General features: G+C 33.2%; 1 protein-coding gene across 1 annotated transcript; it reads left to right on the top strand.

Moving 5' to 3' along the window:
* Positions 1-19333: 19333 nt before the first annotated feature.
* Positions 19334-33205, top strand: LOC117120009 (zinc finger protein ZIC 4-like). Its single transcript, XM_033264996.1, has 2 exons — positions 19334-20569; positions 31025-33205. Exons 1-2 carry the CDS (start codon positions 19495-19497, stop codon positions 31477-31479), a joined length of 1530 nt encoding a protein of 509 aa, XP_033120887.1. The 5' UTR covers positions 19334-19494; the 3' UTR covers positions 31480-33205.
* Positions 33206-52903: the final 19698 nt, after the last annotated feature.

Raw genomic sequence — 52903 nt, 5'->3', positions numbered from 1 at the left:
AGAGCAATATAGTTTCTATATTGTATACAGTATATAATTATATATACATATAGGGCCTATATAATATAATGTATATATATGGGCCTAGGCCTATTATATAATTTAAATTCATAGATATGGAATCAACAATGATATAAATATGAATAAATACAAAAATAAATATGTAGGCTATAATAGGCCTATACGGTATGATTATATACTGTATACAATATTCAAACTTCATAGATTTATGACTAGGCATACCGGTATATGATCTAAATATAATGACCAATTAGTCAGTTTTATGTTATTGATCAGAGGTGAAAGGATGTCAAATGGAAAAGAAATCAAAAGTAGCTCTCTATATCTTAAAGAAAAACAAAATATACTGTAAAATGAGAAAGCAAACCCAACTAATTAGTGTATACCGCAAAAACTGTATAAAGCATTATAAATTATATTGTTATTTCAAAGCATAAAATATGACAAGCCTGACAGCACTGATATAGAATCAACAGGAAATAATAACCACATAGGTCCAACCATGGAGGTATAATTTGGATTTGAATAATTGATATAAAAATGATGTAAATATGATTAGGCTTAGAAATAAAATCAAAACATTTATCTATTTTAACAGTACCATATCCCATTCCTAAATAGGAGTCTTCGAAATAATCGTAGTACCGTATTGAAACAATTTCTTATGATAAAGAACACAACCCGTGGCAGACGAACAATGAGTTGAACAATCTTGGTAGGCTATACTTGGCAGGCTATACTCAAAAGTAAATGGATTGGCGCCATCATTTTGATAGAAAGTGAAGAATATTTACGCAAGATTAACTGTAAAATACTACTGTCTCGAGTGGTAAAACATGGATATTTTTTTAACGCGCGGTTTTGAGTATCGCTAACTCTTCGACGGTTGTTGAGATTTCTCCTTCTGCCAACTTTCATCTGTCCCGTCCTACATCTACGTTCTTACCGTACGTTACTACTTCATACATATATATAATATCTTTAATTCAGTATTAAATTACTTAATTATTATTAAAAAAACAGCAAAGACTGTGTAACCTAACCAGCAACGTTACTTAATTGACCAATTGGAAAAAAACAACCTGTATTCAGGAGACTGACTTTCATGTGTTAGAGCCGCAAAAGCATGATTGATGCAACCAGATTGAGAGAAGGGTTTGTAAAGGACGACCCTACCAGAAATGAGTTCATGAAGGTCGTGTTTGACAGTGGTCAATTTGACTATAGTTAACATCCAGGCATATATACATATGTCTTATTTTTTCAATTAATTTTGGAGTTTACGAAGAAAACCCTAAAAATAGTATTTCTATGACTTTGACTTTAAACGAGTACGGTTCTTCGCAACTCCTTATTCAAGAAATACGCGAAGGGGAGAGGGGTGGTTAGCATTGATATGAAGATCAGTTAGGTAGGCCTATTGACATGACTCCCAAGGTAGACCGCAGACAACTGCTGGGTAATTAAATTATTTTTTTAATTCATATTTTAGCAAATCAAAATTCGTTCCTATTTTTAAAGATTTTTTTATTTATCACTTTCATTTTAAGATTATTTCTCTGCATTCTATTTTCTTTCTTTTCTTTCAACATGTAAAGTTTCGTTAATTACTTTATTAACATTTCGTTTCTTTCCAGACTCTTCTCTCTCAGGGGTGGATTTAGGGGGGGGGGCGGCCCGGCCCGCCCCCTCCCCCCTCTTTTGGGAGGTAAAAAAAAGAAGAAAAAAAAGAAAGAAAAAGAAAAAAATGATAGCCCACAACGCCTCAAATGTTATTTTCGGGTGTCTAGAACACAAAAATTTCGTGGGGGCATGCCCTCGGAACCCCTAGGTCATTGTTGTCTCAATCGGCCCAAATTTCGGCCCCTTTCGGCCCCCCTTTTTGGACATCTCTGGATCCGCCCCTGTCTCTAAACTCTGTTACTTTCTATTCGCTCCAGTTCTTGCGTATTCATTCATCGCTCTTTCTTTCTAATCTTTCTTTTCTTGTTAATATTTTTTCTTTCAAATTTTCCATCTTGAGTTTGAAATCAACAACAATAAAAATAAAAAGAATTTAATTCTTTTCTTTGTTCTTCTTTATAGTACCAGTATATCATCACCCCTCCGTTTCTAGTGTCTAGTGTCTAGTGTCCCCGCCACTACGGTATCCTTCTTTTTCACTCATTACTGTATACAAATTTCCCTAAACCAATTGATTTACGGACTTTTGTCTTTAGATCCAGCTGATAACCATAATTCAAAATAAGCTGTTGATGTTAAGGTAACGCACTTAAGCAGAAAAAAGAGGTCTTAATATTTTGAATTACCGTATTTTTGTTATAAGTGAAATAACACATTACATCAGTTTAAAGTGAAACTCAGCTTATTTCTGTATTAACAAATAGGCCTGAGTACATAGGACTCGTGTAGACTTAAACATGTGTTGTAGGAAGGCATACATTAAGCTTAGCTTGAAAATTAGACCGATAAAGTATTTCTCTCATCGAATATTAACTTGAATTTAAAAATAATAATCTGAATTAGTCTACTTCAATAAGTTAGGCTTTATTTTTTTTTCTACAGAATCAGAACCAAGAACAAGTGATCGGACGTTAAATATTCTTATTCATAAAGTCGTAATTTATTACTATCCTTAAATTTCAGGCAGCATTTTGTGATTATTTTGTAGTGGAACATCTTCACAACAATCATATAGCTTAATTGAAAATTGATAACGTTATGTGACTCTATTAATTAATTTAATTATTTTCTTTACATTTAGAAGGCTTGTAATTGTTCTAAATGAAAAAGTGAATTTCTTGCTTTTTATATAGGCCTATTTCAATAATTTATTATTTCAACTGAAAATAGGAATGAGAAAAAGAATTCTTAGCCAATTAACAGACGTTCAAATATTACCAATAGGCCTACTGGATTTAGGCCAGCTAATTTAAGATTTTTTCTTGCGAATCTGCAAATTATTGAAAGCAATTGTACGATTTTCAAAATAAGCAATTAAGCTTTCAATAATTATTTTCTCCGTATGTTTTGGGTGACTGAATATCATCAATTGAGAAACAGTATTGAATAGGCCCCTATCTACTTTTCCAAATACATTCGCTTACACATTGGCAGTGGAGGTTTAATGTTTAAGAGTTTTTGGAAATTCAAACTCCATTCCCATTGTACCACACCTGGCAATTTGCCCGAGTTCTAAGTTTTCTCGGTAGCATTCTCTTCAAATTGCGGTCGTCTGCCAAAGTGAGCCAATCTTAGGCCTACTTTCACATAGACGATGACAACACAGAATGAATGGGAAGATGGGACAGAGTAATGTTGGTTTCGTACCGAGTGAAATACTATTAGGGGGTTAGTAATGCTGACTCATGCCGACTAAAACAATGCTAGATTTCTTTAGCATGGGTTGATGGGGGTGTGGGTGTAACTAGCCCGGGTTTTGTTGAAGATTCCGCTGCCGGGCAGCTAACAGTCCAGGCTACTAATAAAGACAAACATAAATCAGTCACAACCAATTCGTTAGCAGAATGTTTTTTTCTTTCTTATAAATGTGAATAATTAATATTAATAATTATTGTTTTTAGATCGGTTTCTAGGCCGCCACGAAAGCAGAAACCAACTTCAGACGGTAGGTCGACACATGGAGCATGGGGTTAGCACTAATACATTAAGATGGCGGCTACCCTGCGTGATATGATATTAAATCTGATTTGTATTATAATTTTAGTCGAAGCCTTTTTAACCTTAAGGCGTCTGTTGTCTTATGCAAAAATAGTTCGGGTTGTAGCATTGTGCATAGTGATCTAGGCCCTACATTCAGATACCGTATCTAAAATCCATTTGTTATATATTTTTATACAGTCAAACCTGAGGCCTATTTGGTTTTACTAAAATCAATTTAATCTGCGAGGCCTAAGACCTTCCGGCGTTTTCACTTGGTTAGGAATTGCCAGGAAAAAGATGGTTTTCAAGGAGGAAGGATGAACTCAAAGTATAAACATCATAATTAGTTTTGATAAATCTAACAAGGTAAATAATAATAACTTTCACATGGTTTTTAATTTCTCAGTCTCCGATTGTAAATGATGATATGCATTTTATTAAACATTATTGTTGGTCTGTTCATTAAAGAAGAAGATAGCTAGATTATAACATCGGTCTTCAAACATGTTATAAATTTGTGTTATGTCACTTGTGAAAAAATACTGAAATATTGGCCAAAAAATCAACAAAATGAATCCTTGCAATATTGTATGAGGTTTTTTTTTTCTTTTTAGTACCGCATTGAGAGGCTTAACATGAACTTTACCTACTTTTAGAATAAAGAAAACAGGTCATGATAAAAAGGAATATCAGTGATATTGTACAGTCTATATTTTTTTTCTTGTATTATTAACAGTAATTGATTATTGATTAATTAATTGATTAACTGACTAATTGGTTGATTTACTATTAATATAGATTGTTTGATTGATTGATTGATTGATTGATCGGACTTTAGTCCATACTCTTCTTTCCAAATTGCGTACACAAGGCCTATAACAAAATCTTTATTGTTACTTTTACATAAACATGTAAATGATGGTGACATATTTAATGTCGAAATATTTAATCCCGATATGATGGCGTGCATTTCGACTTGGAGTTAATATCTTATCTGAGATTAATCAGTGGACCTTTCGGTTTTTACATAATATGCATTGATAGATTGACTGTTTTAATATAGGCCTATATTTTAATTAATTTAACTTTTAAATTTATCGCTTTTTAATTTTTTCTTTTTCCAATTTATGTATTTAAAATGTCTTAATAATTTTTTAATGTATTTAAATTTGTCTCAATGTGAATTTCCAATTTCTATTTAAATGCATATGCATATATCGACTTTTATATAGACTTAAATAGAAAATAAATATATGTATTAATTAATATAGGCCTATTTAAGAGAAACATATAAGAGTGATTTTATTTTTATCAAATTTTAAATTTTCTTTCATGTTGATGTTCCTCAATTGGTTTAGAGTGCCACTGGACATTATTTCAGTATACGTTTGGCAATCCAGTCTGACCGATGTACGAAAGCTGGATTTTTGTGTGTATACGTTGTCGAGACAAAATAAATGAAATGTAAAGGCATGTAAAGCTACCCTGATATAAAGAATTCGATATTTTTGTTTAGCATGTGATCATAAACACGAAAGGCCTTCCATCTAGGGTTTTGAGGCATATTTTTAAAACAGTACATTTTTTCAGTACAGTTGATTTGTTTCATTACGTCCACATGAGCGAATAACTATAGTTTTAGATTGGCTTATTCACTGATTACGGGTTGTACCAGCTCTTGTTTTCTTTAGTATTGTCAGTATTGAAGTCAAATTTATTTTCAAGTTTTCGCTCGAGGGGTTTCCAATCGAAATCGGCTTCCGATATCCGAAGGGCATGAAGTCAAATAAGCATAACCTCTCATTTTGTTTGCTTTTGAAAGACTAGCCCGAAAGGACAGCCATTTTGAATGCTCTCCCTCGAAGCTGTACAACAACCCCCACCGCGGCCTAAGACTCGCTTGTATGGGGATTGTTAACGTCATAGAGAGACCCTTAAGGGTTGTTGTGTCATCAACACTAGGGAAGGTGATAGAAGTCAATTAAAAAAAACCAATTAAAAATAAGACATAAATAGTCCTACTCCTGTCTCTTATACACATCTAGATGTGTATAAGAGACAGATATATACCAGTCCATAGTATTATGTGATGTACCATGGCTGGGATAGATAACCTGTTTGATATCCCATAATAAAAAATATGTCTACTGTAAACATCATCATTACCTTTAGATTATTAAATTATTTCATGTAGGCCTAAGTCTAACATGAACTAATTTAATATTCATTGGCACACATACAAATTATAGTTCATTAGCTTGTGGAGAGGTAAGCCTAATTGTATACAAAAACATTAAAATGGCAAATTATTTTTACATTATAATTAGTATTAATAGAAGGTAATAAGAGAGAGAAACCGTTGTTCCCTTCCGGATTCAAACAATAGCCAGGATGATGGTCAATCTGATAAATAAACCTCCCCTTCAATCTAAGGATATTGTTTCTCAAGGCCTATTGCATAATACGATATTATTAAAATCTCATATCCCTTCCATACTTTACCAAGCCTAAAAACATGTTTAAAACATTTTTAACTAGAAGTTTAGATTAAAAACACAACGCCAAGGTACCGTCAAAAGTGCTTTCAACTTCTTGAGACAACACAAAAAGTATGTCGGCAGTCCTACACATAGCTTTGTTTGAGCTAGTGTGTACGAGTAGGGTACACCAACGGTACGGTATGGTACTTGGATATTACAATTATTTGTGCAATGAGTTGAATATATGCTGGCAGTAGGTCTGCTTATGACATTAAACTCTGATAGAGAAACGAGTTTCCTCCGTTGGGATTTTAAACACAAGTTTATTGTTGATATTAAGTTTTGTTTAACTCGTGCTTTCATCAAAACTTGGTCTATCGAAGAATCATCTCGAGTCATAGTCTTAGTTCTGTCATCAGACATAGTATCTTCCATAATAATAGGCCTATGTGCTATCCCGATGGGTCGAGTCCCAGGGCCACCATCCAAGCAAAAAGATATTTTTTGGCCGGGCCAGGTGCGAACTGTAATTATACGGTGCAAAATATAATGAGAGATAAAAAGGGAATCAATTTGATACTGCGACTTCATCAACTGTTAATAAGGTTATTCGTTATCGGTAACAGAATTTCTCTTACCACGTTAACAAATTAAACTGCATATTTTAGCAGTGTGTCTTTACAATAAAAGTATAAGATAACACAAATGGGACACCAATAGGGTATTAAGATTTCTCACCTTTGGGCGATTTGGGAGGGTGCAATCTGGGCGTAATTTTGGTTTCTACACCTCAATTATTTGGTGCCGATAAGACTCAGGTAGTTTACCTGTTCACTGAGGTATCTCTTACACCTGTGTGAGTAAGTTGATAGGTAAAGGGGTATTATATCGCCTGCTTGGTGTATTTTCAATGCGAATTTGTGGTAGAAAGACAAATAAAGAAATCCACTACGTTAATAACAAATCACAGATTTTCACACTCCCACTGTCAAAACACAGTCACTGATTATCAGTTTGTGCTGAAGATTCATTTTCATCGTGATCGGTGTAACTGCTCCGCCCCGCGCACCCCTAGATATGCCATTATCACCACCACCATCATCATCATCATTATTATTATCATCACCATCATTATCATCATCATCATCATCATCATCAACATTATCACCACTACCACCACCATAGGCCTATTATCGATATGATCACCGTCGTCGATGCTGTTATCGATAAAATCAAATAAATATGTAAAATATAAGAAAAAATAATACAAGTGCATGCTTAAAGATGATATTGAAAACTATGTTAATCATGTGTTTAAACAGAGGATTCACTGCAGACTGAGCTAATAAAAGTCCTCGGTTCTTTTGTAAGGTAACAAAAAACCTCCTATTGTTTACTAAACCTGTTGGAACGGGAAAAAAATAGCACGGAGAAACACCCTTGTCAATGAAAGAAATATAAAGAAAAACAATAGTTTTTGAGAAAAACTTATTGTAGGTCCACCAAAATTCCAAACCAAAACCCTCCAACTAGGCCAAGAGGCTATGGTACCGTTTGGTTTTCCTACCGAGCTGCAACCGGATAATCGGCCATTCCAGAGCATCCCGATATGCTCCTTGTTTCTGGTCTTTGTTTTTACGTGCATGTTAAAAGATTGACTGGCCATTCAGAATGAAAAATATTTTACAACCATTCACTAGTGTTATTTTTCATTTACTGTTGAACGGGCTCACATGTGTGAAGAAGACGTTTACTCCCTTAACTTTTCGCATTAAATGCCTATTGCATAAAAAGTCATTTGTGTATTTAGACCTAAGGGGAAAAAAAACAATTAAAAAAAAACCAATTAAAAATAAGACATAAATAGTCCTACTCAGATAAAGTTCACCAGCAGTTCGATGTTTACATTACAACAAGTGGTATTGCACAAGCTATCGAGAAGTATGCCTCTGTTTTCTTCATTGACAGGAGGAGCTTGTAAAAGCGTGATTTCCGTTGTCTTAAATGATCTGTGAATTATTCATGATCGTCCACGTGCGCCCGCCGTCGTTGGTTTAGAACTCATAAACTAGATGCGATAAATCTCTCTATATTAGGTTTAAAAATACTTACCGATTAATTCGGTGACGAGGTACTATTAGTACTCAGTGAACTGCTAAAGTGTAGCAAAAAAAAAACAATCAGAGTATGATGGCAATACCAGGGAAAACGTACGGCGCTTTATTGAATCTGCAGTCGTTGATTTGTTTTGCAATTTATTGCATTGAATGAATGTTACAAATGTTTTTGCTTTATATTCTGAATCTATACTGATAGCGGGAAATTCATTCTTTTAATTTGTACATTGTCTAATTTTAAAGCCTTTTAGGTTAATAGATGATTTACGAGACACTTCATCTATAATTATTAGTTTATTGATATTGTTATAATAACAGTTGAAATCATTTTTAGGCTTATTATTATTATTATTATTATCATTATTATCATTATTATCATTATTAATATTATTATATGCCTCTATTAGTATATTCTTATTACTATTATTATTTTATGATTACTATTACAGTATTGTTGTTATCGTTATTATTATTGATTGTTATTTTTTATTATTCCTATTATATCAATTAAAATATTATATCATCGTTTTTCCCGTTACAAAAGAATCAAAATGTGATTGACATGTCATCAATCCTTATTCATGAATTGATCCCAATAAAATACACTAAATGTGTATTGATCACATTAAATATGATCACAATTAAATACACTAAATGTGTATTGATTACTTTAAATATGATCACAATAAAATACACTAAATGTGTATTGATCACATTAAATATGATCACAATAAAATACACCACTAAAATACAGTGCACATAAAAATTACGGTACTTTTTGTGGTCAATACCGTAGTAGAAGGCTGTCATCTATATTGGCAGTGTATAAATTGTGTATCTGTAATTACAAACCATTGGATTGAAATATCTATACAAGAGCGATTCCGGAGTACATGTTGCGATTGCAATGTCTCTAGAGACAGCCAACTATATTAATTTGTCTTTATAAGTATTATTATTATTGAGCTGTTTTCGGCCTATTATAATCTATTATTTAAGCGTGGTTGTAATATAATACAATCTAATTTGTACTAATACACTTCTACAAAGATGACACTCGATGCGTTCATTAATAATAAATTATAGAGCTATAAAATGAATCATGTTAAAATAATACGATTAATAATGAATATAAGTTAACTTTCAAAGTCCATGTTATTTGCTTGTCGTAGATTTCTCTCTCATTTCGACAGCTAATGATTAATATTAGTAATTTCATCTATTTCAATTATCCCAAATTTATTTAATACAGGTCCCCCTCCCAATTAACGACCACTTTTGGACAGGGGTTTCTATGGTCTTTAGCAGCTAATTAGATGAAGATAATAGATATTTGTTGATTTGGGACCACAGAAAAGTGGTCTTTAATTGGAGGGGTCTTTAATATTAGAGGGAGACTTGTACTTTAGTGGAATGTAGGTAAAAATGGCCCCGGAAAAAAATGGCCCAGGAAAAAATGGCCCCAGTAAAAATGGCCCAAATGACAAGTAGGTAAAAATGGCCCCAATGAAAAAATTCAGTAATAGATATGATATTTTTTTTTAAATCTTCAAATATTTAAATACTGTAATAAGCAAGAATTGAATCAAGAACAAATACAGTTACACAACAAATGCAAATAATGTTCTGAGAGATTATCAGAAAACAATGGCATTGAACATTTTTTGATAGTAGAAATAAGTTTTAAAAACGTTAGTCCATTAACAAAGAGGAATGACATACATACCGTACTTTAACTACCAAAATATGCAACTCATAGATAACCACAAAATTCACTTTTTTTTTAATGAAAACTAAATTATTTCAGCTTAAAAAAATGCATAGGCCTATAATGATTTTTAAAAAATCAGTTTTAATACAGAATTTTATTATTGGGGCCATTTTTACCTACCTGTCATTTGGGGCCATCTTTACCGGGGCCATTTTTACCGGGGCCATTTTTTCCGGGGCCATTTTTTCCGGGGCCATTTTTTTCTGGGCCATTTTTTCCGGGGCCAATCTTACCGTACACCACTTTAGTGTTGTAGAGATAGGTTATACTGCTCTGATAAACTAGCAAAAAATAAAAATATATCAATCAATCAACTTTAGAAGAAGACTTTGATTAAAAAAAATAACATTAACCGTTCAAACAAATGTATGGTGAATTCTCCTTTTTGATAAAAATAAAAAAATAACATCAACTGTTCAAACAAATATATGATGAATTCTCCTTAATCTTACATCTTATGTAATAACTATACTAAACTTAAGTACGTTAATACAACAACACATTGCGGCAGCGGCAAGCTCATAAAACAATTAAACACATGGTAAACAATACTCCTTTGAGAGCTGCGGTAGTAAGTAAGATCAAGGCGGCACTGTGGCAAACGAAGTACCATAATAATTCCTTCACCTACACCGTGGACTTGGGGGATTAAAGCGACCTTATCGCGATTTTAAATTACATTAGTGTTTAAATAATATATATTAGTTAAGGATTACATTTTACAATTTAGTTGCTCTTTAATAATTATAGGCCTACAGTATTGCATTTTTTAAAAATCTTTGGATACTCCGTATTTTCTAATATGAGCCGTTGTGACAAGAGTGTAATTCGACAAATATTTTATTGTATTAAATCATGTCTACATTAGACACCTGATATAAGATGCTTTTAATAACAGCCAGAGTGAAAATATGAAGGAGGGCACACTCCTCATGACAACTCATCATGCCATGATAATGATAAATATATAAATAATAAAAAATATATAATAAAAATGAAAAATATCCCTTAAGATTATGGTACCATCTCTTATATTTAAGTTAAAGACTGCAATAAACCATTGTCAGTTTCTTTGTGTGTTTTTTAGTAAGTAAGTAAGTAACTTTATTGCTTCTCTTTTATAACAGAGGCACAACCGTAAAGATGTGCAACAATAACAAAATTTGTAAAATCTTAATTACTGTGATAAAATATAGTAAGAAAATACTACAGTAGAACGAAATTACTCACACATACATACATACATACACAAACACATACATTATACATATATACATAACAGAGTAAATATTGTAAATTTAATTCAATAACATTAAAACCAGGCATATTAGTCTTGCAATAGTTGTAGTTTAATTTATTGTAGTTAAGGATTTTTGTTTCTTGTTAACAGTTGTTTAATTAAGTTATTTTTTATTACCGTATGTTTCTTTTTATTGTTTTAATTTTTTTTATATTTGAAATGCACCATCATGTGTGTCACTGTATCAAAAGTGATTCCAAATAAAAACTAAACCACATGCTTAAATTCAATAACAGATTCAAGTCCGCAGCGATACGCCGTCTCCTTATCGCATGCGTGACATCGGATAGGCCGATCCGACCATCCGACTTGCTAATCCATAGCGAATACAGTTTAACAACAAAGGAGTAACGAGAAATTAAACAATTACTTTTTGGATTAAACACATGGGTTTTATTTTGTGAATGAAATACCACGTGACACTGGGATTGCGCGTGCAACCAGTCTGATTTCGGATCATAATTATATTTATTACTAGCATTATTTATGGCCCTATTGGGCTTAAGCATAAAGACATTTAAAAAAGTTCAAGAATCAAACTACAGATTTAATAAGTGATTGTTAATAAGACAATCGGGGATCGAGGTAAAACATAATAGGCAATCAGTTGTAATAGCAAAGCAATGTGGAATGATTTAAAATGCTGTCTATGTTAAGGAAACAAAAAAAAAAACACACTTGAAAACTAATATATTTAAGTAATTTATTTTCTTTCTAAATTAACGACGCATAGTGAAGTAATAGGCCTAATAATAATAATAATAATAATAATAATAATAATAATAATAATAATAATAATAATAATAATAATAATAGGCCTATAAAAAAAAACAAGGATGTAAGTTACCTTACACTTCCAACAACTTCCATATAGGCCTAATTAAAACAACTAAATAACTTCCATAACTTCCTTGCGATTAATAACAATATACACATTTATTGGAATGACGCCTTTTTTTTAAACAGTGTTACACAACCACTTGGGTGGTGCATCCTAAAGAAAACATAGGCGTAAGAAACAAAATGAAAAAAAAAATGAATTAACTATAAAAAGATTCCTGCGAAACACTTTGTAAACAACTCCGACAACAAAGACCCAATGTAACTGAAAACCTCAAGACTCCTCGAACAGCACACCTCAACCATCTTCAGTAAAAATGTTTCTCTTTACGTGGGCCCACATCACGCAATCCGAAATGCCCATAACCAGCCTCTCCCCAACACACCAATCTCCCTTCCGAGAACCATCCACATGGTGCGAATCGTTTCGGTGTGGGTCTCGTCTAGGAGTTGAAAAAAAATTGGCAAAAATTAAAGCCAAAATACTGAACAAAAACTATGATGGAGCAAACAATGTCTGTTTCTCCGAATACAACATTGGTAAGCAAAAGCTAAAATGCAAATGCAAGTTGCGGCCTCCATGGTTCCCGCCAGAAATAGAACCAGATCTTTCAGACAACACACTTTGGTCTCTATATGTTAAAATAATATTTAAATAAACGAATATGATAATATAAATAAACAATCGATATGAGTCACTCTCGGCAGACTATGCCTTGGAAAAGGGCCTCGGTTATTTGTTTGTAAACAGATATATGTATATTTGAATTAGCTGGGGTCCCCTTGAGGCTCCGGGCCTCTGAATTTAGCCAGTGAGACCTCATAGTCGTTACTCCACTGCGTATTAGGCCTATGTTTATTAAAAACTTGTACCCCTTTGCATTCATACAGGAATGCAAAACAAATAGAAAAGAATTGGCCTAGGATGATAGAAAAGCAAGTGTCATCAACGGCATTATTGTTAAAATTTGTAGCGATATGTTTGTCAAATTAAGACCTAATTGCTACCGCCCGTCTCCCCACTTAATTGCCCTTGTTCCATACCGGTACAATCACAACAATCAAGTGACGATGAGTGAATTATGAGACTGGCATCAGGCTACGTTGTGTTGGTGAATTTTAGTTTCCTTTTTCCTCTATGTAGGCCTACTTTATAGGTAGGCCTAGATCTAAAATTATACTCCATTATTTGATAGAAGAACGTTGAGGTGCAGGTGATTGTCGTTTGTGAGTATGATGAGCATGGGTCCTCTCAGTATTTAATAGTAATACAGTATAGGAATTTATAAGATTTTGAGCACGATTGTTGTGTAGGCTAGTCATATAGAGCTTGTAGTAAGTAACCTAATTTGAACAAGCATGAATAAACAAATATTTAGTACTGTGGACCTGTACCTATTTGCCTGAATGCCCCGAGCATTGAAATGTAGGGAAATAACGAAATGCCTATTTATTATTAGGCCTATGTTTATGTTTCTTCACGCACGCCAATCCTGCAATTAATGAAACAGAACCATTTGAAAGGTTTCTAACGTGGGGTGTACGGTAAGAATGGCCCCGGAAAAAATGGCCCAGGAAAAAATGGCCCCGGAAAAAATGGCCCCGGTAAAAATGGCCCCAGCAAAAATGGCCCCAAATGACAAGTAGGTCAAATTGGCCCTAATAATTAAATTCTGTATTAAAGCTAATTTTTTAAAAATCATTATATGCATTTTTTTAAGCTGAAATAATTTAGTTTTTAAAAGGAATCTAACATCAAATAAATTGCCATTTACATTTTACTTTTTGCAGAAATTACATATTCAATGATAAAATATTCAAAGATAAAAAAAAGCCACGAATAACACTTTTTATTTTTTTCCATTTAAATGTTAAAAAATAGCAATATCAATAAATCAACATAAATCATGCATTTATTAATACTAAAATAATTTATTTGTGGCCAATTCCAAGGAAGCGGAATCACAATTTTCCAGAAATTCAATCCGGGTATTGGTAAACCCCACAAGTTTTAGGCACTTAAATTTAGTTGGCGGGGCGTAGAAACCAAGTATGCAATTAAATAAGTTGCTTTAATAAATGTATTCTAATTATTCAGTTTATTTAAAAAACAATATTTGATTAACAAATACTTCTTTGAATTAGCTCTAAGCAGGACATTTATTGCTAAGAAAAGTAAGCCTCTCCCTTTTCCCATACATGAACTTGTGATTCAAACACACAATTGGTCCACATGTTTTAACTACTGTTTATTTGCACTGTTTATAACATGTAAAGTTATTTAATTTGATACTTAACAAAAGTGAATTTTGTGGTTATCTATGAGTTGCATATCTGGTAGTTGAAGTACTGTAAGAAAGTATAATACATACTCCAAGTATTGAAATACACGCCATCGTGTTGGGATTCAATATTTCGACATTAATTATGTCATCATCAGGAATGAAGTACTGTATGTATGCCATTCCTCTACTTTGTTGTGGAATAACGTTTATAAAACTTATTTCTACTATCAAAATGTTATTCAATGGCCATTGTTTTCTGATAATCTCTCAGTACATTATTTGCATCTGTTGTGTAACTGTATTTGTTATTGATTCAATTCTTGCTTAATACAGTTTTTAAATATTTGAAGATTTAAAAAAAAAATATAATTTCTAATACTGAATTTTTTTCATTGGGGCCATTTTTAACTACTTGTCATTTAGGGCCATTTTTACTGGGGCCATTTTTACCGGGGCCATTTTTTCCGGGGTCATTTTTTCCTGTGCCATTTTTTCCGGGTGCCATTTTTACCTGCATTCCTAACGTGGTACTGCTATTAACTAGGCCTACTGTATAAAAACACAAGTTGTTGGTTTATTGTTGTTAATTAGGCACCAAATTTAACATTCACATTTCATTTACATAAAATACCGTATACCGTATAGATTAAAGTCAACGAATAAAAATACATTAAATGATACCACGCAATCAATTTTGCACAATGTGAAAATTTATCGGGAATATTACTGGAAGAATAGTATAAACAAGAATGTATATAAACTCATATCAACCTATATACGGTAAACGTCAGTACTGTTGTATTAGCTCTCTTAATTATTTTTATTACTCTGCGAACAATTTAGTAATAGGCAGTAACGTACTATACTAGCCCTATCATCTCATTCCGTGGTCCATATAAATGAATGATATATATTCATGATTCTTGAAACCTTACTGCCTCAGTTTTCATTTATATATGTAGGCTGAAATGAGGAACAGCTGTATACTCGTAATCACCAACTTTTATCTAAAACAAGCATTTATTTAAAAGTAAAATTCAAAATAATACTTCAACTGCTCTTATTTTGTGAACTCAGTTCTACGGCATGAACGTATTGATGTAACATAATGGAGTAGTTTTGTTTATCTTTGTCTATAGATAAATGCAATACACAGACGTATAATGAGAAACATTGTTAATCCTCTAACAACATCAAAGCGGGATAGTTTGATTAAAAGTAAATTAAAGATGATAAGACAGAATTATCATTACGGCTAATGTGGGAAAGCGTCATTATAGCTATAGGTGGATTAGGCGTAATGATTTCTTAATCGTTAATTAATTAAACAGTTCTTAAAATACAAACTAGAGATAGGCCTATTTAGGCTGCTAAAGCGCAATAATGATAAGTGACTTCATGAATCCAAAAATGGGGATTTGTGCTACCGGTACCTACCGATTCTAAATATCTAGTGTTGTGAGTTTTTTTTTTTTTGCAATTTAACTTTTTTTATGAGAAGCCAGAAATGGTAGAATGTTTGAAAATCACGTTTTAAGCATTATTTAATAAATAAACTTTAGCTCAGTGCCCATCTTACACTTTTTGGTGAATTAATTTTTGTTACGTAATAACACATTGGACATGAAGTACTTTAAAGACTGGTTTTAATGACAATACACTAGCTTTTATGCACACAGTGCACTTCTTCAGGTGGATTTTTGTTGAACTGTGGTTATTATTTTAAAAGCCAAAATGTATGGGGTGAGTGATGGTAAATTACATGAACCCTAGACTTATAAGCTTAGGCCTATGTCTACAATAGGCATATGGAAAAAGAAAAAAATCCCGGCCTACCCTAATTCCCACTGTTCGTAGGCAATCATTTTTGTTTTAACTTAACAGATAGAATGAATAAAAATATAAGTGAGGAAATAAGTTTCTCTACCACCAGCTCTCTTTAAGGTTTTTGGGCCGCTATGGCTTTCTTTATTTATAACTTGTATAGGAAAATATTCAAGGGTACCGTATTATTAGTAGGGCTAGTAGTAGGATATACAAATTACTTGCGCATCACTGCTAGGAGCAAAGAGGTGTAGGCCTACATTATCAATCGTCAATACAACAGTACAGTATTTTTCAATTGCGTGTGCAGTTGTCCTTCAATTCCTTTTTAATTTGCCCTTTCTTTTGTTCTCTGAAAACATAAACATATTTTTCTAACGTTGACTGTTTTCAATCAATCGCGTGCAGTATTTTTATTCCGAGTGATCACTCCCAGTGAAAACGATCAACTATGCACCAATAAGTTAAATATATACAGTTGGTGTCTAGTACTAGCACTTTTACATGGGTACAATGTGAATGCTGCAACCTAGCGTATGCGCTTCGTCCGGCAATTGTTTGTCAAACGTCAGATGAAAAAGCTAAGCCGAGAGAAGTCTTTTATTTTTCCACCGTGTTTGTGTTGCATAATACCAGTCGTGTTATTTCAAATTCGCATCACTGGACTCCTATTTTTTAATTTATAACGTATACCGTTAGGTCTACTAAGAGTTTAAATAAAGGTGTTTTGAATTAGGAAATCAAAATAAGGCCTATGGTATACTGATAGGCCTATTTAATGTTAGCAACATATATGCCTAATTTACATAGGCCAGGGACAATTTGCTCACACAATGCCACAATTAGGGTATAAAATAAAAACATAAAATAATATCAGAGTTTTCACAGGCTTGACACGTTTCTTTTACGGCTGCCTTGTATGAAATACCCTAAAAAAGGCGAACAGTTTGGAAGAAGGGAAACCCTACATTATATTTAGAGACCTACTGCTTTAAATAGGATAAAATATTTTCTATTCATTTTTTTTGTAATTATTTAGAAAAAATTTCTTTTGTTTCTTCGATAATACACAATACAATCAGGCACCAGACACCTCGCAGTTGAAAAGATTTCTGAATGGTTTTCTGGATTTGCCTTTTGAAAGAGACTCAAGGGGAACAGAAAACATGTATTTACTTAAAAAAAATAGTCTCATGCTAATGTAGGCTTATATCATAGCAGTTAATATTCACTTATTAATTAAAAACAATGAAAATTATTATTAAACACTGAAGAGAGGTGGCGCCTGTCAATGTACGGAGGCCTCTAGATCATTACTTTGTGGTCAATTCCAGCAGCCTCGGTACGCAAATCACCGTGAGTGATCTGTACTGGAAGAAGATTAAACGCTTCCTCAATGGTGTTAATGAAGAAGGTGATAATAGGCCTATGGGCATATAGAATAAACATTTAATTTGTGTATTACTTCCTTGTCATTATTTAAAGTTAAGCCCAAGGTACTTTTAATACTACCATGACTTCCCATCAAACGCATGTGACTTGCTATCCTGTCTGAATTTTAATGTCCTGTCTATGGCAATCGAGATTCGAGCCCAAGCTACCCGCCCCGCCAACCTATTATAAGGCTAATACACATAAGCCTAATGTACACTATACCACTATACACAAATAGCATAACCATGGCTGCTCCCTGATTTGACTTATTTCACAAATGTAATATACCTTCATAAATGCCTGCTTCACTGGATTTTTTTGCTATGAGTCGTTATTTCAAGGATATACGCAATTACATGATAAATATGTGTTAATTGAAAAAAAATTACTTTAAGATTATTTTATAAAATATATTAATTTTTATATTAGAGATATAGACGTACTTGTATTAAATGTAAAATATACCAGAAAAGGTAATATCTGATAAAAAAGAAATGATAGTTTGTATAACTGCTAAGTGAGTAGGCAAGAAATAGAAAGGATGGTATTACTTTGATAAAATGAAAAGGTAGGTCTACATTTTGATTTCTTGTGCTGCCGTTTTTAATTTTCAATAAAAAAAATTACAAAACAAAATAAACATGTTTACACTCTGTTGTTTGTGTTTCCTGTTTGTTCTCTACCTGTTGTTTTGATACATGTATATATATACATATATATATACATATTATATTAATTTAATTCAATTCAATGCTATTACCGTATCTTCATGGAAATTAAGAAATTTGTCATTGGCACACACACTGGATAATTTTATACACGAAGCAACATTAAACATAAGAAAAATGAATAACTGAATAGGCACCAACTGGTAACCCAGACTGGAATGGGATATGGTTACCACCAAATCATCAAATCAAATCAAGGGTTGCTAAGCGGGAATAAGCCCATATAAACAACTCCCATATAGAGATTGAAACAATTTAAAGAAGATAAGCAGTAAAACTACACGAAACAATTAAACTATATAAAAACTTAAAGACTTAGATGTTGGATTAATTTAAAAATTAATTAATTTAAAATTAAAAAAAATATATATATATACATATATATATACATATATATATATATATATATATATATATATTATAAGGCCTATACAGTACATTGAATATGCAAATTAACAGCCCACAATGCTATGTTCACAATAATAAAATTTTTAACAATACCTGTATAGGCCTAATATTTTATGTAGTATATTTATCTATTAATTTTGTTTCGATTGATAATTCAACGACTAATATCTGACGAATTCGATTATCTCTGTTAAAATAAATCGGTTGCCTTTAAAGTTGTTGAAAAACGTCTTATTCCATTCGAATTGTTTTTAGCCAGATAACGTACTACAAAGATCATAACTAGACGCAAACAAATCACTAAGCTTTAAAATCGCGAATTTCACGCATGCGTAAGCTTCCAATTGATCTGTTTCATTGGACGTTCAATAAGTCAGCTTGTCACTCACAAAAGCCTCAGCCAATCACGCGGAAGCTTAATTACTCTTTAATTCAATCGTATACATACCTAACAAGTATGCTAGCCGCTTTCCAGCCAGCTTGAGTTATAGTTTAAGAGTGTCTTGGAGCGGTTCGCTCCAGTAGTACAGCCTCCTCTGGCCAGTTAAAAGGTTGAAATCGTTTACTACAAACAGAATTGCAATTGAGAGACAGAAAGAAAAAACAATACAACAGTCGTGGAAATGACCACCGAAGCAATGCAAACCACGTATATGGACCATTCGCTTGGAAAGTGCAACCTTAGATATACCCTGGACGTAGGCCAGAATTTTAACGTTTCTGGATTTGGTATCGCAACTCATGCACATCATCCGACGGGAGATGCGGGAGGGGATGGCATCACTTTGAACCCGTACATGGAAAGTCCACATATTGGAGCTTTGAAGCTAAGCCCGACACACATGGCAGAACAGACGAACGTCTCACAGTCGAATTATAGCAGTCAACAAGTCAACGGCTATGTATCCCACCCTCATCCGCACCCTCATCATGGTGTAAGTGGCTATGCTCCCCAGCCATACACCACGGGACGTGATTTCTTACTTCGTAGGGATCCCCTGTCGGGCCATATGCCGCGTGGTGGGATGTCGACACACGATCCAATGACAACAAATTCAGGGATGTTTCCGACGAATCCATCGTATCATGGACCCCATACAGACGCTGGATCGACAGCTCATGTTATATTTCCAGGCCTGCATGACCAGCCACCAGCTAGCCATCATATGAACGGACAAATGCGTTTAGGAATTCCCGGGGATATCCCCCGACACGAACAATATAACCCAATGCAGGCCACACGGAATGACTACCTTACCTCCTCAATGACCACACAGCTCCATAATACCCACATGAACCACATGAATGCAAACATGAACAATTATATGAACATGGGGCCGCACGGTCCTGGTGCGTTCTTTCGGTACATGCGCCAACCAATTAAACAAGAACTAAGTTGCTTGTGGATCGACCAAGACCAGCCCGAACCTAGGAAACCATGCAACAAATGTTTCACAACAATGCACGAAATTGTAACGCACATAACTGTTGAACATGTTGGCGGACCCGAGCAGGCGAATCATACATGTTTCTGGCAAAATTGTCCACGAGATCAGAAACCTTTTAAAGCAAAATACAAACTCGTCAACCACATTCGTGTACATACAGGTGAAAAGCCATTCCCTTGCCCCTTCCCTGGCTGCGGTAAAGTTTTTGCACGATCCGAAAATTTGAAGATCCACAAGAGGACTCATACAGGTACGTAACGAGTATTTTCTCAATTCTTTGTATTTTTATATATTTAATTAGAATTATAAATTAATGCATGTAATATTTAGCAACATATATAGTGGTTAATTTCTTTTACTGGTTCTTGATTAAGTTTTCAACAGTTTACGTGGTAATTTTGTTATAGTATAGTTTATTGTTTTGTTTGTTTTGTGGTCTCATGCTGGTAGCCAGAAGAGTACACATCTAAAAGTACAGTACAAGATTTTCTATAAACTTCATTACATACTTTATTTACACACAAGATACTGGCATATACCGGGTGGATGATAGTATATTTATATAAATTATCATTCTTTAAATATTTATATAATTTTATAATTTTACTACAATGGAACGTCATGCAAAGGTTGGCGATTCTTTTGTTGTATTAGAAAAAAATAGAGTAGTAGGCCTATTCTGACATGCTGCACTTAATTTTACACACATCCGACTTTCTATACAAATTCTATATTTTAGTCAAACAAACAGACAGACCTATTTCTCGTCCTCTCCATCACATATTTTAGGCTACAGATTCCTTAATTTTACAATCAAAAAGCTCAAATATCATGTTAAGTATGTGCATAATCATGAAACCTATATATAAGACTTGGAGATTTCGTGCTTTTGAGATGGTACTTTTGTGATAACAGAAGGCATCATCCTCCCTGCCTCCCTTCTATTTCAAAAACAATGAGGTTGAACGAGAAAGATTTTTGCTTGGTTTTAATCATCATTATTTAGACATATAATTAGGCGATGTGTACATAAAAATACAGTTAAATAGAACTGTTAACATGATAATGACCAAAATACCATATTGCTTCATTTTTACTACGAATAATGAACGTTAATTAAAAGTTGTGATTGAGAAAACTGGCAAAATTTTGAATTATCATTTTAGGTTTCTTTGGACGTTTTGTTCGACGAATTTAAACAGTTTATTTTTGTTTACTGGCTTAGTTACTAGGCCTTCAGGACAAAGGCGTTTAATTTCAAAAGCTGAGAGAGAATTGACAGACCTTTTCTTTTGATATAGACATCAGAGAAATCGTAGCTAGTGGCCCTTCCCGATACTCGTTCCATAATGAAGCAGTCCTCTGATATAACGTTTCAAATATGGCGGCTATGTTTCGATGCAGTTTATTACAACAAAACTATCAAACGCCAACATAAGAAATTCAGTTCTTATGTAATGTTTACACTTATATTTTCTAAGCAATCCGCAAGATATAGCATTATATTGATTTATGTTTCACCTTTCCGTTAATAATTTAACTCTGACAGACGTAACCGTTATTTATAAGACAAACTAAATACCATATGTAAGGCCATGTACTGTAAATTAATTGTCTATTGAACTAATTGATGTACCCGTTGACTGTTTAAGCATTTGTTAATGCTCCTCTGTTATTTAATAGTATTAGTTTCCATAGAAACTTCTTTTTTGCAGTACAGTGCAGAGACTCTGCACTTGTTACAACACATTGGATAGATGAAGCTAAATACTGTCTCTTATACACATCTAGATGTGTATAAGAGACAGATATATATATATGCATCGGGCCTACATAAACAAATAAATTAGACTTATTGATAAAAGCAGTGTTAATATACATAGGCCTATATTGACTATGTATAATTCGTTTTCGGTATTTACTGTAATTGCAAGGGTCGCGCGAATTGTCACGGTCATAATCTTCTACTTATAGGCCTATTCCTTTTTCTTCTACGTTGTCTTCCACTACGTATTCTTTTGTCTCTTATGCACTCAATTTTCGTTCTTGTTCTTCGTTTTCTATTTTCACCCTATTTCGGTTTTTTCCTAATCTTTAATTTCTTTTCCTCATCTTCTTTTATTTATTACTTTTTTTATCTCCTTCAATCTCTCCTTGTCTCTTACTATTCATATCATTATTGTTTGGTTTCTTCATCTTTTTAAATTTTAATTGAGTCTCTTTACTCAATTATTTCTTTCTCAGTAATTTGTATTCATTTTACCACAAATATTTTACACAACTTATTTATTTGAAACATATGAATGGGGCTACTGTATGTTTCTGATTGTGTTTAATTATTCTATTTTATTGGATTAATAATTTATTAGCTAACCATTAATTGGCCTATTGCGATATTGTTGTTGCTATGGGAATAATGGATAACACTTCATCAGATTATCAATTAAAGGATAGTGACATAGTGTAATATTATAAATGTAATATTTTTAGTGTATTTTTCAATGAATCGTACATCAATTAATCAATAAATCAATCATAAAGTTAATCCTATAACAAACAAATTGTTCCATTAATTATTGTTATCATCAATATTATGAGTTTTTAATACAGTATCAAAACAGTTAAACGCAAATATAATATTCTTAGCAACTATCTTATATTTGTAACAAATAATCATTACAGGGAATAGGCCCTATATAAAAATAAGTTATACAGCTGCCTATTGAAATGAATTATATTTTTCTATACTTCGTTTAAAACTCCCAAGCAATTTTGATGGATGAGAAATGTGTGTATGTTTTCTTTCTTAATTACACATTTCGCCTGCAAGTTTCAATCCGTAATCCCGGCATCCGAAGCGCGGATTAAGTAATCTAAACTTTAATCCATGTCGTTCAGCGAAGATTTGAAACATTTTAATAAAATTTACAAATATATAAACAGGACGAAGAGTAAACATAACATAACTCTACGAACCCGGCATTTCAAATTGACATTGCTAATTCGATGTCTATTTATTTATTATACATAATTATTATAGGCCTATCGTTTATGCTTGATCAAGGCCTTTGGTGAACATCAGGACCACGTTTAGTATGTAAATTACCATAGCCCTACTCATTTTGGATACAGTATTAAATTATGATCACTTTTCTTTATTGAAGTTTTTAATAAATCTATAAATAATTATTCTAAAAAGTGTTCAAATGGTTATAATATCGATACTTAAACTATACTAATGGACTGGTTCTTGTCAAAAGTAGTCTAGATCCAAATAATATGCTATATAACTATACTGACGGTATTATAGGTCTGGAACTTAATAATTAATGACATCCTGTTTATGACATACATAAAACTGCGTTAAGTTGAGTAGGTTTACTTGTTAAAATAACTTTATAGTAGGCCTGTATTTAATATTATATACTTTTTCTTAATATCGAGGCCTACTACTGTATAATATTTAAATAAACCGTTTTCTTTTTCCATATTGTGTTTTACTACATCCACTGGTGCAGGCCTCGCTGATTTAATGCACGTTGGTGAAGAGCAACACCGGTGTGGAGTGATAAACATCTTATAACATTTAGATTTCTTCCGTTGTGGGCCTATATAAGTTTCACTTGAAAATTAGAAGTAGAATGAAAAAAAAATTCCTCGATAATGATGGAACGTATAAATAATATATTTATTATACCTTTAAATTTGCTTGTTTCTTAATTTTAAAAGATCTTTAAATTATCAAAATAATGTTTTGCCTGTCTTAATGACATTTTTATTATTTTATATGAAAAACTAATTGTCGTCGGCTATAAACGATCACTTTCTTTTTGTGTTTTTGTCGCGTTTTTGGAATTTATAAAAATCGATTGTGTATTTTGTTTATTTCAATTGTATCAATTCTTCGTAAATAATTTCTATAAATAAATAATAAATATCTCTTTTATATTAGTCTAATAACACGCTCATGACACGTATACGTATATAATGTGTATACAGTATATACATAGAGTTGTAAATATCTGGGCCTGCATTTTTACTCAACGTTTCGCTTAAGAGGACACCTACAGTAAATCGTTCGTTGACTAACTATGATCCTTATTTCCATGGGGGGAAGTGGTGATTTACACCTAGTTAAAAAAAATATCACAGAACACAAGCAATGACAGACATGTCGTAGGCTAATTGTTATCGGTCCCCAAGTAGTAGTAGGGAGTTGGTAGTTTAGCAGGCGATATAGGTCGAACGTAAGCCCATGCGAGGGATCTGGAACATATAAATGCGGATGCAAATAATGTTATTATTGACGTAGCGGTGATACACTCTGTTCGTCTACAGTACGAATTAGGAGGCGATATAGATCACGAGTCTATTGAATGTTGATATTTAAATGTATTGTGCAATCTGAAGTGATTCCACAGATGGGCATACAATTAAGTCTTTTCACCCATTACTCGTTATTAGTAGAGTTAGGGGTTTAACGGCATGAGTGATGGGCAAGAGATTGTTCGTGTATTGCCTGTATAAGCCAATATTATATACTGTATATGCCTATATTATTTATCTAATTGTTTAATGGCATATAAAATAGAATATACAGTACTGTACAATAGGTTATCAGTATGATTATACAGTAGTAATATTATATGGAAGAACATGTTATAGGCCTACTATATAAAGGGTCAAAAGTCGTCAATATTAATTAGCCCAGTTCTTTGACAGAGTAAGATACTGTATAGCATGAAAATATGTAAAATAGAAAGAGTGTGGGGTATTTAACAAAGCAAATCATGAATGGTCAGTGATCAGGAAAGCTAAAACAATGAAAACAAACTAAAAGGTCCATAAAATAACAAACTGTAGTGGACAATAACTAGTTATCAGCCAAACGTTTAAAAACAAGCATATGTCGAGCTTTAGGTCTACGATACATAAAAAGGTGACCAACAATTTATATTTACATGTCCGCAACATTGTTTTAGTATCTAGGATAGGTTTTTTGTTGTTGTCATTGTTGTCTTAACCGCTTTATGTTAAAATAAGTTTTTTATTGCTCATTAAATTAAATTATAACACTATCCAAATAGTTTATGCAAATAAATTTATATTCTTATTTCTTTGTACAAAATCCATTGCTCAAAGAAATTATTTACAGAGTACTTCGTATTGGTTTTACTGAGACAAGTCATTTTATAGAACTTCCATTTGTCATTTAGACCTACACTTGGTTCATCACTTTAAATTGACAAGATAATCCGCCCAATCACCCAAAAAACAATGGCTGACGACAAAACAAAACACATCATGAAGTTCAACACTTCTTATTTAGGAGGCATTACTACAGATACTACTATTGTATGTATGTCATTACGTTTCCAACATTTGTATTCCGTTTAAAACCTCTTAATTTCTCAGGCCTTCTCCTGGTAAATGACGGCTGGCGGATAAAAGCACGAGCTAGTCGTGTGAATAACACCATTGAGCTAGGCCTGGAATCGGAAGCGTATGAATAGGCTTATTTGGAGAAAGAAAACATGAATGACAATAATTTACAAACTTGCAACTGCAAAAAATACACTCTATAGTAGTGCAATACCTTGTGCTGTTACAAAGTTGCAGTAGTATAGTGGATGTAAAGTTTAGGCCTAGATTAACTTATGATGTAAGCTTAAGGTATACAATTTAAGATTTCGATTGCTTTGTAGCTCAATTTAAAATTACAGCGAGAATATATTATCCTAACAAAAGTAAATGAAATATTAGCCAACCGTGTATATTTTTACAGTAAAAATTTTAATTGGCTGCAGTCAAAATCAAAATCAAAAATAGAATAATTTAATTCGGCCATTATCTCCTTGAATGTTAGCAATTATATTAATGATTAAAAAAACTAAGTTTTAATATATTTTGAAAGGTTCTTCTTACAGTAAGTGATGGTAAAGAACCACAATTTTAAATTTTCTCAGTACCGGTACATAAAATAACTCTATAAATTAAGGTAAAATACTGCAATTTAATTGCGATTCCTATAAGTTAATTTCTAAATAATTGTGATATATAAGTTGAACTTTCAAATCATGCAATGTCATATGTTTTTTATGCAATGCAAATCAATGGGTTACCATTCCCAAAATAGCCTTGCAAGGTTCAAACTTTAATTCGAAATCAGTGTAATTGTAAATGTAATAACTAAATTTACTAATAGTTATATTACATTATTATTACCATTATTATTATCATTATTAATACTATTATTATGATTATTAATGTTGTAATGTCCAGTTCACGTTCTTTTGCATGACGAAATTGTTTTAATTGAGACATCGATTGTGAGACAACCCGGATTAATTATCAGACGAGAGTAGGTAGAGGCCAAATTTGGATATGAGTTGCCACAGAAGTTGAGCGGTACCTTGATCATAACCCATCTCAAGTAGTTCACCGTCTCGCTCTTTGGTGCCTCTGGCATGGATTTCAAACCAGTAATTGAGATAATCTTTGCCTCCCACCGTCGTTTGGGCATCCCTGACATCATTTTCATCTTCGCATCAAAACTCGACAAGTCTACAATGAGTCAGCTAGCCGATCCCTGCTGGTTGCCGACTCGATTTCAGGCATTGGGTAACGCATTCGATCGTCTGCACCGAGTTGTAAGGCTTGCATGACAGTCTGCTCTCATGCAGGGCTTGTTTACCCGCCATGTTGCTAGATACAACTTTAAGTTTTGTGTAACTCAGTTGTTCGTCTAACAATTATTGCCGTTATTTGTGGTTGGGAATTCCCTCACAGTGAGCTATGAACATCGATATCTGACGCGTAATATTTTTATAGCTTGTTCAAGCTTTCTTGTTGAAACTTTCATTAAGGACTACCAGAAGGATGAAACTTTTTTGAACAACCAATCTTCGAAGCATCTAGGAAGGATTGTACGCATACTTTACAACTTGACACAATTTCTATAAACGATGTACATAATCTCCCATTGCGCGTCACTCTCAAAATAAAGCAGAACAAGTAGGCCTACATGTTAAACATATTCTGGATAAAATCATTTCGCATTGTCATGTTGAAATTAATTCTGAATTAAACGAAACGAGAAATCATGCGGTGATTGCAATTAGTCACTTAAAGATAGGGCTCCGATGTTTAGGTATAACAACGCATCAATACGGGATGGTCCCAGAACATTCTAAACATGTCAATCAACGCTCAATCGATCAATCAGTCATTTCACTTTTCTTGCAATTCATTTAGTTGATTCTCATTACCAATACTACGCACTAAACCCAAGCAGCATGCACACTATAAGTACGAGATTTTAACCCACTGCAACTTTTCCAAATCTTAAGATTAGGAGAAGTAGCGGTCAGCTTCCATGCCAATATTTAATGAAATAGTACTAGTAGCAAACAAAAATAAAATAAGAAGCTCCACCTCAATGTATATATACACTGCGATATTGTTATAGGGTTTTATTGGCATTTATTTTATGTCAATTCTACTGCCTAAAATTAGACCTATACTTTTTAGTTCATTATCAATAATACAAAAAATAGATAATTAATGTTTTCGGAAAAACAAACTACACTGAAAATGAATTAAAGAAAGCTGAGGATGTTTTGCAACTGGCTTAGAAACATCATAAGCTTCCATAAAGCTATACAATGAAAGCTGATATAGGATAAAAGTTAAAGTAGAAAAGCCAAAATTATCTATAGGTATAGGTCTACACAGAGCACAGTATCAAGAGATAGACTGTCAAAATTAACTAAATTACGTAAAAATGCTTCAATTGGGAGGAGTCAGAGGCACGATTGGGTAATTCCGGATTTTATTAATTGATATTTAACACTTGTCAATCACGTTGTTGCACTCATCAGTGCTTAAGCTTCATTACTTTTATTTTGTAAATTAATTGATTAATAATGTGGGCAGTATGTTGCGCGACAATCAATTAGCACGTTTTAAGCCAATCACGTTGCGAGGTCGACAATTGGTATTTCCTATAATGCTGTACTGCATGCGGAGTGATCTTAAAGAAGTAAATGGTCCGTGAAGATATTGTTGATTCATGTCTATCAGGAGAAATATTATTTGAAAAGTGCTGAAAGAGTTTGGGTTATTTTTGGTTGTTTTATTTTTGTTTTGGGTTACGTAACTTAGGCTCACTGAAATTTTAATTCATTTTTTATAATTGCAATCTAAAATTACAGCAAAAAATAGGCCTATAATTGAAACAAGCAATAAATCTAAATAATAATAATTCAAAGTTTAAAAATTAATGAATTTGTATTTGCACTATTAAAAGATATGGTCATGACACATAATATAAGCAACATGATAAAAATACTAATTAGGAATAGGTTAATGATCCTAGACATATTGACCAATAGATGTTGTTGGATTTACAGTGAAAATGACAAAAAAAACCCAAACTTATACTAGGAATAAATATAATATTACAGGTTCGTGCTTTTACCTTTCTTTTACAAACCACAATTTAATTCGTTAGAACAATTTACATGTGAATTCACATGTCATTTTACGGGTACTGTCATTGTCTGCTAATTGCGCGCAAAAGTCATGACAATTCAACCAAAGAATGTCTTACCATAATAGAACATTTGTCACGATCATGTACGATCTCGTGTTTAACCATTTTGAGAAGCAAATAATTGATCTAACTTTACATTAGTATCCTGCAATTAATTTATAGTAAAAACGCATCCACAATTCGATAAGTCGAACGTAATCACATTTTCTTTATTAAATATGCACAGTTCGTCATTTAGCCGCTGTTTATATATATAATTGATGTTTTACTAAATAAACAAGTAAAGTGCAAGGATAGAAATGTCATATGAATTGTTATTATATGTGTAATTGTGACGTAACCCATAACTTAATATTTCGGAAATTGATGATCCTTAACAGTTATTACCAATGTATGTAGGTAGTATATTTATTACCAGGTCTAGATCTATATGAAAGTGAATCCAATTAATACTATTAAATTAAGTAGGTAAAAAGAGCCCGGGAAATAGAAATGCGCTGTCATTGCAACGATTCTTCATGTGCAAAAACAGACTTTTTCATTTCCTGATAAATTAATTTATTTAAATCTAAAATTTAAAATGAGATAGTTTTGTTAATTTGCATGAGCGAACCTAAACAAAGCAAATATTAGATTTTCAATAAAAAAAAAAGAAAAGAAAATAGCTTTAACTTGTAATTTCCATCAATAATGTATAGTAAATTGGCGAAATTAGATGTTTCATGAAGTTGTAAGATGTACGATATGGTTTTGGTGTGAGGTCCCCGTTTATGTTCTAGAGACAGAGTCGGGTGAAGCATAACTGCCGGAGGGAAGGTGGCAGTGCAATTACATTTCCTGGCGTTGATCCCCTTTTCCCTTACTATTTTACAGAGCTTTGATTTGATTGGTTCTCGTGCATGCGTGAATAATCATTACAGGTTAAAGAAAAGTTACAACATGAAATCTTGTCTGATAGTCTGTCCTACATGCAAGGCCAATCACTCTCTTAAGCGTCACACTTTGGTTGGCGTAATATCTTTTTTTTTTTTTAATTTTATATAGTTCAAGGCCACTTTTATTTTACATTACCATCTTTTATTGTACATTTAGATAAAATAATTAAGAGCAAAAGTAATACGGTATGATACACACAATGCAAAGGGAAGAAAACACGTTATGTTTAATACAATATCCATGGCTAATGATCGATACCAATATTAAATATATGCATGCAAACAATCATAAATTGGAGTGTAATATGAAATTAGGTGTTTGTGGTGTCTCACGCGTTTGAATTGCAAAATGGATATAAGCCTAATAACTGGTAGCTGTCGTATCTAGAAGATAAATTATGTAAGATTGTCATAAACGATATTGTTAGTAAATAGATTTTAATTACTTATATAATAACCTTCAATTTAAACAATGCTGACGCATCAGCTGACGCGAATACAAACCACTTGTATACAACATGTTATTTTTTTTTTCATTTGTTGACAAAATATTTTAATTTACACATTCAGGCGTACACAACGACGTTAAGACTACTTTCATTGTAATTAATTTCTCTATTGTATTGGTTTACTAAGTTGGTATCAATCATGTTGTTCACTCAAAAGCGACCACCCCACTGATGTCACCTTATTCTTGTTGTTGATGGTATTTATACATTTAAACATTAGCATTATAGTATTATGTAGCATTAAACGGTATAAAATATAGAAAAAGCTTCAAAAACATTAAATAAATAATTATATAAACTGTATAATTCCAATGCTGTAACCACAGCTATTATAATAACTTATTTAAATGTATGTAAGTAAATGAAAACAACATCTTGTGAAGCGTTGTAGTATAAAGTACAAATTCTGAATGTCACATACACCATTACACATGAAGATGACTGCAGAAAAGTCGGGGCAGATGTAGTTAAAGACTGGATTCCATATTTGGTATTAGGAATCGGGATTTGAGAAGCTGAGAAAAATATTACACGTAATACGAAGATGAAAGAGAACGACGGTTTTCGGCAGTGTTTGTCAAAGCTTATGGTGAACTGTTTATGCCAGTTCATGAACATAACAAAACTTCATTGGGCTCGTATAACAATTATATTTTTACAGTCTGTGATGTAATGATTATAACGATGCTTTTCTCCATTTTTTGCAGGCGAAAAACCGTTCAAGTGTGAATTTGAAGGTTGTGACCGAAGGTTTGCAAACTCAAGTGACCGCAAGAAGCACAGTCATGTACACACCTCGGATAAACCATACAATTGTAAAGTACGTGGTTGCGACAAGAGTTACACCCATCCAAGCTCGTTACGTAAGCATATGAAAGTGCACAGTAAGTCCCCGCCACCACCAGGAGTTTTCGAAGACTCCTCACCCAAAGCGTCACCAAATGCATCGCCGGCTGGAGACATCTCTATAACACCAGTAATTTCTACCATAACGTCAAACCCACCGAACCTCAACGAATGGTATGTTTGCCAGACAACTGGGGGTATGCCAACACCCCCAAGTAATGAACATTCACCGGTAAATTCGAACTCAACTTCTCTCACTGGACTTAATAATAATAATAATAACAACAACTCGACGTCGGTAACCAACCTTATTTAGATTAAGAGGAGACCTTCATATGGAATTATCAAATCATGTAGATGACAGTCAGCGAAAAAATCTATCAAGACGATTTCAACATTGTTTGTATGCAAAATATATTTTGTCAATAATAAATTAACGCAACTTCTACGTTACATAAATTTACACTCATAAAAATACATCAACATTTATAAAGTGATATAAGCTATGGTTTATGGTGATTCTAAGACAAATGTTAAAGTGTTTAAAATTCTGGATTATAACGCAAATAGAGGGCTAAAAATGATATGTATTATTTTTCTTATATATGTGTATATTCAATGTAATGAAATTATTTTTGAGGTGAATACGAAAGGCGAAAATTGTCTTAGCATTCTTATAGACAACTGTATATTGAAAAAAGATATATTGATGTCTGGAAAGCCGTAGGTTAGAACCTTTACCGTATGTTAGATCTATAATTACATAAATTTGTTTAAAATTGGTTAAACGATAAAATACTATTTTATTTAAACTTTTTTTCCCTCAAATTTTAAATTCAATTGATGAAAATAGCTGTGGTTACAATGAGTGTACTGCTCCTTTAATTCAAAGTACAGTATTCCGAATCAAAAATTCTATCGGAACATATTTTTAGATTTGTTCTTATATATTTTCATATGGGTTATATAGTATGTCAACTGTTAAATGAAGCACGATATTTTAAAACAAAGACACTCGATTATAAGTAAACAAACCACGATAATTTTTTTTTTCTTTGTCCATTATTTATGGATTATGACACAGATATTCCGAATAAGATTCCAGCTACAAATGATAATAAATCCTGTTTTGCGGGCTCCGATAGATTCTTGCGTTAATTTTCCAACCATATCAATTTCATTAACGATACTCTATAAACAACGGTGAAACCGAACCGGGCGTAGAAAACTGCGTAGTAACACTACGTCATATGTTTCCTAGCAACACCTCGATGACCACAAATAAAGTTACGTCGTTTGTTACAAAAATATCTCTGATGGTTGGCAGGCAGGTTTGTGAAGGGCGATTCCAACAATGACAATGTACATGACTAATAATATACATAGGCCTAGGTGTGTGATAATATAGAGTGATGCTGTGTATAAAGTTGCTTAAGCCGACATCAGTGATAGTTTTATAACAGCATGCACACATAACGATTTACATAAAAAAAATTCAAAATTTATTTGGGTCTAACTTACAATGATTATGATGATGTATTATAATATGATTAATGGAAATCTGTTATGAAATATTCTAAACTGACATTTGGCCTATATAATTTTGGGTTGATAGCCTCAAACTGAAATAATAAGGGTATAAAAGTGTAATTTTTTGCCATTGTTGAAGATAACTTGATGCAGACGACAAACGACTCTCAAATTCATTCCAGTGTTAATAACATAACTATACCGGAAGTATTAGGTACAATACATTGCTTTATATATTAAATAATTATAATTTTTGTTAAAACCTTCTAAACAACAATCGTAATATTAAATGTTATAAAGTGACAGAGTGATTAAATAAAATTTCTTAATGTTGATGTAAACAATACGATACTGTAAAGGGACACGCGACTAATCAAAGTTGGTCTTGGAATGTGGTAAAATATAGAATCAAATATGACAAGGCTTACCTTCGTGCTGGACCGCTTAATGTCCCTGTGTGTATTATTGCACTTCTTGGTATTATTTTGAGAAGATGATATGGAGGTTGTATAAATATCCTCTTATACACATCTGGGGGGAAATAAGTCTACCGGGATATAAAGGGCATATATTTAAATTCAAGATTTTTTTAAACAAAAAATGTATGAACAATCATTTTATTCGTTATTTGTAATGTCTATGTTAAAGAAACAAGTTACGATTCTGTCACTAAAGCACTTATGTCAACGCATATCATTATGTGCATATTGAAGTTTTAAAAACAACAATATTTTATGTATGAAGTCAATGGTGCTTTGATATATGAAAAGTACCAGTAAACGTCGTATACTACATTCCGTGTATATTTGTCAATCTTTATTGTATAATTGTCAAACAAAGTACCGTACCATGTATATAGTGCCGTTGTACATTAGAAAAAAAATACCATTTCATTTTAGTTTAAACTTTTTAAATTAAAGCTCCTATTTATTATTTCGTATCAAAGAGTGTTAGCTTTATTAGTAAACGTGCCCCCTGCAAAAGTGTACGGTCTGCAAATTGTCTATGACTACGGTAGTAGTTTACATTACATTGCCGGGTAATTTTTTAAAATGTCTTGACCATTATTATTATTATTATTTTTATTATTATTATTATTATTATTATTATTATTATTATTATTATTATTATTATTATTATTATTATTATTATTATTATTATTATTATTATTATTGTTATTATTATTGTTATAATATAATAATAATAATAATAATAATAATAATAATATTATTATTAACGAGTGCTGCACAAATGATGGTCCCGGATGTAAATACTCCAGTTTGGTATTTTCGCAGATTGCTAAAAAAATATTGATTTATGTAAAGATGCGAATAAAGTAGAATATTTTGTTTGATGCATTGAAAATGTTGTGTTTTTTTTTTAAATTTAATTGACATACGTATGTTCATCCTAGTAGGTATATCATTAGAGATGTTTAAAAACGGTTTAAGCTCTGTAGCATATAGAATATTGATGTTACCAAGCCATGCATTATAAGCCTATCACGATAAATGATTACAGAAAAGAATAATAACTTTACATAAATAAGGCACATAAAAAGAGCTTCTGCTGATTTACTGATTTTTTTTCACAAATAACAGTGTATCGTATATTAATTACCAGTTAATCTAATAAATGTTTTCTCGTTCTAAAATACACCTAACCTAATTATATAGGAAAGTATAATACATACTCCAAGTATTGAAATACACGCCATCGTGTTGGGATTCAATATTTCGACATTAATTATGTCATCATCAGGAATGAAAAAATTATCCATATTAGCAAGCTTATAATGCACTAGTACCAAAAGTGTTTAACCAATCAAAACATTACCTCTAGTAGGTGACATAGCAGTGATTTAAACAAAAGATCAAAGCATTCTTACTCTAATGATCAAAGATACCTACAAAAACAAAGAAAGCTCATGTGAAGCTCTGAGCCCATTGTTGAGCAAAGGGTGTAGTCTACGTATAGCGAACGCTTCTTTAAACAATTGGATAGACCAGTTTCGGGAGCTGTCAATAATTTTAGTACTAGAAAATATTAAACCTAATTTATTACTTACATTACAGACGACATTATCATTTATCTAATTATATAGTCCTACAGTAAGAAATTCAAATACTGTACTTGTATTTGATTTTTAGCTTAACACAGGAAGAATATATTTTATTAATAACAACACTAATAATGATATTATATACAGATCATACTATTGATGATGATGACAATGATGATGATGATGATGATGATGATGATGATGACAAAAATGATGATTGTAATAACAATAATTGTGAAAATAGAAATAATACAATAATGATGCGAATAATAATAGGCTAATAATAATAATAAACATAATACAGTAATAATTAATAGTTATAACTTTTAGTCTGTTTTAATTATAGAATAATTCGGTTTAAGTACAATGTAAGCATTGTACTGTACATTAAACAATATGATAGGCCACTTGATAAATTGCCCAAATCACTTGGCAGAAGTAGGCCCTATAGGAAACTCGGAGAATGAACTGACGTTGACAATACTTCACATGTGAAAATATATTTATATTTTTTAATTAACTGTCATTAACAACAAAATAGAGATACCGTACTGTTACGCATTAGGATCGTATATTGCTATCATCTTTATATGTTTCTCAGAAATTGACAACGAATATAAGATGTTGGGACATTTAATCATTGACACATGTTATCGTAGCATTTTGATGATTTGACCAACAGTATTTATTCGTTCTTCTTAGTTTCGATCATACCAATTTGACATGGAAAAAATCATATATGTTATCATAACCTTTATAAGAAATGTCGTCGGGGAGAAAGAAACCACGACAACACGTTTACAATTTCAGTTCAATGACCCCTTCAAATAGTACTTGGAGCATTTTCTAGGGATTTCTTCCAATTCCCGTTTTACATTCTATCAGTACAGTAATTGTGACGTGTTTTTCCGTTGTATACGGTAGGTTTACCTTTCGCGGGCGGGAGAACTTCATCGAAAATGAAAGCATGCCTCATCGAAACATGGTCCATGATCGAAACCAATACGGTACAAAACCTCTAAATGACGTCATGCCAAAGTTCTAATTAGAGCGATGATCTTAAATCGGTATTTATTTTATCAGTCTTTTTGTATGTTGTACAAATAAACTTTCTAAGACGCTGAGGGAGTTTCAGAAAACTTTTGGCGTATTAATAAAATTCAGCTGTAGAACATATCTATTTTTCTGAAGCTTTGCTTTAATCCTGTTGTGGGTTACACTGTCCCCAAATATTATATAGGTCTATTTGCTACGATACGGTACTTTTTGAATAGTCCAACTTACAAACTAGCATAGGATTACTTCTTGTTCCTTCGGTTAGTCTTTTGAATTTTTCAAGATAATAATTTCAAGACAATTCGGCAGAACAAGACAACTTTATAGACAAATAATTAATAATAATAATAATATTATTATTATTATTATTATTATTATTATTATTATTATTATTATTATTATTATTATTATTATTATTATTATTATTATTATTATTATTATTATTATTATTAAACAATTATTGTTGTGTCTTCTTAATAATGTGACCATTATAAGTATTTTTTTATTATTAATAATAATAATAATAATAATATTTCTCATGGATGTTAGTAAACATTTTGTTCGCTTTCGAATTTTTATAAAGTTTATTAAACTAATAGCAATTTCTAATGACACGAATTAAACAAGAACACTTTATTATTAGGCCTAATAACATTTCAGTACTTGACTTTAGTAGTGGCTATAGCTTTTATTTATTTATTTATTTATTCATCTTAACAATATTTTATAAGAGTGGTCCATGCAGCCAAGGTTGATCTTTTAGCGTAAACGTTCTTGAGGAACTACAGCAAGTTCTAGCGGAAGCGTTTTAAAAATGTGAAAAGATTGTTTTTACTGTAGTCAGGTGCGCATTAAGTTATATCAGGCCTGAACATTAAATTCTTATTAACTCCACTTGATTTAAAACATTGCATTAAACCATACACAAGTTAAACATTATAAATATAGAGGCCAGCTCAGCTCAGTCGGCTAATCTGGTGGTAGCCACTATGTGTGCCTGAACCGTGGAGATCTCTATGTCCTCGGTTCAATTCCCATCGCTGCCTCTCCTTGTATTTCAGCTGGAGGAATGAAATACAAGTTATGATAGCGTACGGTCTTTCGGATGAGACGTTTAAGCCGTTGGTTCCGTGTGCATTGATTGCCCATGTGCACGTTAAAGAACGCAGTACACTCTTCGGAAAAGAGTAGGGGATTGTCTCCCGGTGTACTGCTGACTCCACTGGAAAATAAGTCTTCTTCTAGACTTTCGTGGGCTATGCTTGGTGTTTACACTGCATAAATCCAAATCCAATCCAATAGCAATGCAATTACGTGCGTATAGCTCTATTACTATACCGGTACCTCATATTAGGTATGGTACTGGTACACTATAATATACCGTATTCAAATACATAGGCCTAAGTCGGCATTTTACACGTAACAAAGCAAAAGTTCAATGCCAGGTCCAGTGTGTCCTCCGATAAATGCAGACTTTCATGGCCTCAAAGTCTCATTTTTACCGTCAAATAGAGGTGGAAACACCGGTCATCCACCTCTAAATTCAGCCTGGAGCAAAACCATGATAACCTGAATTTGAAGACTATAACTTCTAGAATATAATATTCTCCAGACTAGCCTACAGATATTCCAAATTTATTTAGACAACCGCATTTATTAAAGGTTTTATTAAATTATGCTAATTGTAACGGTGTTAATTGGTAAACGGCTATGAATTCTGAAAGACAATACAGTAGTTTGTTTTTAATGAAAGGTGATAATATTATATTGTTTTAAAACTGAATAATTAGTTTGGAAGAAATTAAAAAGTATTTGGATCCGATTAGGCCTACAGCAGTGTTTTAATCAAGAATACCCCGCACATCAATTTATACATTAAATTGCTCATTTAAAATGAATTAAACACTTTAAAATAACAGGTAGGTTTTACCAATTTTAACAGATGTTTTAATAATAAAACTCTTAAATATTAATTACCCTTCAATTGGGTGTATGGGATGCAAAGAGATTTAGTGGGCCTAGTACGGCCTACCGGTATCAATTAAATACAAATAAATTAAATCTTAAATAACGTTTGTAACAATGAATTAATTTTCATGTCACTATTTGTGGCAAAGACAAGTCAAACCAGTCACCCCGGCCCTCGCAAAAATCGATTTTTAGTTATTAATAGGGCCTACAGGGTTAAACGGTAAAATATAGCTATAAAATGGTAATTAAAAAAATAATTTAAATACGACATTTCATTATGAAGTTACAGGAGTTTAACATACAGCGGTCTAAAGACCAGTATTCGAGAAAGCAGCCTCCAAAGTTCACGATTTTGGGCATTTCTTAGGCAGAAACTATCATCAAATCCTTAAAAATTGTTGTTTGAACATCAAATATGCGGAAAATAACAACATTGCATGATGTATACATAGGCCTATAGAAAGGTTAGTTTAATGAGACAGACTAAAACAATTTCGACATTCCAAACACGATTTGGGAGGAGCTTGAATGGTCTGGTTTGTATTTGCCACATTTTCTTTCAGCGATGACAAATGACAATAAACAAAGAAGATTATTAAACGGTACAACGTCTTGTCTTAATTACATTTATTAAATAAAGATTTTCAGTCAATAAGGTATAATTTATGGGCCTACACAATATTTGTGGACAATTATAGGCTTAGGCTACATCCCCATGTAATCAATGCTACTAGGATTTAATACAATAAATACGTAAAGATATTTGCTTATAAACAAAAGCATAGGTGCTGGTACGAAGGAGCAAATCTGACGGATAACGAACTGTCATAGGGTGTACACGTACTTAATGCACCATAGAAATTACTACTTTATCTGCTGGTCTGACAGGACCCATGGATTTTAAAATTTGCTAGACTTGCACAGGTAATCTGATAAACTTTTATTATTAATTAAAAAAAAAAAAAAAAAATATATATAATCAGTCAACCAGTTATTATTTTGATTTGACTTTGGTTTAGAGAAATCACAGATACGATATCAATATTTCAAGTAGGCCTATTTCCCGGCAAATAGATTATGTTATCTATTGTATTTCAACAATGGACACGAATCCATAGTTGATCGACAGCGAGAAGTACCAAACGCCCGCTATCGACATATTCAAATCGCTTGTCTATTATCGAAGATTGACAGAACCAGTGAGGGGAGGGCTGGTCAATGAAAGTGTAACAACACTGGTGTAGAACAATGGTCAACTCAAGGGGGATTGACTCAGTCAAAAAGAAGGACATATCGAGCTCTTTAGAAAATTATCACATACTTGTGGGAAAATCGTTAGGATTTCTTTAGCCTGATAAATCGCTGAATGAAAACGACCAACAGTATTAGTGTCAATAGGAAGGCGGCTGAATAGGGATCACGATACTGACAAGTCTCGTTGGCTACGGACCTCCATGTAGAGTGTAAACTTTTTTACTAAATTACTGCGTTGCTAACACTTTGTTTTCAATCTGTGATTATTGTGCTTATTAGTTCCGGATTAAAGTATCTTGCGTTTTGTGTACAGTGACACATGAAGCAGGACCAGAACAACACTGATGTCACGTGTTTGTATACTTATTACAGAACACAGTAGGCCTACGACAGGTATGCCCTACTGGTTCTTGTATCTGTTATTATAATTTGTATAGAAAAAAGAAGGGTAATCAATTAGTAAGGTTGATATACAACATTGGCTGACTCAGGATTCCGAACCCTAGATTTAATTAGCATAATACTATTGCACCGGAACCAGTAGTGAATCCAATATCTTTAAAAAGTAGTTTTTGAAAACAATTTTGTCGATTATTTTCTTCTCTGTTTTAGCAAGAGGATTTTGGATGTAGACCTAGAGTGCAGGAAAAAAAAACTCACCGGAGTACAGTACTTAATTCTAAGAAACACTACCGATTATTATAAAAGTACAAAACAAAAACGGTAAACAATGAACAAACCCGTTAGTAAAGCAGAATTAACACAAGCCTTATTTATCGCATTTACTTAGTAGAGTAATAAAGATAATACCTTCATGTTGTATGAAAAAGTCTTTCTCTTGGATTTGTACATGTGATTTCTCGTTCACAGGCGTGCGCCATACCGCTAGACCATAGACGCCTGTTGGTATACTACACATTCAATGAAGCCAGATTCAAAATTAATTAATTATAAGTGTTTGTAATTTAATCTGTGACTAATTACTTCTATTTCACTATAAAATGGTACAAAACGGTATAGTAAAAACCTAAAAAACCCCAAACTGCTACAGTTATAGACCTATACAATGTTTGCAGACGATAACTTTCGTTGGCCCGTCCGCACCCCCTATATAGGCCTATTTCAAAATTATTTTTAAAAAAATGGAGGAAATATAGAAAATTATATTGAATGAAAGCCTGAGAGTGCCATTTCCTTCCATCTCGAGGTGCCATAATCATAAATTTTCTTAATCAGCCCCAACCATGGCGGAGTTGAAGTGGTATATAAGACCCCCACCTGTGAAAGTCTTCCCCCCCCCCTCCGTATTTTGATTTCCTTGACCCGCCACTGTTTATTGATAATATTTTATTGCCCAATGATTGTGGCACAGACGTTAGGATTTCTTTTTGCAGTTACTGAAAGTAAGTACCGTACTAGGCCTATGTTTTAGGCCAAGTAAAAAACAAAAGTTAGTTTCTCGTCCTAATATTTTGAAAAGGGGGGAACGAGGGCACTTTTTTATTTTCTTTAACTCCGAGATGGCAAATACAGGATGGTCGATGAGAAGCAGCTACTACTTGCCCACTTTTACCAAGTAGACACATTGGTAACGAGGGGACGAAAAAATAGTATTTTTTTTAAATATTTGGCCTTTAGGTCTATCTTTTATTGTTAGTGGAACATAATAATGTGAGTGTTTTGGTAGTCGTGTGCCTATTGCTGTGGCGAAGTTCCGTTAAACAAACATTATTTAAGGTCGTTTACACCCTCTTGTTAAATTCTTCCCCCCGCCAGTACGTTCAATACCGACCTAATTTCCCTAACAATACATCGAAATTGCTACATCCTAGCCACAAGTACATTCCTATGTAACCTATTTGGATGGACAACGGTTTACAGCGGAGAATCCTTAGACCTGAATGAAAGAACGGTTTAAAGGAACGTGCAGGGGCTTAGGGACCGAGTTCTGATGAATAGAAAGTTTGGGTGGCATATAATGATGTATAGAGAAACCTGAAGCCAATCACATCATCTGATTGGCATGAGATATAGAGTTTACAATGGCCACTTCAGTTGTTGTGTTAAACAAGGGAATAACAATTATTGAGAATACTCTCCCCATCCCCCGTTATTTGATAATGTCTAATGAGGCATCATCAAAAACCTTCTCTCACGCCATGTTTCCAACCGAATGAAAGACATTTAAAATCCGATGATTAGAAATTTATAACGCATTAGCCAGAACTTTCTCAAGTGCTAACGTTTTGAAAACCATGTGAGTGATTAAATTTGATTTTATATATTTCGAATTTTTTAAGCATTTCACTGTACTACTATCATAGCGATGATTAAGTATGTGCCGTAAATAAAATAAAAATTTAAGCACTATATATAGAAACAAAAATAGTTAAATCACAATAGGCCTATATATATATATATATATATATATATCATTTGACGAAGGTTAGATTAATGCATGGACAAAATGTCGAGCGACGGTAGCGACCAGAGGGCATTGTTTAAATTATTATTATTAGTATTAGTAAATTTATCTATAAAACGAAGCCTGAAGACCGAAAACCCGAAAAACGAAGACCCCCAGTTTCTCTCTTTAATTTAATGAAAATATATAAGACTATCACAAAAGCAAAACTACGAGATTATTTGGATATTTAGTTGTAGGGTCTTCGTTTTATAGACGTCCTATAGGTCTATGGGTGTCTACAAAACGAAGGGCAGGAGACCCGAATATCGAAGTCCTCAATTTTTCTCAATTACCTTTATGAAAATATTTTGAAGTCATCATAAAGCCATTGCCAAGTATCTCTTTCTTTACGTGGGAATATATACAGGAAATAGAGAAATAACCTAGTACGTTTACCGTATGCCTAATAATCAGTAGCCTATAAATATATATTAGCCGTAGAAGGTAGTAACAAGACAATGTAATAACCAAAGGAAGAGGTCCCGTTGAATCTGTCTGCCTTCGTCTAGGTTGGCATACAGACTGCCTACCAACCTATTTGTTCAATTTTATATTGAATACTTAAGCTACAGATTTGGCACGCATTTCGTGATTTCTAGTGTCAGGTCCGCGGCCTGAACGAAAGCGCCCTGCCCACTAGGGAGAGGCTTGCGTGAGATGCTCTGATAAGACAATCCACCTCCGCGTATTACATTTAATTTGGACGGTGAAATGTGATCGGGAACCATTCACAGACCTGTTTGAATTGGTTTCATTTGAAGTTGTAGATTCGTATTACACTCGTCGCACACCCTGGTAGGGTGTCAGAACTCTCCACGGAGGCTAATGCCTAATTACAGACTGGGTCAAAATGGAAGGAGTTTTGTTTCGAATTACATGTACAATTTAATTTTCAATCAAATTCTAGTGTCAGCAAACTAGGCCAAAGTGGGATTATCACAAGTAAATTTTAGTCCGATAATTATATTTCCTAGAATTCGTGATCTACCAATCGATGATTTTCGTGTTTATTTTTTTTACAACATAGTATTTTAAGAGTTAGGCCTATATATAAATAGTTTATGGCCCAGTAAAATAAATTAATGACTAAATAAATTAATTATTCACCAATAGATAAAAATGTTACAGTAGTACAATTTCGTCATTATGCAAATTACAGACACAAATCAAAAGCCAGTATTGTGTATAAACACGGTATACGGTACCGGTGACGTAAAATAATAATAATAAATAATAGAAAAATTGTATATTCATACTTTTGTTATATTGCGATTTTAATTAATTTGAATTATTGATAACTTATTATTTGTTATAGGAACAACCATACCACGGTCTTAAATGGCAGCTTCGACATATAATAGACAAGAACATAAAATATAAAAATGAATATAAGAAGAAAGATCAACAGTACAATCATCAGAAAACCCTTAAAAACATTTAACGAAACTTATCAAGTACATCAGAATTCAAAAATCAGTTTGCAATTATACAAAATACAGTTCGTCTAATCAATTTGAAAATCACAAAATTTCAAACGAGAATTAATAAAGACCACAGCGAATAGCAATCACGTCCAAAAGCTATACAAATGTGACATATTTATAATCATATCCATTTAATCTAAGTTACATGTGTTTTAGTAAAAAAGAATTGCTTATAATTGAATTTAAATCTGTTGATTGTTGAACAAGACGGGGTATACTGTATATTATTCTACACTCTAGCACCAGAAATTCTAAAAGAATTTTCCATCGATCTACCGTTTGTAATTGGTGGGATAACATTTAAAATATTTGAAGATCTAGTAGTGTATCCATGTCGATCAAACGTAATTTTCAAGTCATTATATAAGCGTGATGGTTGTATGCCATGTATACATGACATCAATGTTGCAAGGGTAACATTGATGTCTTTCCTTGAATAACTGCCAATTCAAGTCGACACCATGATAATTAATATATTCAAAATTATTAAAAATAATTCTTGAAGTTATTTTTTGAAGTCTATGCAATATTTTTAAAAATTTTTATTGGACGTATTTCCCCATGCTGAAATTGCGTTTTCAATGCCAGGTTGTATTGTGCTTTTGCATAGGGTAATCAATAGAGATTTATTTAGATTTTCCGACAATTTTCCTAATGTATGAATTTTAAAGCTAATAGACTTATTGATATTTTGAATATGGTAGTCTTATGTTAGGTTTTCATTTGTTCTGCATTGGTTTAATAATTATTATTTTTACCTTTAGACCTACTATTATTAAATAAATTGATATTGATATTATAATTATGTTGGTTTTTCATATTATATTGATGCACACATTTTCGAGAGAGAAACCTTAATGAATTGGGGGTCCCGATATTCTTATAACGGTATGTAGGCCCTGTTATCGACGCATCACTGCTCCTATAGAACTACTGGCTCCCACAGGCAACCACGCACCCATCACTTCAACTACACCTAGTATTGGGGCTAAATGAGTTTCAGAGCAGTATTTTCTACTAGGAACGACTTAAGAAAATGAGCCTGGAAGAAACTTTTGTATATCGACGACTGTCATGTTCCTTCCACGTCCGAATATTAATAGGAAGTTTTCTTAAGCTTAAGAAAACGATAACGAATAGGGTTAAGTCATCAAAATTTTAGACAACCCTTCCCTACAGTAGTATATCTGTCACAAAGTAGGCGATTTATGCCTTTTGAATGAATCAAGGGTCATTGTGGCTATGTTACGGATCCTGCTAACCGTTAGCTGCCATGCGTCCATACGAGAAAATTCCGATCCGGATACAAAAAATATGATGATCGAATCACTGGCCAATAAGAAACTGGAAATTGTAAACGCGTACGTGTGATTGGTTGATGATAGAAACGCGCTCAACTTGCTAACCGATAGCGCTTGCTAACCGCTAGCGGTATCCGGATACTGCTAACGGTTAACGCTAACCGATCGGACGTTCTCACGCAGGTGCTAACGGTTAGCGCTAACGGTTAGCTCCCGATCCGGATACTAGGGCTTCAAGTTCTATATAAACGTTTATTTACGATCGTAGGACCTATGATAGGCATACCGAAGTACGGGAAGATATGAGTTACCTTAGGTATTCATGGAAACGGACATGGAAAGCGCCACGCCAATGCTTGTTTATAAGCGCCGCTTTTATAAGCTCCTCACTAACACCTCCAAAAATTTTATAAGCGCCGCGGCGCTTATTCGAGCATTTACGGTATACCGTTGTGTACTTTCTCATTTCCCATCAGATACGTTTGGTACAAACCAAGTGACAGATGATAGGACACACGTTGTATATTCATGCTCATCATTATCCTTTAATAAGACCAATTACAGTCGTCTGCGTATTCCAATGCTTACTGGAATATTGAGAGTGACAGCCATTGTGTTAAGTATATATAACAAAGGTAAACAGTAAACAGTAATCCAGTAAGTCCAATATAGACCTTCTACTATTGAGTCATCCAAGGACGTCGAAAATAGTTTGATCTAGACTGAACCCTGATGGCGCTAATATAACTCTCGAGATTCCCTATTTGAGTCTAGTACGTCCGTACGTATCAACTCTAAAATATTGTGTCTACACTGAATTCATAATTTTTAAGTGTACAGTACCTCCTATTATCGTGCGTTAAATTTTTAATTTGCACACACGCCGCACACCTTCGAATAAAATATACCGTAACTCAACAACTACATAGCCTGGCGTAACAAAAGTATATCCTTTTTAAAAGCTTATGAATAAAAGAATTTAAAAAAAAGGGGAAAAAATAGAATATCTATACATTGGATTTATATTAAGCTATTAGTGAAAATATGACAATAAGTTTCAGTGTTTGTATTTATTTTGCTTGAATTTACACACATTGTATAAAGATACCGAGATGTTTAAATGATTTTGATGTGAGTATGTCCTGAAATATGTAAAGCAGGGCACCTACTCGTCGTACGACCGCCGGCATACCAAACCATCTCCGCTCTCATTAAGCGTCTGACGACGTAACGCCGTCTGCTGACTTTCGGTGCACTGAGCTGTTCGTCAGTTCAAACTATAGCGATCGGTTGCACGAGTCTCGTTGCGTTAAGTTCTCTACGGAATGGCGTCGACCGACGATCGTCGGTCCACTATATGCCCGGTCGGCTTCAGACTACCATACCTTTTTTTTTAATTTGGAGACGCACGACCTATAACCTCATACCATAATCAATAATAAAAAAAATGTCTTCACATATGCGCTGGTTTACAAACGCTCGTGCGTGTACCTCGTTTACGCTATTGTTTTGATCCAAGAGACGGACTTAGCGGAAAGATAAATAACAATAGATTGCTTATAAAACAAATGAGTAGGCCTATAAGGAATATTACCACCAGTTTAGTCGACTAAGAGCTAAGCTGCTCTCTCACAACAGTTGAAAGTTAATAACTTGCCAAAAATACACAAACTAAATAATTGCAATTTGAATGTTAACTTTCCCAGGTTAAAAAAAACTGTAGTATCGGAGAGGTCTTTATCAGGATCATTATAATAGAGGGCGACACATATATTTTATACGTCCTCCAGATAACTAGCCTGGCATCATACCTCTAGACCACCGAGCTTGCGCCTGATGGCCAGGGTTGAATTCGAGTCCAAGTAAGCAGCGGGTACTGCAGTGTTGATAGTAATTGTTATTGTCGTGATGTTAAATGTTCTGCTTAGACTTACTTCAAAGAAGAATTTGTTAATCAATTATTGCTTTTAGTACACTGAATATTTAGGAATACATTTATTTAAACAACTTATTTAATTGCATACTTGGATTTTACTCCCCTCAAATTAAATCTAAGTGCCTACTACTGGCTCAGAAACCAGTTGCCGTAAGTTTTTTTTTATTGTCAATTTATTATTTAAAAAAATATACTAAACAATGTAAACTGAGATATACTATATATACCTAGTTATAGGCAAACATGGCAATTATGCTAAGAATTAAAATAGCGTGTAATTGTGAGGGTAGGTAATTAGAGTAAGATTAAATGGTATTGCTAAATTCCACAAACCTCCCAAAACACACTGTAGAAAACCAAACAATTCAATTGTGATTGACTCATTTGGTATATCAATAAGAAAATTAAATACATTCATAAGAACCAATTTTTTGGTTAAAATGTTGATTTTTTTTTGTGAAAAAATACTTGCAAAAACACCACAAACCTCCAAAAACACACTGCGAACCCCATCCAAACCCTTTAATTATGATTTTCTTTAAAAAAAAATTAATAATTTTGTGTTTATATCAACCTATTGTTTGTGGGATTTACCAATACCCGGATTTAATGCTGGAAAATTATGATTCCGCTACCGTGAATTTGGCCACAGATAAATTATTTTAGTAGGCCTATTAATAAATGCATGATTTATGTTGATATATTGATTATTTTGTTGCTATTTTTTAACATTTAAATGAAAAAAAAAACAAAAACAATAAAAAGTGTTCATGGCTCTTTTGTTTTTATCTTTGAGTATTTTATCTTCGAGCATGTAATTCCTGCAAAAAGTAAAACATAAATGGCAGTTTATTTGATGTTAGATTCCTTTTAAAAACTTAATTATTTCAGTTTAAAAAAAATGCATATAATGATTTAAAAAAAAAATCAGTTTTAATACAGAATTTTATTATTGGGGGCCATTTTTTCCTACCTGTCATCTGGGACCATTTTTAACGGGGCCATTTTTACCGAGGCCATTTTTTCCTGGGCAATTTTTTTCCCGGGGCCATTCTTACCGTACACCAATTACATTACACCACACAAAAGTAACAGAGGAAGGAATATAGACCAAAAACGCACGTAAAAGGAACATTCAGAGTGTAAGCAGTAAGTATAAATATAAAGTGTAAAAAGCACAGTGGCGGGTCCAGCGGCCCAAACCTACCTCCCGGCAGCTCACACTCTAAAATATTGGGGCGTAAAATGGTCTGTCTGTTGCCAACAGCCACGCCTTTCCCACCCACATTTTACTCACATTTTAGTGATCATTTTGAATTCTATAAAAACACAGATTGACGACGAACTTTTATTCAGCCATTAATACAGTGTGGTAATAGGCCCCAACTGAGATTAAACAATTGGATATAAAAACTGAATAAAACGACATACAAGCCAAGGAACCCAGCATATTGTGAATCCGGTGAAAATAGCAATCACAGTTCTAGCGATGTTGGTTTGCCTCTTCATTTCTTGGTTTCTGAGCTGTGGTGTTTGGCTCAGATTCGCTGCAGCTACCTTTGACATGGCGTAAATCCCGTAAACCACTTTAATATTACAAACGGCGCCGAAGATCACGACCGACCAACCACATAAACTGTATAGGGCAAAATGAACGGTGTAAATGGCAGGATCACTAGGAAAATAAACGTATTTGCAATAAGTTACAGGTCCAATAGACACCGCACCATAGCTACCAATCCCAACGAATGGTAGCGCACTGACAACCGTCATCAAACATAATGTCCCCACAGCATAAGTTAAAGTTTTTTTAGGTTGAAAGTATTTAGCGTAACGATAAGGCATCGAAAGCGCAATACACCTCTCGAAAGACATCAGTGACGACATGGACCCGGATGCTAGCGGAAATAAGTAATTTGTGAATCCCATCAAATTGCAAGATAGGCCTACCATGTTTTGCAATATCTTACGAAGTATGTAGAGAATAACACATATGAAGTCGACCATGATTAAAGTAAATAAAAGAATTATATGATTTTCTTCTCTGTGCTTTTGCAAGTGTTTATAAAGAAAAACAACAGCCAATAGATTCGCTATGAATCCAGCATAAAGAATGATGGAGGTTGAATATTCAATGCTGAAAGTGTCAGTGTCGCCTTTAAATTCGAACTCGTATGTGTAGTTTTGATCCATCTTATTGTTCCTTAGCGCGATACTGAATGATTCCACAGGCCTATGTCTCTTAAGATAAAAACCACTTCTTAAATATAAAGATAGACCAAGGCGTTGAATATTCGAGGCAGACTGGACTTAGCTCTCAGTACGCGACAGAATGTATAACTTGTCTACATGTACTCATCATTTATACCAACATAATCGATAATAGATTTTTAATTAATGTAGCAATTAATTTAATCAATTATTTATTATTTATAATTATTTATAATTACATCGTTATTGTGCGGTACGAGGAGAGTATGTGAACGTTATAATTTTAGTATAGATTAAATTTGCTAAAATGTCGGCCAACGACATTGAAATAATTATTATTTGAGAAGTGTGTTACGATAAATTAAGTTACCTATTTCCGAACATCCAATTATTATTTAGAGAATGTATTGCATAGAATTTAGGTAGTTGGAATATCAATTCCATACGCTAGTATAAGTAGGCCTAGATTGAATTATTTATTTCTTTCTTTATTTAATTTCTCTCCCTTAAAATTATAATACATACAGAGAACTAAAATTAACTAACAAGTCAGGCAGGATGGAACCACCATTATTATCTTTAATTACCACCAGAGGAGGTGTATCTTCATACAAAAATTACTAGTATGTATGTATATAGATACCGCATCATATGGTAGCGCACTGACAAACGTTATCAAAGCCAATGTGGCGAGAGCATAAAATATAGTTTTCTTAGGTTGAAAGTAGTTACCGTAACGGAAGGAATCGAAAGCGCAATACACCGCTCGAAAGACATCAGCGACGATATAGTCCCGGATGCTAGCGGAAGTAAGTGATTTGTGAATCCCCTCAAATTGCAAGATATCATGTTTTGCAAAATCTTACGAAGTATGTAAGGAGTAACACATATGAAGTCAACCATGATTAAAGTAAATAAAAGTATTATATGATTCTCTTCTCTGTGCTTCTGCAAGAGCTTATAAAGGAAAACAACAGCCATTAGATTCGTTATGAATCCAACAGAAATAGTTATTACATAAAGAATATATAAACTCTCAGCGTCGTCGTCAAATTCGAACTCGTATGTATATGTTTGATTCATCATATTGCAATACTGGACTATTCAGGTGGTGGCGCCAGAGAGGAAGAAGCTGGGGCTAAAGCATAGCCACCCCCCCGTGGGAAGACGAGTAAATTTTGTCGGGGAATAAACAAATAAAATACAATATTTACTTTCATTAAACTATTTGTGTTAATTTTTCATCACAATAATAATAACAATAATAGGCCTAATAATAATAATAATAATAATAATAATAATAATAATAATAATAATAATAATAATAATAGTTCAATGAGGCTAATTAAAAATAAATTGCGTTCTTAATGACAAATGCTCGTTTGGATAGCCTCATGATGCTTGGAATACATCGTGATAGGGAAATCAACCTCGACCTTGACAGCGTGGTTCTATGTCATGCAAAATTTCCAAAATGTAGAATTTCCCTTTCAAGAATGAGGATTTGAAAATAAATTAGATGGTTACATTGCATAATATTTTGGTTTTGGAAGCTGATTTCGACATTAGAAAAAATAGGTTACATGAAGTCATATTATAGTAGCTTGATGCCTATCAAATAGGCTAAGTAATAAAAATTCGCCATAATTCGTCAAATATCCGTGGCTTCCCCAGGGGGCTTCGCCTCCTGGTCCCCACCGGGGGCCCTAGGCGGCCCACTGTCCCCCAGCCAAGTGAGACTCGATTCGCTCCACTAGCCTCCACCCGCGTTGGGGCCTTCAGCCCCTCCGTCGGGCAGGTCCTGGCGCCATCACTGGACTATTCCAAGTTCTCTTGCTAATTTTACGGCAATTGAAAAAGCGAATCTTAGTTGAATATGTATTGCTGATGACTCGTGATTTCACAATGCTGTAGGTCTATGTACCTTAGATAAGAACCACCGTAACTCTTATTTCTCTAAAGTAGGCCTACATACAGTATATCTGAAATATAAAGACATAGGCGTCGAACGTTCGAGACAGACTGAGAATTAGCGCTCAGTGCGCGACAGAATATAGAGGCTTGTCTACTTATCCTCATCATTCATACCAAAACCGATAGCTTTTTAGTTAATGTTGGATCAATTATTTCATTGGCGTTATTTTCCGGGACGTAAAGAGTATGTGAACATATTAGAAATTTATTAGTGATCTAATTTGCTAAAATGTCGGCAACATTGAACTTGTTATGAAAAATTAAGTTACCCATTTCCGATTATCCATTTCATTATTGAGAGTATGTTCTGTATAGAAGTGAATATAATTGGAATATCATTTCAGTGCGTTATAAGTAGGTTTAGATTCAATTCTTTTATTGCATATAAATTTATAAAGCGTTTGACGTATTTTCCAAAAACTATAATAATAAAATTTGTCAGTCATTACTTTTATTAGCACCTAATTTTCCTTTTACCGATCAATCACTTCGCTACCACTATCGCTACAGTGTTTTCAGTGCAATCGTTGTACTGCGTGCAGTCCCTGAAGCATTGGGAAGGCTTTCAGATTCGACTGACCAATCAGCATCGCCGAAAGCTGGCGATAGGGTGTAGCGATTGTATAGAAACCAAGCTTTCATAGATAAGTTTTTGAGTCTTGTGTGCAAAATGCTCAATGCGATCGCGATGGCAGTTTGATTTAATTGTATAGCCTAAATATAATTATATAAAACAGGGTGACTGACTTATAAAGAAATTATAGTCAAGTTTTTGGACCCCATAGAAAATTGAAGCCTTTGGAGCCATTATTTCCTTCAAAATTTGTTGTTTTTATTTGTTTTATTCATTATTCAAATCAACAGCAGACACGATTCCGCCACTTACAGAATGTTACACAAGAAAGGAAACAGAAAACACAAAGAAAACAAATCACATCCAAATAGGACGAAAAGTAGGCAAAGTCAAAAATAAAAATAGGCCTATCAATATTGGGAATAGGCCTCAACTACATTATTATCAGATATATATTTATTCTACTAATAAACCCATTTTAAAAAACTTACTCTACTAAAAGGAATATTAAAAACATTATTATTTCTTAAATTGCAAAACATTATTTCTTAAATTGTAAAGTTAAGGAATAATAGCTTCTCCAGCCTTTATTTTCTATACTAATCCTCATAACTTGAATATTTATTACTATTACTGTTGTGTGCAATTTGTACTTTTTGCTCTTTTTGAGTCACGGATGTTTCAAACTCGTTTTAAACTGTGTGCGCAGTATGCAAACTGCGCAATGTTTCTTTCATCAATAATTGTTGTAAAATGTGACATTTAAGGATTAAATATATTTGTTGATACTGCTATTAACTTATTAGATTATTTTTCAACATAATTTTTTTAAGCGATCGAAAAATTTGCAATGATATGTGTGTGGCACATGGTCGGTGAGCTGCCATGGATAGAGTAAGAATAGAAATCGTATTTATTAAGCATTTATCACTACAAAAACCAATATTTCTAATAGGAATTAGTCTGATAATTTCATCGGGCCTAGCCTAAGGTTAGGGTTAACGTTGCTACTGGGCCGATTTCAGGCTAACCTCAGGCTCCCCAGCCTCTAGCCCCAGGCCAGCAGTAGGCTAGGCTAGAATCATTAATTATTAAATTGAACATTAATTGATTAATTGATTGATAAATTCCTAAATTTTATTATCCCTGCCGTACTCAATAGCGTAAAATACGTAAAAACGTGCGCTTATGGGACTCGTGTATTCCGGGCCCAATTCTGATTGGTCAGTTGTTAGGTTTGAATGACAGTTGAATGGGTTTGTAAAATGGCGTAACAAAAGATTTCTAAAGTTTGATGTTAGTAAAAATATACATTTTAAAATGTTATTGGATTTGTATCACGCATAATACAATGCAGTATTCTCAAAGGGAGACTCCCCACCATCATACCTCGCCTGCTATAGTTATGATGAGAAGGTTATCTAATTATTAGATAACTTTGCAATGATCGTGTGGTGTGAAGTACTATAGCTACAAATTATTATGTAGGCCTATGAGATAAAAACAAAATCTTTATACAGTATTATACATAGAAATATGTAAATAAGACATGAAAGAATCTGATCAGGTACACAACTGATACAGAGGATAATATAGCTATTTCATTATTTATATTATCTATACGTACCAGATCTATTGCAGATTCATTATATCTTCAACCTTTGTTTTTTTTTTAACCATAATTCTGATCTACCATGAGTTTGAGCTTGTTATAAGTTTCCTTCTTTCACAGCCTCCAAGCATAGTCGAATTCTTAACAAAGCCATAGTAGCCCAATTGGTTAAAACGTTTGCATAGTAAGTAAAAGTAAGTAGAAGTTTCCAGGTTTGAATCTCGGTTGGGAAAAACTTATTTACAAACGCGCTGATTCACCTTCTTTAATATCCCATTGCTGAACGTTTAAATAATTACAATACATAC

Source organism: Anneissia japonica, unplaced genomic scaffold (genome assembly GCF_011630105.1).
Source record: "Anneissia japonica isolate Jap-2015-1 unplaced genomic scaffold, ASM1163010v1 scaffold9290_len831353_cov190, whole genome shotgun sequence".
NCBI lineage: Eukaryota > Metazoa > Echinodermata > Crinoidea > Comatulida > Comatulidae > Anneissia > Anneissia japonica.
Note: the sequence above shows the minus strand (reverse complement) of the source record. Positions and strands in the feature narration are given on the sequence as shown.

Bases quoted from the DNA above. Each gene is read 5' to 3' on its own strand.
- LOC117120009 (XM_033264996.1), top strand. From the start codon at position 19,495: ATGACCACCGAAGCAATGCAAACCACGTATATGGACCATTCGCTTGGA. The intron at 20,570-31,024 runs GTACGTAACGAG...CATTTTTTGCAG, and splicing joins CCACAAGAGGACTCATACAG to GCGAAAAACCGTTCAAGTGT.